Here is a 72089-nt window from a genome sequence, read left to right on the forward strand (position 1 = left end):
CAAACAGATGATGAGTCAATTGAATATCCATACAGAGAGGTAAATCTCTATAACTTCTAGAAGAAAACAGTATAAAATTATCATGACCTTGTGGGAATTAAAGGTTTCTTAGGATATATAAAGTTGATCCCTAGAATAAAGCCAACTCATCATTTTTAGTTTTGGAGGGAAACTGTTTTTTTTTTTTTTTTAAGTGCAAAGGCAAGCCACAAACTGAGAAAAATATTTACAAAACAATGATCTGATGTCTTGTATCTAGAATACAAGAACATACAACTCAAGACAAAATAAAACATTATAAATGGGCTAAAAATGAACAAACATTTCACTGAAGAAGATACAAAAATGACAAGCACATGAAAAGATACTTAACATTTCATATCAATAAGGAAATGAAAACTAAAATCTCAATGAAATACTATTACCCATCCACTGCAAAAGTGTCGTATCTTAGAAACAATAGCTTGATGCAATGTCATAAAGCTTTTCTTCTATGCTTTCTTCTCTAGTTTTATATTTTTAAGTTCAAATTTAGTTCTATGAGACATATTGAGCCTATATATCTATATCTATAGAGAGATATCTGTTGGTTGCATCGAGTATTCATTGCTTGCTATTGCTGCTGCTGCTGCTGCTGCTGAGTTGCTTCAGTTGTGTCCAACTCTGTGCGACCCCATAGATGGCAGCCCACCAGGCTCCCCCATTCCTGGGATTCTCCAGGCAAGAAAACTGGAGTGGTTGCCATTTCCTTCTCCAATGCGTGAGAGTGAAGCCTCTCAGTCGTGTCCGACTCCTAGCGACCCCATGGACTGCAGCCCACCAGGCTCCTCCGTCCGTGGGATTTTCCAGGCAAGAGTGCTGGAATGGGGTGTCATTGCCTTCTCCGATTCACTGCTTAGGGCGGGCTTTTTTAGCTGCAGTGAGCAGGGGGTCCTCTTCATTGCAGTGCACAGGCTTCTCACTGTAGTAGCTTCTCTTGTGGCTCACAGGCTCTAGGTGCTCGGGGCTCTAAATAATTTTTAAAATCAGTTTATCATTTACTACAAAAATAGTTTTCTGGGATTTTGGTTGTTGGTTTGAGTCTGTAAATTAATTTGGGGAGAATTTACATATTAAAATATTGAATTCTCCAACTTCTGTTCAGTGTATGTTTCTCCATTTATTTAGGCTTTCTTTAATTACTTCCTGTAAAATTTTGTAGTTTTTGTACAGGTCTAGCACATCTTTTGTCTGATTTATCCCTAGTTTTTTCCTACCCTTACTGGGTTTACAGGGCATCATCAATCTAGACATCTACACTCAGTTTTTTGGGGGGTCCGTTCTGTTTCTGTGGAGTGGCCACAATCAGAGGGAACATGACCACTCCCTTCAGACAAAACACTCAAAAGAGTATCACCCTTCTGATTCAAGCAGAAAAATGTTGAGGAAGACTTCCTACTGGCCAGCTGGTTTTATGACTGCACCTCTGACTTTATATGTCTGTAGTGCTTTTAGCAGTAAAACAGAAGATATCTTCATCAGATCAGATCAGATCAGTCGCTCAGTCGTGTCCGACTCTTTGCGACCCCATGAATCGCAGCACGCCAGGCCTCCCTGTGCATCACCAACTCCCGGAGTTCACTCAGACTCATAGTGGCTTAAGATGCAAGTTATTATATATGTAATGGATAAACAAGATCCTACTGTATAGCACAGGGAACTATATTCAGTAGCTTGTAATAAGCCATAACAGAAAAGATTTTTTTTAAAGTAGTGGCTGAAACAATCAGACGATCATGAATTTTCCCAGTAACGAAACCAAGGGAACATAGTCAATAGCCAGCCAAGTGACTCAAAATCCCAACCTCTCTCGATTTTTCTGTCCAAATACCCTCAAAGTTGGCTCATGTCCTCATCACTTGTTGGTTACAGAATTGTTGCATCTCCAGGTATTACAACCTAATTTCATATTGGAAAGAGAACAAATAGGCAAAAGGAATAAGCCAACATAGTCTGTTCTTTCTCACTGAGGAAGCAACATTTTTCACAGAATTACTATTTAGCAAAAAAACATCTCATTGAGCAGAAAAGGACTGCATGGCTACTTTTAGCTCACAGGAGACTGGGATAAAGATTAGTTCACCTTTTCCAAATTCTGTGATAGAGTCAAGAAGAGAAGAATGGATTATGTTTGAGTACTAGAACCAAATCACTATGTCTGCCATACTGATCAATACTGTGTCACAGAACAGAAACTTGTTCTCCAGGCATAGTTTTCCAGCCTGGGTTATGAGCCTATGTCTATAGTTAGGGGACTGGCAATCTATTTTCATAAGAAAAAGGTCAGGGCATGACTAGATTGATAGAAAACAATGGTATCAAAGACTCACAGAGTTAAGGCAAATCTCTGGAAATTTTCTCCTAGAATCATGGCAATTGCATTGAATTCTCAAGAGTATTCCCCTTAATTTAAATTAGATTAGAGGCAGAGGTTATTTTAGAATGACACATCTTATCCACTGATAAGGCCTAGTGGCTTTCTCTTTAGAGAAGAAGCACTGTGTATGGAAAAATTAAGAGCATGAGTCTGAAGTCAGCAACCTGTGTTAAAATTCTAGCATATCTGTTAACTGGATTTGTCATAGTCAGGAAATTACTGAACTCTTGGAGGCCTCAGTTTCCACATCTACACAATGTAGATAGTTACACTCAACATCCACAGTATATGGAGGAGAGTAAACGGGATAATTTATACAGAGCACCTAGTTTATTAAAAATGTCCATTTTCTTCCTTCACTTTTTTCCTCTATTTTTCCCTTTTATTTATTCTGGTGAGTTTAAAGCATCTTCCTCAACTCCTGAGCTCTTGTGCTCTTCCACAAATTTGGTCCAGATTTTCAAAAGTTTGCATAATATTTGTGAAAGAGCCATGAATGCATACATGTCTCACCAAATGACCCTAACTTTCTCAGGTCTGAGCAAGATACAGTGTTGGAAAACCCTTCTCAGCCTGGCTGTGTTTAGGATATAAAAGTCTTCATGATTCTGAAAGTGATTGGCACGCAGTATAGGTTAACTCCTTTATAATTTCTGAAAAGTCTTATAGTCAAGTCACACATTTTATACACCCTCATATTAATGGGTATCTCTCTTTTCTAGCATTCACAGCAATCCTAATTTTGGATCTGTGTAGCCATTTTTAAATTCAGATCTGCCTCTCTGAAGGAAGGGACAGTGTTTCCTTCTGCTTACTACTATACCCTAAGTGCCTAGGCAAGTTCTGGGAGATGGTGAGGGACAGGTAAGCCTGGCTTGCTGCAGTCCATCGGGTCGCAAAAAGTCAAACATGGCTGAGTCTTGTTGTTGAAAACAACAAGTGCCTGGGCCAGACACAAATGATGGAGAATATTCCAGAAGCAATCAAGTACCTTTTCTGATTTTTCCCTAAAATACATCATCACTCTTATCCTTCCCACAATTTGATTTATCAACACTTAATTGGATTCTAGGACTTAGAAAGCAGCCTTTGTGTCCAAGATATCAGAAGTGTCTCTGCCACTACCAACTTAAGGTTTTCTTTCCAATTATTCACTCCCTAATTTATTCACTCACTTGCTGAAATAATCTTAAAGAAAAAATATTCCATGCAGCCCTCATTTTTATTTTCATAAATGTCAGGATCGACTCACAAAAAGCGGGAACTGGGGTGAAAGGCTCTCAACAGGCTTTCCCACTGAGGCTGATGGACTCTAGTACACTATGCAGCTGAATGGACATTTCCTGCTCTGCAGTCACAGCAGCGTGGTAATGCAAACTCATGATTACGTGTTGGGGCCTTGGATTCAAAGTATACTCCTCATAAGAGCTGTGCTAGGACGTTTCTGCACTGTCTACCACCTCCCATTTGGAAACCCATTTGACTTTTTCCATTAGTGTTTTTCTTCTTTTTGAAGTGTTGTAATTCAGCCTCAGTGTGTGGTCTGGCTTCATTTTCAACGAGAGCAGAGACTTGAAGAACTGAGCCAAACTGTGGTGGGCCAATGATAAAAATTGCTTCCATTTTCCACTTTAACAACAATTGTTTTTACTTTAACAACTCTAAGGCTGGAACTTTCTTAGTGGGAGGAGAGCGGAATTTGGGATATCCAAGAATAAAAAATAGCTAAAAGTAAAGACATAAATCTATAGGAAGTGACACACAAGGGGAAAAATGATCATATACCACTGATATTACTTGTAAATCCTGATACAATTTTTTGAGAAACTGCTTCTATGTGATTTGTCAGGAGTCATCAAATTGGTATGTGCTACAATTTTGCCACCACAAACCCACTTTCTCTGCTTTGTGGGGCACTATTCTTTAAGATTCTAATTTGGGCTTGAATTAATGTCTTTCCATAGTCAGTCCATTCTTGAACCTGAACCAATTCCCTGACCATGAATACAGCACTTTTTGAATAAATTGATGGGGGAAATGCCCACATTTAAGACCTAGTGCTATATTCATGGCCTTTCTGGTTACCCATAATTGCATGATTACAGAAGAGAAATCTATTGTAGAACGTGGAGTGTGCTGCTTCTCTCACCATGTTGAAGTGTATGTTCACAGTATAAGTTTGGTAATAATTTTTGTAGTAGATGCAAGAACAAACATGCAGTTATGAACTGAAATTCCACATAATACTCTAAAATTAGTGTTGAAATGTTAGACAAACATTTGTTTTCACTGCCTCAATTTTTAAGATCTGCTAAATGAGATAATGATTTCTGTCTCCACCTATGTCAAATAATTAAAGAGTTATTGTCTATAATGTGTTCTTAAGTCATTTGGCCCCCAGATGCATGGCTTTTTACAATAAAATTAGACATAAATAGCCAACTTTATTAATTTTTTTTACCATGTAGCTCAGTATTTGATATAGGCTGAATTCAAAAATTTTATTTTTTTTTTTTTTTTTTTTTTTTTTTTTTATTCTTCCAATTTTATTTTATTTTTAAACTTTACATAATTGTATTAGTTTTGCCAAATATCAAAATGAATCCGCCACAGGTATACATGTGTTCCCCATCCCGAACCCTCCTCCCTCCTCCCTCCCCTGGATGCTTGCGGCTGGTGCACTGGGACGGCCCAGAGGGATGGTATGGGTATGAATTCAAAAATTTTAAAACACTACCATTTATCCTGTCATTTTGTAAGAAAAATTTGCCCACAACTCACATTCACCCTATTTTTATTAATTATATTCACATATTCTGAGGTTGTGCCTTTTTCCTGTATGGTTGATCTACTACTCTGTCCCTCAGGATCTTCTGCTTTAATTCACTCTGAATTTAATTTGATTCACTTTAATTCACTCTGACTTACTATCTTTGATTTAATCGTAATTTGTAGGTGTTTATTTCATTTGTTCATTTCTTCATATGTTTATTCAACTCAGATTTCTTAACCATATTGTATTGCAAGGCTTGGGGATATACCAAAAATAAGAAACTCAAAGTCTCTGCCTTTGAGTAGTTTACATTTGGGGTGAGAACAGGTAAAGTTAAGAAGACAAACAAAAGAAAATAGTTTATAGGGAGTGATGAGACGGATTATGACCTCCCTAAGAAGGTAACATTTATGAAAACTAGGCACTGTAATGACCTGGGGAGGAGCATTTCCAGGCCAAGAGAAGAGTAAGAATAAAGGCTGAGAAGGAGTGTATACATGTCCATCCCAAACACTGCTCTATTTGAAATGGATAACCAGCAAGGACCTACTGTATAGCACAGGGGCCTCTGCTCAATGTCATGTGGCAGCCTGGATGGGAGGAGAGTGTAGGGGGGATGGACATGTGTGTGTATATTTCTATATATATGTATATGTATATATATATGGCTGAGCCCTTTTGTTGTGCACCTGAACTATTAACTGGCTATATTCCAGTATGAAAAAAAAAAAAGCTGAGAAGAAGCAATAGGAGAGATGCAAAGACAGAAATGCCTGAGAGCAAGGCAAGGCCTAGATCCTATACAGCCTGTAAAAATAATGGAGAGTTAGGATTTTAGGCAGACGGTGAGTGGATTGGAAGATTTTAATAAAGGAAAATTCTGTGGTGTATCCATAACATAATGGCCTATCTGTTTCTTTGAAAGAATCAGGAAAAAGCAATTAATGAGTATGTATTGAAGGTTTTCTTTATGCAAGACATTAGGCTCATCTTTTGAGGAAATATAGTGTGTAATTAGAAATCTGGCCTCTAGAATCTTACTGAGTCTTCAAGCAGATGAATCATACACAGATAAAGGAGGTGGGAAGAGGAGTTAGGGATAGGTGGTCAAAAGGCACAAACTTCAGTATTTATTTATAGGATAAATAAATACTAGAGATGCAATGTACAACTTTATGATAGTTAGCACTTCTGTATGAAAGTGATATGTATTAAAGTTGTTAAGAGAATATGAGTTTTCGTTACAAGGAAAAAAAGATTTGTTTTGGGCTTTTTTTGTATCTATGTGAGATGATGGATGGTCATTAAACTTAATGTGATAATCATTTCTTGATATATATATATATATGTCAAATTATTACGCTGTATATCCTAAACTTATGTAGGACTATATGTCAATCACATTTTGGAAACGGGGAAAATACCTTACATCAGGAGACCACACATGCCAAATTAATGATATGGAATGAAGACCCGTATTTCCTCTCCTTAAAGAGCTGATACCTTCTTGGGAGGCTATAATGGTCACAGGTAGAGCAAATTATGACAGCATAAGGTTACACCATTCTATCTGTAAAGTATTTGAAAATAGACATACCAATGAGGGATGTTTATTGGAGAAAGAAGGCTTGACTGGGGCCATGAACAGTGAGCAGAAATCAGAGAGAGAGAGAGGGAGAGAAAGAAGACGTAATGGAATATGTGGAAATCGCAGGGACAACGAGAATTCTGGACCAACAGATAGGACAGATGGGTGTTCTTAAGAGCTACCAGACATAGGAGTGGACAGGCAGAGAACAGTTTCTGCCTTCAAAACCAAGCAGATATTTTAAAATTTATTGTTGACAATGTTGTCACAATTTTTGTTTAGAGGAGTAATGAAAGTGATATTAAGGAAGACTAGAGTGGCAGTGGAAAATCCCATGGACGGAGGAGCCTGGTAGGCTGCAGTCCATGGGGTCGCTAAGAGTTGGACATGACTGAACGACTTCACTTTCAGTTTTCACTTTCATGCATTGGAGAAGGAAATGGCAACCCACTCCAGTGTTCTTGCCTGGGGAATCCCAGGGACGGTGGGCTGCCGTCTATGGGGTCGCACAGAGTCGGACACGACTGAAGCGACTTAGCAGCAGCAGCAGCAGAGTGGCAGCAGTTTGAGAAAAGGTTTAATAAAATGAAAGAAAGTTTGAAGCAAAGTAGCATGAACTTTATATTTTAGATATACAGAATTAGGAGCCCTAAAAGTGTAAAGTTTTTTGTTTTTTTTTTCAGGTTTTTATGGCCTATGAGGATCAAGGAAGGGAAGAGAAAGAAAGATGTGCATAGGAAGGTGAAACCAAAGACAAGGCAAGTTTATACAGCTTAGTTTAGGGTGATAGCAGTACACTCAGCCAAAAGGGAATGGTTTAAATATATGTATAATAAAATGTATAGAATTTCTGTACACTATGCATAAAGATACATTTACATTTTTACTGAAATGTCACCCACATAAAGTACACACATTTGACATGCACAGCTCGATGAATATTTGTCAAAGGTAATCTATGTAAGTAACAAGAAGAAGAAAAAAACACAACATATAGAGAATCCAAAAAGCCTCCCCAACAGTCTATCCATTAAAATATCCCTAAATATTAACCATTAGGAATTGGGGGCAGGAGGAGAAGGGGACGACAGAGGATGAGATGGCTGGATGGCATCACTGACTCGATGGATGTGAGTCTGAGTGAACACTGGGAGTTGGTGATGGACAAGGAGGCCTGGGGTGCTGCGATTCATGGGGTCGCAAAGAATCGGACACGACTGAGCGACTGAACTGAACTGAAATTTGTGTTGCCAGTTTTGAGCTTTAAATAATAGAGTTACACTACACAAGTATTCTTTTACGTCTGGATCTTGGCTCATCTATCAATAAGAGTCATCTAGTTGCTGCATACAGTTTTATTATTTCTGTATAATATCCCATCATATAAATATACAAAAATTATTGTGGATGAAGATTTGTGTCCAGTTTCTATTGTGACTAACAGTGTGGTAAATATTCCAAAACCTGCTTTTTGGTGTACAGTGGTTTGCGTTTCTCTTGATTACACAGCTAGGAGTGAAACTGCTGGGTCATAAAGTATGCAAACATTAAGCTCTGTGGATATTTTAAGTTTTCCAAAATAGTTGTAAAAATTTTCATTACCACTCAGTGTACAGGAGTTCAGGGATCCATATATTCACCAAAACTTGGGGTTGTCTTGTGATTTTAATTTTTATTTCTCTGATCACTAACAAGTTTGGGCAAATTTAGATACATTTATTGGACAGCTGGAAATTATCTTGTTCAAAATTCCTATTCATGTCTATGGCCACTAAAATAAAACTGACTACCTTTTTCTTCTGGAGTAGGAAATGGCAACCCACTCCAGTATTCTTGCCTGGAAAAATCCATGGACAGTGGAGTATGGTGGGCCACAGTCCACGGGGTTCGAGAGTCGAACATGACTGAGCACGCGCATGAACACACATACACATATACCCTTTTCTTAAGTATTTTTAGGTATTTAAAAATAAATTCTGGAGACATGCTTTTTACCAAATATATGTATTGCCAATGTCTTCTCAAACTCTGTGACTTGTCTTTTTCACTCATTTAGAGGTATGCTTTTGATCAACAGAATTTCTTTTAATTTTAATAAAGTGTAATATATCAATACTTTTCTTTCTGGATAGATTTTTTTATGACTTAAAAAATTATTTTTAGGAAGACTGTGAGAAATATTTTCTACCAAATGAACATATTGATATTCCTTGATCTTGTATGATCTTATGTTTTTTACCTTTTACATTTATATCTGGGCTTCCCTGGTGGCTCAGTGATAAAAGAATCTGCTTGCAATGCAGGAGATGTAGATTTGATCTCTGGGTTGGGAAGATCCCCTGGAAAAGGAAAAGGCAAGCCACTCCAGATTCTGGCCTAGGAAATCCAACAGACAGAGACAACTGGCGGGCTTCAGCCCATGGGGTCGCAAAGAGTTGGACGTGACTTGGCAACCAAACAACAAACAAAAACAAAACAAAACATAAAACAACAACAAAAACTCATAGGTCTACAATGTATTGTGACTGAATTCTGTATATGAAGTATGAGGTAGGAATAAATTAAAACTTAAATTAAATTTTTCATAAAAATTAAACTGATCTACTACTACTAACTGCAAAGATTATCATTTCTTTACTGAATTTTAACAGCAATTTGGTCATAAATCAGATGAGTATAGATGAATGGGTCTGCTTTTAGACTCTCTATTCTGTTCATTGGTCAAATTATGTATTTGTGTACCAGAGATTTCACATACTTTTCAGTATGGTAGTTTTATAAAATAACTGGTATTTGGTAATATAAATCTTCCAAACTTGTTCTTCAAGATTATCATGATTATTCTTGATGGTCTGCATACTCATATAAATTTAAATTGTTAATTTTTTTTAAAGTTGGGATTTTAACTGAAATTATGTTGAAACTGCAGATAAATTTAGAAAGAATTAGCATCTTAGTAATGCTGAATCCACCAGTCTTTGACCATAGTCTTTTTCTGCATTTATTTTGGTTTACTTTGATGTCTCTTACACTATTTTGTAGATTTCGGTCCCATCGCTTCATGGCAAATAGAAGGGTAAAAAATGGAAACGGTGAGAGACTTTATTTTGGGGGGCTCCAAAATCACAGCAGATGGTGACTGCAGCCATGAAATTAAAAGACGCTTCCTCCTTGGAAGAAAAGCTATGACAAACCTAGATAGCATATTAAAAAGCAGAGACATTACCTGCCAGCAAAAGTCTGTCTAGTCAAAGTCATGGTTTTTGCAGTAGTCATGTATGGATGTGAGAGTTGGACTATAAAGAAAGCTGAGCACCAAAGAATTGATGCTTTTGAACTGTGGTGTTGGAGAAGACTCTTGGGAGTCCCTTGGACTGCAAGGAGATCCAACCAGTCCACCCTAAATGAAATCTGTCTTGAATATTCGTTGGAAGAACTGATGCTGACGCTAAAACTCCAATACTTTGGCCACCTGATGTGAAGAGCTGACTCATTTAAAAAGACCCTGATGCTGGGAAAGATTGAAGGCGGGAAGAGAAGGGGATAACAGAGGATGAGACGGTTGGATGGCATCAGTGACTCGATGGACATGAGTTTGAGTAAGCTCCAGGAGTTGGTGATGGACAGGGAGGCCTGGCGTGCTGCAGTCCATGGGATCGCAAAGACTCAGACACAGCTGAGTGATTGAACTGAACTGAATTGATTTTGTAGATTTTGGTTTCAAAGTATTACAGTTTTCATTAGATCTATTTATCCAGGAAGAACTAGCCTATTTTTAGTTTGTTCTTACTTCTTATATACAATGTTTGCAGGAATTTCATTGGAAAAGACTTGAGTAAATGGGATCATTCTTATTTGGGGGTCTAACACTGCTTTTTGTCTCTATGTCACCATTAGATTCTCAAAATCTCCACTGTATTTTTAAACTTCTGAGCAGAATCTCAGTGTTCTCCATAGATCAAAATCAGTAAATGCTTAGGGTAGAAATTATATGTAGATTGTCAGAGGTCTCCTGATTTTCACCCCTCAAATTATGGCTCTTCTGGTAATCCTAAAGTCCAATTTGTTGTCCTTCTGCAACTTCTAGGCTGCTGATTTGTGATTAGTTTCTATTTCAGGGCTATGTATTGGCAGCCAAAATGAAAAAGTGGAGACAAATGTAGTGTTCACTTTAAAGAATTTCCCTTCTCTTTAGGAATTTGGTTCCTTGTTTTCTTGTTGCCTTAGTTACTGGAGAACAGTTTTTCTCACTGAACCATACAGCATGTGGTATCTTAGTTTCCTGACCAGGTATTGAACCCATGCCCTCTGCAATGAAAGTGTAGTCTTAACCATTGGACCACCAGGGAAGTCCCAAGAACAATTTAAACAGTTGCTCTTTTATTTTTTATTTCATTTTATTCAGTTCTCATAGTTAATTTCTATGGGAGGTTTTGTATAATATCAACTGCATCACAGTAAGAAACCCTAAGCTATAAAGGTAGGTTTAAATATACAGAATGATTGAGGGAAAAAAATCAGATAAAATACTTTTTTCCATTATTGCACTATTTTAGCTTTCTGTATATTCATTATGATTTTATAATCCTAATACATGGCATATAGAAGCCTTCATAATCTGACTCTAAACTACTCTTCCAAAATCATCTCCCACCGTATCTCCTAAACCAAGCTGAACATCTCAAGATCTAAAAAATACCTTATGCATTTCTCAGCTCATGTGGTAAGCTGGTCAGAGTCATGGGTGGCCAGGGCACTCCAGCTGACAATTATTTCCTCACTTCCCACAGTATGCTATAAAAATATTATATGATACAAACAAACCTGGAAGCAGTGGCCAAGAATACTTCCTTCCACACTCTTCCACATCCCCATATACAATCAATTCTTGTTCCATGAAAGGGAAACCTGCACAAGTGAAATCTCCTTTCCACTTGTTTTATTCATTTCTGTAATAACATATTTCTGTAATTTTGTGGCTTTTGATATTATACCAAATGTATGGTTTTTGAAGTTAGAAAAACTAAATTTGAATCCTACATGAGGTCCTGTGGTCTTTGGTAAGTTTTCTCTGCGAGTCAGTTGTCACATCTGCAAAATGAGGGAAATACCACCTACCTCATTATTTTAGAAATACTTATTGAATGCATATTTTATGCTAACCACTGAGCAGGGCATTAGATTAAGAGAGAGAACGTGTGTGAATGAATACATAGCAATAGCATGGGAAACAACATATTGTAGACATTTAATTTAAAATTTTACTTTTCATTGTTTCAGTATCAATAGATTGCTAATAGCTGGCAATAGAGTAGGGCTAGTTCATAGAGGTTACAAATTTTACAATATGAATAAATATGAAAAGTGTAATATTATGTCCTCTAAGCGCTTATTGACCTATAGGTGGATTCCAAATAGTCTTTGACATCTTTTACTCATAAAATTCATTACTTTGAGTAAAGAATCATACACATCATATATGTGATAAGTTTGTTTCCCAGTTCATGATTATCTTTATTGCAGTGGCTCATTCATCCAATGCTATAGGTTGTCAAGAATACAGGCGCTAAGTCAGAGAGTTAAGGGTTTGGTCCTGGCTTTATCACTTAATAGCTGTTCATTTTATGATCATAGCATGCTTCCTGATTCGTTAGGTAATCAACCTAGGCTCAAGGTTCTTCATTTATAAAAATTAATATAATAATTTAATATAATAATGGCCTATGCCTAGTAGGAGTTTTGTGAGGATGAGAGCAGATGCTACATTTAAAACTACATGATCGCTCAATAACTGCTAGTCAATGTTATTTTCCCAACATTGCACTCTTTTCCAAGAGTCCTAATGCATTAGCCAAGGAGTAATTCAATCTTTGCCCTTCTTCTTCTACCCCCATTTTCCAGTTTTCCGTCCCAGGTGAGGGTGATGGAAAAGGTTTTCTTTCTAAAATATATTTGGGCAAGCCAATTATTCCACATAAATCAAGTACCCCCTTGAGGTTCCTCAGTTTTTAAAAGCATGGGAATGTGGGTAGTCTTGGCTTCACTATCTCTGTCCGGTGTGTAGGATGTCCTGGCAGTCCAACCTCTTGAAATTTGGCCTTGGGGCAAAAGGCTCTGTTCACTTCCTCCTAAGACGGCTTACAGGCCAGGAAAATGTTGTAATAGAGTTTCTTCTCTCCAGAAAATCCCTAGAGGTTCCTCCTCTTGGACTTGAGGGCAGACACTCAAATACTGCCTTCCTTGGATGTTTTTCAGTTTAGCATAGGATTAAAATTTTCAAATCATCTGCCTTAATAAATATGTCCAACCATTCTATTCATTCTGTATTTGAACCCAAGGTCAGGGGGCTGTTTATATTTAAGCCTCTTTCCAGAAACCCATATTCTTTTCCTTTGTAACCTTTTGACCTACTTCACTTGGGTATTAGGATCTTCAGTTGCTTGCTGAGTTTTCCGTTTACACATTTACTCTTCTCTTATTTTATAATTTAACATGTTCACTAAGGCACAATAGGGTTTTTAAAATACTGACATGAAAGGTGGATAAAAAATATTTTGGATCAAGAACAAAATATGCAGGAAATGGACATGGAAGAGACCCATTTTAAGTTTAGCTGGTAAAAGCATAAGCTCTTTAGGGAAGGGGGGAAAGTGCTTCCAGAGGACAGACCTAGTAAAAGAAGAGACTCCCTTGGCTATGAGTCACCTTTGTTTTAGTTTAAGCTGTGTTTCTGAGTGCAGTGTGAAAAATGGATGAAAAGTGTTATCAGTACAATTTGTTTTGAAACCTATAGATCATGAAGCGAAAAAAATTTAAATATATGGACAGATGCATAACCTGTTTCAAATGAATGCATGACCTTCCAAAGGTTTACCTATACAAAGCACCAGTGCTTCAAAACTCTTCATTCATCTATATCCAGAATTTGGTATTTTCTCAATAAAGACACAGAGAGAAATGGGATATACGCAAAGGATTATTCCAAGTACACAGAAGTGACACAGAAGTAAGAAAAGTTCAAAAAAGCATTAGAGCTGATGTTTACAAAAGAGAATGTTTCTTTCTTTAACTAAGTGAGACTTGCATTTCTTAGGGGAAAGGAAAAAATCAATCTACTTATGCCAGAGGTATTTTCCTTCCTGCCTTTTATAGGGAACATTCTAATATACTATTTCAATCACCTTCACAGATGCTGGTCCTAAAGGTTAATACAGTGAGAACAGTATTCCTTAACGTGTGGTCAGTACCTTCCAGAAATAAGGACTTATGAAGGGTCATGGATGGACATACACCTTATCTGGGCTTCCCAGGTGGAGCTGGTAGTAAAGAACTTGCCTGCCAATGTAGGAGACATAACAGATGCAGGTTCGATCCCTGGGTCAGGAAGATCCCCTGGCGGAGGGCATGGCAACCCACCCCAGTATTCTTGCCTGGAGAATTCCCATGGACAGAGGAGCCTGTACGGCTCTAGTCCATAGGGTCGCAAAGAATTGGACACACGACTGAAGCAGCTTAGCATGCATGTGAAGCTGCACCAGCTCTACCTGCATCACTCTACTTCCTCTGTGCTTCCATTCATTCTTTCAGTGATCACATCTGCCAAGAGCTCTATCATGTATTCCATTCCTACAAAATATGTGAGAAGGATTGGTTAATTAAATGAGACTGATCCATATTCAGGGGCAGTAGTTGATCAAGATACATCTGTCAGAAACTTTTAGATCCAACTTTGCCTCCCATATGACCCACACCTTCTACCACCTCTTTTTTTCTCTAATGTGTACAAAGAAAGGCCTGATTTGTCACATGGGAAGGTTACTGAATCCTTCTTCTAAAATGTTCTTATGTGAGGTTTTATATCCTCTGAAGTTTTATATTTCCTGAATTTTCATTAATTCTGATAGCTGAGAAATTATCACCTAGTGAAATTTGAAAAATCAAAGTAGGCACTTGCCTCTTTTAAATACAAGCTTTAAAACACTTATGGACCCTGGCAAGCTAATTGGCTTTTCTATATGCCCCTTCTTATAGAACAGCAGCCACCAAATACTAGGAAGACTTCCAGAAGAATTTGATCAAATGATGAGCAGATTATTCAGGTATCTATAATGATATATTCAGACTCAAATACATAGGCACTTTCTTGGAATGATTGTAATGGAAGAGTAATTTAAAACTGACAACAGTTTTATAGTTTGCAATAAGAGTACCACAGTATTATGTTGACTAGTTAATGGTACTTTATATTTTCATTGTGTAGGTGGGTGTGTGTGCTCATTCACTCAGTCATGTCACACTCTTTGGGATCCCAGGGACTGTAGCCTGCCAGGCTCCTTTGTCCATGGAATTTTCCAAGCAAGAGTACTGGAATGGGTTGCCATGCCCTCCTCCATGGTATCTTCCCAACCCACAGACTGAACTTGTGTCTCTTGTATCTTCTGCATTGGCAGGAGGATTCTTTAGGATTGGCCAACTGGGAAGCCCAGTATTTTGACTAAAAAATTTATGAATGTGTTAGTTAAACATATAACAAATGTCACTAGTACTGAAACATTTTTCTGTTAACCATGCTATGACAGATCACATTGTTTTACTTTGATCTAGAAAACTAAGCTCAGAATTTCACTCCTTGGCCTCACATTGTTTATTGTTATCAATAACTGAAGTAAAGAAGAAACTTTTTGTCATTCTGAGCTTCATTTGGTACAAATATTTTGAACATAAAGACATAGCTAGACAATGAAATCCATTCATACTGGCTTGTTTGCTATCAAACCTTTCCTGTGCTAATATTAGTAAAATACATAATAATTTCAATGTGAAGTCACTACAGGATTCTTTTAAAAATATGATTCCAACATTTAATAACAAAACCTATTTTGTATTTAAACTAGCAAGCTAAAAGAATGAAAAATCCTTGCATTAGCTACAAGTTCAATGCCAAAAATACATTAAATGATAGGTGCTTCCCTAAGTGAATATCATGAACTAATACAAAATAATTGACCTTTTAAGATGTTAGTTTTGTTCATTATTCATAAATTTGTAAACACTGTTAAGTAGGTTAACAGTTGGTTCTGTAGCGTTCCTCTGGTCTCAGGACACCTAATCTTTGGACAATTCTGCTTTAGCAGATTATCTATACTGAAGCTAAAATAAATGGAAATTAGTTAGGCCAAGAGCTACCAAGCACTTGTTACCAAGTAATATGTGGAAGCTACTGATGATGGACACAGATGCTCCAGAGAATAGGAAGAAAGAGGAGCGTCACATACTTCTGAAGGGGCTGAGTGGCTAAGCAGGTATAAAGCATGACAGGTCCCCGGAAGGATGGCTTAGTTTCATCCTTCATGAACAACACAAACTGCAAGCACAACACAAACGTGAAATATTAGGAAACGGAAGACTGTGCCTGGGAGTTCTATGCTATTGCTTTCATGCTATATTTTTTCTTGTGACGCGTTCCTTCTTAAAGCTAAGCCACTTGGTGTTGGGTGAAGTTGACTGTATATCTTGACTCTGTTTGCCAATCCAAATCCAAGACTAAACTGAGAATAGTATGCAGTGTTTAAATCACTACTAATAGCACTCCTATATCTTTCCCTCAGATAGGTTTGGGTTCATCTTTTTAAAATGAAAGTTTGGTTTTTTAGGCTATGGTGTGGCCCAGGCATCCTTTAAAAGCTAGAGAAAAAAAGCTTCTATGGAGAATTTTAGGTAATTATTAACCCATATAGGTACTTACTGGAATTATAGAGGGAGCCTAAGACATTACTTTGCCAACAAAGGTCCGTCTAGTCAAGGCTATGGTTTTTCCAGTGGTCATGTATGGATGTGAGAGTTGGACTGTGAAGAAAGCTGAGCGCTGAAGAATTGCTGCTTTTGAACTGTGGTGTTGGAGAAGACTCTTGAGAGTCCCTTGGACTGAAAGGAGATCCAACCCGTCCATTCTGAAGGAGATGAGCCCTGGGATTTCTTTGGATGGAATGATGCTAAAGCTGGAACTTTTAAAGTACTGGAACTCCAGTACTTTGGCCACCTCATGTGAAGATTTGACTCATTGGAAAAGAGTCTGATGCTGGGAGGGATTGGGGGCAGGAGGAGAAGGGGATGACAGAAGATGAGATGGCTGGATGGCATCACTGACTTGATGGACATGAGTCTGAGTGAACTCCAGGAACTGGTGATGGACAGGGAGGCCTGGTGTGCTGCGATTCTTGGGGTCACAAAGAGTCGGACATGACTGAGCGACTGAACTGAACTGAAGAAGAAAATGTGAACTTGAGCCCTGGTGGAAAGAACCTGAAAGCAAGGAAGATCTGAACAAGTTCAAATGCAGATAATGTAAGATGCTCCAATACTCACATGGAGTTCATCAAAAGCTGTTATTGTTGTTTAGTTGCTTAGTCACGCCACTCTTTGTGACCCCCTGGACTGTATCCCACCAGGCTCGTCTGTTCATGGGATTTTTCAGGCAATAATACTGGAGTTGGTTGCCATTTCCTTCTCCAGGGGGTCTTTCCAACCCAGGGATTCAACTCAAATATTCTGTGCTGGCAAGCGGACTCTTTATCACTGAGCCACCAGAGAAGCCCTTATCAAAAGTAGACTTAGACAAAGAACTGAGACAGAGCAAGATCAAGTTCTGTTTCAGGTAAGTCTCTTAGTTTAACAAGCCAGGCCTTTCTTAAGAATGGTCTAATGGACCTGCAGCTAAGAGGCCTTTAAAGAGAGGCTTTCATAGTTTATGCCTTCCTGGAATTATCTCTTACCAAAGAGCCTGGATATTTTAATCATAAAACCAAACTGTTAAGATCAATTGTTTTCAAGTAACAAAAGACTTTAATGCAATTTTTATAGTGCAATGGCTCTCATATGTTAGTACAGGCTAATGTTTTTTTTTATTATAAGGCATAATTTGTCTCTGAAATGAATAAATATGTAATTTGGAGTATTTCTTATCTTTTGAATATATGAAATAAATGATCTCTTTTACTAGACTTAACATTTTACATCTTCTGGGTGATCAAAGAGCACAGAAATATGTTCTTGAAATCACAGACTTAAGAACCATGAATTCCAGTACATTTTTGCAACTTTTTAAACTGAAATGGGAATCTTTTTTTCCAGTTTCTTTCTTTCAACTCATGCCCCAACTAAATTCAACGAATAATTACTGAATGGCAATGATGTGCTCTATACTCTGCTCATGGGAGTATTATCAACAGTAACAGCAAAATTCCTGGTCTCCATAAGGGATGTACAATTTTGTTAGAGAGAAAACATAAGCACAAGTTAAACAGACAACAGTATAAAACTTACGCCAAATGGCGTCCAAATAAACACAGACAATATACTATTACTTCAGGTAATACTAAAGAAATTTTTTGCAGAACAACTGAGGTGCCACAAGACAGAAAGGAGATAGAAAAGAGATTTTAAAAAGAAAAAAAAATTAAATATAACTTAGTAAACTTTGCAACAATCACTGAATAGATTCTGCTAAGCACTGGTAAGAGTTAATTTAAAAAGCAATATGACATCTCTACTCTGCTGAGTGATATCTTCAGACAAGAACCTGATACTTATGTTTGTAACTTGTCTTTGTGCTTCACAAGCGCCACACTCAATGCTTATTAGCACACTGAGTATAAAACTCTTATACAGTTATCCCTTCATATCTGTGTGGGGTTGGCTTCAGGACAACCCCCTGCCACTACCCTACATATGCCAAAATCTATAGATGCTCAAGTTCCTTATGTAAAATAGCATAGTATCTGCATGTAACCTATATGCATCTCCCTGCATATTTAAATCATCTCTATATAATTTATAATACTATCACAATGTCGATGTTATGTAATAAACAGTTGCGAGTGTGTGATAAATTCAAGTTTTGCAGTCTGGAACTTGCTGGAATTTTTTTCTGAATATTTTTGATCTGCAATTGAATCTGTGGATATAGAACCTATAAATATAGAGCACCAACTATGCTTTCTCACATTCTGTGATGTTGCAACTCTGTCATCTTCATTTTACATATGAAGAAACTCAGGCTAACTTGCTTGTAGTTGGGAGTCAGAAAAGTAGTAAACTTGATCTTCTTAATCTAACTCATAAACCTGCAATCCAACTTTTAAAATATATTAAAAAAAATATTGGAATGCTTCTTACTGTAACAATATAGGTTTTATCTGACTAAGGGAGCTGCTAAGGCTAACTGCTGAAAAAAGGCTGAATAAAATGTAAAACGTGAAAACACAAATGTAAAACACAGCCAACAGAGGAACTGGCAAACAAACAAGGGGACCTAGGAGAGAAAGGAAATGCATCAAAGGAAGATGTATATTTGCCACTGCTATTTTCCCCCTGGGACAACTGGTAATTCGAAGCATTGCACAAAGAGGCAGAAAATAACAGGTTAAAGATTTTGGCAATCAACTTAGGTTGCATGCATGAATGCTCAGTTGCTCAGTCGTGTCTGACTCTTTGCGACCCCATGGACTATAGCCCGCCAGGCTTCTCTGTCCATGGGATTTTCCCGGCAAGAATACTTAGGTTAAGGAGATAAAAATTTGGAATTCTAGACCACCAAGGCAGCCAAAATTCAAGATTCCAAGATCTGAGATAATAAAGAGAATCACAGAGAAATGAGCCTAACAGTCTCTGTACTATTTCCCTTATGGGATTTCCTAGCTCCTAAGCTACTCCTGTGTGGGCCATATTTACAATAAAAAAAAAAAAAAGACATTTAGAAAGCAGATGATAAGGAGTTAAAAAATGAAACAGATTTTTATTAAAATCCCAGTGTTACAGAGAGAAAAAATTACTTTACTGCCCTCTAAGGAAAAGAGGCCCTCATAAACTGAGGACCTAGTAATAGATCCTTCCTGGGTTTAAGAGCACAACAGAAGTAAGCCAGCTTTCAAAACTTAATAAAAATTATTTAAAAATTTTACCTGGAACAAACTAACCCACTCATATTCTAATTTTTGCTGGATAAAAATTAAATCTCTGGTAAGAAAAGACTCTACAATATTTTTTAGGCAAAGTTTAGCATGTAATAAAAAATTACCAGGTATCCCAGAGATAGAACCAAATGACTAAAAATCAGGAGAAAAAAAATCAGATGAGAGAAACAAATGCATAGGTGACCCAGATACTGTACCTAACCAGACACAAATTTTAAAAGAATTATGATTAATATGATAAAGAAAAATAGGTACAAAATAGAGAACTTCAATATAAATGTAGAATTTGTAAAAAGAATTAAATGGAAATTCTACAACTAAGAAAATGCAACAACAGAAGTTAGGTATTAAATATTATGAGCTCTAAGCAGGGTATATACAATAAAAACCACTTCTCTCAATGAGCTAGAAAAACTGTTTAACACCAAAATCTGAGATTATTTTAAAAGCAGCCAGGAAAAAAACCTCATGACTTTCAAGGTATAATAGCAGACTTTGCAGCAGACAAAAAATAGTGAAATGCTATCTTTAAAGTTTTGAAAGCAATCATTAACAACCTACAACTCTACAAAAGTAGCAAAAGCTAGCTTCACGAATGAAGGGAAAATACATATAATTTTCAGACCAAAAAATGCAATACCAATAAATTGGCATTAAAATAAACATTAAAAGGGATTTTTCTGGCAGAGGAACATGATTGAAGATTAAAACATGGTCATGCAAGAAGGATTGGAAAACAATAGAAAGATTAAATATAAGGGTAAATATAAGTGAATATTGTCTATAGAAAGTAATGGCAACAATATCTTACACAGTGTAAAATATATATATACATACATTCTATACATATGTATACGTATATATACATATATGTGTGTATATATATATACATAAATATATATATGTACAGATTTAAAATGTTACCAAAATAGAAATAAATAAAGGGAGAAAGTTAAACAGGTTAAAATAAACAAGATCCTTGTATTTCTGGAAGGTGGCAAATGCATTACTTTGAAAAAGAGGCTATTAAATCAAAGATAATAAAATAGTTTTTTATCATAAAATAGTAAGCATCTAAAATTAGATTTAAGCTTCTATGCTGGGAGTAAGAAACTATATTAGATAATTTCTGTGTTCTCTTCTATTGCTAACACTAGATAATTCTATTAGTGTTATAAGCAATCATTACTATAAGAAATTATAAAGAGGAGAGTTAAAATATAAGGCATATATGAGATATATGGAAGAATCCTACCTCCAAATAGTTCAGACATGATAGAATGATTTTTTATAAGTTAATATACAGAAATGGTCATTTGGATATAATTTATCATGAATATGGTGTGTGTCTGCACATGTGTGCACACTCAAAAAACTGTATGAACAGTTTAAACTAAAATAATTTCTTATGTTCAAATTTATATATTTGGTAGAGTAAGGATAAGTTTCAAAAGAGATATAATTCTTTTCAGTGGGAGTGGGTTCTTTTGATGGTTTTTTTGAGATGGACATATGAAAATTCAGTTTTCCCTTGGTGAATGGTTAGCAGTGAAGCAAAATTGTTGTATATATTTTATCTCAGGGGAATAGGTGGGTTTGACATCTGGAGGGAAGAGGTTAGAGCTCATCACTTGGGTAGAGTAGGAGGAAATGAAAACTCAGAGGAGGGTCAGAATATCTTTAAGAAGGAGGATGATTTTGGCTAGGGACTAGATAAAGTTCCAGATGGACTTACTAGTGGTCAAATATTACAGAATAATGAAATGTGTATGGAGGGAAGTTCACTTCAGTAATTCGTTGTGTGGAGCAAAAGTTTTCTAATAATCTAGAAAACCACGTTTATCTTTCCTAAAATATTGTACTCAGGATGAAACTATTGGCAGGATATAAGCCAGGCAAAGCCTTTGATGTCAACTAATCATTTCAGACATCAAACAAGCCATGGCTTTTCTGAAAAGACTAGGAGTGTCAATTACTTTCCTTTATTGCTTCTCTTGAATAACTTTCATAATCAGATCAGATCAGTCGCTCAGTCGTGTCCGACTCTTTGCGACCCCATGAATCGCAGCACGCCAGGCCTCCCTGTCCATCACCAATTCCTGGAGTTCACTCAGACTCACGTCCATCGAGTCAGTGATGCCATCCAGCCATCTCATCCTCTGTCGTCCCCTTCTCCTCCTGCCCCCAATCCCTCCCAGCATCAGAGTCTTTTCCAATGAGTCAAATCTTCGCATGAGGTGGCCAAAGTACTGGAGTTTCAGCTTTAGCATCATTCCTTCCAAATAACTTTCTACTAATTTTTAGACAAAATTAAAGATCATAATTATTTGATTACAGTCAACATATTCTGAATTTCCTCAGAAACAGTGGACTGCCATCACTTACACACACACACCCACAAAAGAGAGAGAAGTGGGAAATTTATGTTATCTGATTACATGTAGTAATAGTCTTATGTTCATGACAGGGCAAGATCTATCTTTACTACTCAAAAAAAAAAGAGAAGACTTTAGGTTATAGTGCACAGATGACAGCAACAATCACATGATAAAGTCAATAAAGAGATCTGTCAGAAGATGTCAAACTAATAAAATACTTCTGGCTTGCTTCTTAAGTTCATCTTTACCGAGAAGAAAACAATTTCTAATTTGATAAATTAATCTCAACAAATTGGAAAATGAAAATAATGCCTGCCTGGCCCGATGATACATATCTTAACAGGCTATGCAGGGCATGACTCAAGGGTACCATGCATAATATAGAAACCCTACACTGGTGGATTAGAAACTAGTTTTTCTATAAATTAGGAGGATTTCTACAAAAACAGAAAGCAGGCAGACTCAGGTTGAGAGGGAAGCTATTCCTTAGTATGGTATAAAACACTTACAGACAAGCTGTCATGGAAGACAGTAATGTAACTGAATCTTATGGAGCAGAATGATAACCACTGTTGTCTAATTAACCACTATTCAGATTACTAACTGTAAACTGTAATTCATGCAAATTAGCTTTCCTCTATCTCCTGATTTGGTTACTAGAGGAAGCAAAGGTATCTGGACAATATTTTTAAAAGGAGATGGAGCCCCACATTCAGAGGACAAACTACAATTACACTTCATACTGGTATAATACAAATTCATACAATCAGAAATAGTTCTAATAAAATTTGAACAAGTATTATCAAATAAAACAATGAGTTTACAATAATGAACTACCAAATGTATGAAGAAAAACCAGTAATCACTAACATAAAACAAAATTTCCACACTAGGACGACCCAGAGGGATGGTATGGGGAGGGAGGAGGGAGGAGGGTTCAGGATGGGGAACACATGTATACTTGTGACGGATTCATTTTGATATTTGGCAAAATTAATACAATTATGTAAAGTTTAAAAATAAAATAAAATTTAAAAAAAAGAAAGAAAATTTCCTCCATAAAATTTGGCATATTACACTTAAATGTACATACAACAAAATCCTAACATGAATGGATGAAGAAAGAACTGCACATTGAAATGCATGGTAAAATGTAAAACTATGAGGATAAAGAGAAAAGTTAAAAGCTTCTTGAGAGACCAAAAAGAAAAAAAATAATAATAACAACACCTTGCCTACAAAAGAACAAGAATTATACCTGAATCCGACTTCCTTCTCAAAGGCAGATGCTATAGCGTAAGAAGCAATATCCATCAAGTTCGGAAAATATGACTGTGAGTTTGTGAATTTAAGTCTTAATCTTATATCCACCCAAACCAATAATCAATAGAAGAAAAAGTAAAAACATTATAAAACATAAATACTCAAAAACTCGTAATTACAGACCTTCCAAAAGAGAACTAGTAGATTATTCCCGACAAAATACAAAATAAATCCAATAAATAACACCGAAGTGGTAATAAATGTTAAGAAAAACTTTAAAAAATAGTCTTAAAAATAGAAGAACAGTTTTAAAATGTATAGAGAAATTTTAAGACACAACGAGACATGCCTGTGTGTATATAATTTTAAAAAGTGTGTGTCCATATTCTACAAACAAAAATTTTTTTAAAAAGTTGGGGAATTCACAAATTAGTTAGGAACTAGGAGATAAACGAAATCTCTATAGATTCCAAAAAGAAGAGACTATGTAGCTCACATTATTTTTTAAATCACACTAAAAAACTAAAAATAAGTTTTAAACAATAAATGGAATTTAATGGAATTTGCTAGTTAGATGGAGATAGAAAGAAATTTTCTTAACTTGATACATGTTATCTAATAATCACAATCAGTATGTCTACATACAGACACAACTGAGGAACTGAACTGAACTGACTGATTTCATCTCTTGGGATAATAAAGAAATCAAGATGAAAATAAGAATCTCTTTAGAAATAAAGATAAGAATGCTTAATATCAAAATCTTTGGGAGGTGACCAAAGTCAAGCTCAAAAGAAAACATTTATCCATAAATTGATTACTAAAAAAAAAAAAATGTAAAAATGAAGTTATCCAAGCTTCATCTGAAGAAAGTAGAAAAAAACTGTATAAAACAGTTTAAAAAAAGAATAAATAGATAGGCACAATTTTTAAGATAGACTTTGCTATACGACAGAAACTAACACAACGTTGTAAATCAACTATATTCTAATAATTTTTTAATTAAAGAAAGAGTAGTCATGATCAAAATGTTGAACACTGTCATTTAAAGACTACATTAAATAGATATAAAATGGAAAACTAAAAGAAAATGAAAAAAGGCAAAAACACCACTAAATGTTTTCAGGAATAAGAAATAAAGTTGGAAATAGATATCAGATCAGATCAGATCAGATCAGTCGCTCAGTCGTGTCCGACTCTTTGTGATCCCATGAATCGCAGCACGCCAGGCCTCCCTGTCCATCACCAACTCCCAGAGTTCACTCAGACTCACGTCCGTCGAGTCAGTGATGCCATCCAGCCATCTCATCCTCTGTCGTCCCCTCTTCCTCCTGCCCCCAATCCCTCCCAGCATCAGAGTCTTTTCCAATGAGTCAACTCTTCGCATGAGGTGGCCAAAGTACTGGAGTTTCAGCTTTAGCATCATGCCTTCCAAAGAAATCCCAGGGCTGATCTCCTGCAGAATGGACTGGCTGGATCTCCTTGCAGTCCAAGGGACTCTCAAGAGTCTTCTCCAACACCACAGTTCAAAAGCATCCATTCTTCAGCGCTCAGCCTTGTTCACAGTCCAACTCTCACATCCATACATGACCACAGGAAAAACCATAGCCTTGACTAGACGAAACTTTGTCGGCAAAGTAATGTCTCTGCTTTTGAATATACTATCTAGGTTGGTCATAACTTTCCTTCCAAGGAGTAAGCGTCTTTTAATTTCATGGCTGCAGTCACCATCTGTAGTGATTTTGGAGCCCAGAAAAATAAAGTCTGACACTGTTTCCACTGTTTGCCCATCTATTTCCCATGAAGTGATGGGACCAGATGCCATGATCTTCGTTTTTTGAAAGTTGAGCTTTAAGCCAACTTTTTCACTCTCCACTTTCAATTTAATCAAGAGGCTTTTGAGTTCCCCTTAACTTTCTGTCATAAGGGTGGTGTCATCAGCATATCTGAGGTTATTGATATTTCTCCTGGCAATCTTGATTCCAGTTTGTGTTTCTTCCAGTCCAGCATTTCTCATGATGTACTCTGCATATAAGTTAAATAAGCAGGGTGACAATATACAGCCTTGACGGACTCCTTTTCCTATTTGGAACAAGTCTGTTGTTCCATGTCCAGTTCTAACTGTTGCTTCCTGACCTGCAAACAGATTTCTCAAGAGGTAGGTCAGGTGGTCTGGTATCTCCATCTCTTTCAGAATTTACCAGTTTATCGTGATTCACACAGTCAAAGGCTTTGGCATAGTCAATAAAGCAGAAATAGATGTTTTTCTGGAACTCTCTTGCTTTTTCGATGATCCAGCAGATGTTGGCAATTTGATCTCTGGTTCCTCTGCCTTTTCGAAAACCAGCTTGAACATCAGGAAGTTCATGGTTCACATATTGCTGAAGCCTGGCTTGGAGAATTTTGAGCATTACTTTACTAGCGTGTGAGATGAGTGCAATTGTGTGGTAGTTGGAGCATTCTTTGGCATTGCTGGGATTGGAATGAAAACTGACCTTTTCCAGTCCTGTGGCCACTGCTGAGTTTTCCAAATTTGCTGGCATATTGAGTGCTGCACTTTCACAGCGTCATCTTTCAGGATTTGGAATAGCTCAACTGGAATTCCATCACCTCCACTAGCTTTGTTCATCGTGATGCTTTCTAAGGTCCACTTGAGTCCACATTCCAAGATGTCTGGTTCTAGGTCAGTGATCACACCATCGTGATTATCTGGGTGGTGAAGATCTTTTTTGTACAGTTCTTCTGTGTATTCTTATCATCTCTTCTTAATATCTTCTGCTTCTGTTAGGTCCATACCATTTCTGTCCTTTATCGAGCTCATCTTTGCATGAAATATTCCTTTGGTATCTCTGATTTTCTTGAAGAGATCCCTAGTCTTTCCCATTCTGTTGTTTTCCTCTATTTCTTTGCATTGATGACTGAAGAAGGCTTTCTTATCTCTTGGTATTCTTTGGAACTCTGCAGTACTTGGATGCAATCTCAAAAATGACAGAATGATCTCTGTTCGTTTCCAAGGCAAACCATTCAATATCACAGTAATCCAAGTCTATGCCCCAACCAGTAATGCTGAAGAAGCTGAAGTTGAACGGTTCTATGAAGACCTACAAGACCTTTTAGAACTAACACCCAAAAAAAGATGTCCTTTTCATTATAGGGGACTGGAGTGCAAAAGTAGGAAGTCAAGAAACACCTGGAGTAACAGGCAAATTTGGCCTTGGAATACACAGTGAAGCAGGGCAAAGACTAATAGAGTTTTGCCAAGAAAATGCACTGGTCATAACACCCTCTTCCAACAACACAAGAGAAGACTCTATACATGGACATCACCAGATGGTCAACACTGAAATCAGATTGATTATATTCTTTGCAGCCGAAGATGTAGAAGCTCTATACAGTCAGCAAAAACAAGACCAGGAGCTGACTGTGGCTCAGACCATGAACTCCTTATTGCCAAATTCAGACTTAAATTGAAGAAAGTAGGGAAAACCACTAGACCATTCAAGTATGACCTAAATCAAATCCCTTATGATTATACAGTGGAAGTGAGAAATAGATTTAAGGGCTTAGATCTGATAGATAGAGTACCTGATGAACTATGGAATGAGGTTCGTGACATTGTACAGGAGACAGGGATCAAGACCATTCCTATAGAAAAGAAATGCAAAAAAGCAAAATGGCTGTCTGGGGAGGCCTTACAAATAGCTGTGAAAAGAAGAGAAGCGAAAAGCAAAGGAGAAAAGGAAAGATATAAACATCTAGATATAAAACTTCCCAATTCATTTTACGAAACTAGCATAATCCTGAAACAAATCAGCCAAAAGAACACTAAAAGAGAAACTTAACTATTAGTCAATTGTATTTATAAACTTCTATGAAAAATCCTATATAAAATGTTAATAAATTGAATCAAGTAATATAATAAAATAACAATGCATTATAAATAACTCTTTCAAGAACATAAAAATGTTTCTGCATGAAGGAGTATTATAAATCAAGTCACTGCAGAAAAATATTGAAGGAAAAAATATATGATTTTCATTTTAATAAGTGGTTTCCCCCAAATTTCCAAAATCAATTAATGGAATTTGTGAGCCAGACTGCAATAGAAGGAAACTTTTTTACTTGATAAATGTTATCTAATAAAAGTTCCAGAAAGCAACATACTATTAGCAAATTAATAACAAGAGTCTCATTGAATTCAAGAATAAGATTATTGTCCATTAACTCCACTCCTCTTTAGCACTGTGGGGAGATCTCAAGCAATGTAATCACACAATAAAAAAGAACTGATGTATAAATAGAAAAGGTTAAAACTCTATTTGCATGTCATATGTCTTCATAAGTGTATCTGTGTTCTAAAGCTGTCATAAAGAAGTACCACAAACTAGAGAAACATGTATCATAATAAGAACTGATTCTCCCATAATTCTGTAGACTACAAGTGAAAAATCAATGTGTTGGCAGGGACATGCTTCTCAGGCTTTCTTATCTCTTCCTAGTTTCTGGTGGTGACTTTCTATCCGTATTTTCCTTCTCTACATCACTCTCATCTTATCCTCTGTAGTCACACAGAATCCCCAGCCTTCACCTGGTATTTTGCTTTTCTTGTAAGGACACCAATCATACTGGTTTCAACCCTTGCCAGCACCCTCATCTTAGCTTAATAACATCTGTAAGGGTTCTATTTTCAAATATGGTCACATTATAAGGTACTAAGAATTAAGACCTCAAAATAACTTTTCAGTTCAGTTCAGTTGCTCAGTCATGTCCGACTCTTTGAAACACCATGGACTGCAGCACGCAAGGTCTCCCTGTCCATCACCAACACCCGGAGTTTACTCAAACTCACGTCCATCGAGTTGGTGATGCCATCCAACCACCTCATCCTCTGTCATCCCCTTCTCCTCCTGCCTTCAATCCTTCCCAGCATGAGGGCCTTTTCCAATGAGTCAGTTCTTCGCATCAGGTGGCCAAAGTACTGGAGTTTCAGCTTCAGCATCAGTCCTTCCAATGAATATTCAGGACTGATTTCCTTTAGGATGGACAGGTTAGATCTCCTTGCAGTTCAAGAGACTCTCGAGAGTCTTCTCCAGTACCGCAGTTCAAAATACCAGTTGTAACCCCGAAAAAATAGGGATACATAGAATCAACTGAAAAATCAATAGAATTAATAAGGAAGCTGAAAAGGTGAACTTAAATAATATCAATATCAATTATTTATTTTCCTTTAGACCAAAAATTAAAAGTTAAAAACTAAGGAGAGAGAGAATGAGAGGAGGAGAGTGGCGTCCATAAACAACAACAAAATAATAACAGTCTTAGAATAAGCACAAAAAGGGTCATCACTATATGGAGAAAAATTTACCAATGGGTGTAAATAGCTGAATAATAGTGCAGAAATTCACTATTTCTGTAGGGAAAGATACAATACAGTGACAACACTCATTCAATATAAATTAAAAACACTCATTTAATACAAGTTAACATATACATATTCAATTGCAACCTGTTACAAAAGAAATCAAGACAGCAAATTTTATCTTTTTTATGATCAACAAATGTTTTTTTCCAAAATCATACAGAATACAGAACATCAAATTAAAACTTAACTTCAAATTAAAAATTAACTTCAATTAAAAGAACAAATGTTTATTGAAAACTAAGAACAATAAAGAGGAGTCCTTATGCTATCACATGACAGCTACAATCGCAGAATCAGTAAACACTGTAATAAATGCCACTTCTATGTGAGGCATTCGTCTAAAAGCTTTACATATATATTATTACACATAATTAAAACTCCTAATATATCTTAATTTGACAGATGAGTTGTTTTAGACACTAGATGACTAAACATATTGCCTAAATTATATATACCATTAGTAACTGTGTGGTCTCATTTGCGGAGAAGGCAATGGCACCCCACTCCAGTACTCTTGCCTGGAAAATCCTATGGGCGGAGGAGCCTTATGGGCTGCAGTCCATGGGGTCGCTAAGAGTCGGACACGACTGAGCGACTTCACTTTCACTTTTCACTTTCATGCATTGGAGAACGAAATGGTCACCCACTCCAGTGTTCTTGCCTGGAGAATCCCAGGGATGGGGGAGCCTGGTGGGCTGCCGTCTATGGGGTCGCACAGAGTCGGACACGACTGAAGCGACTTAGCAGCAGCAGGTTTCATTCTAGAGTCCACATCCTTGACCTATACCATATGCATCCTGATGTTGAAATATAAAGTCAAAGTAATGAAAACTACTTGGCATTGTCATAAGTATGGACATATAAGTAATGGGATAGTACAGAGTCCATATACTGACCCATGTGAACGTGAGAATTCAAAAGCTCTCCAAATCATTATGAAACTAAACATATGGAAACTCATCCATTTAACAAATTTAAGTTAGAACTTGAAGGTGAAAAAGTGAAAGTGAAATCGCTCAGTTGTGTCTGACTCTTTGTGACTCCACGGATTGTAGCTTGCCAGGCTCTTCCATCCGTGGGATTTTCCAGGCAAGAATACGGAGTGAGTTGTCATTTCCTTCTCCAGGAGATCTTCCTAACCCAGGGATCCCGCGTTGCAGGATCAGACCCTTTACTGTCTGAGCCACCTGGGTACTCTTACCTCATAGTATTTAGTGTATATAATAATGCAAAATTACAAATAAAATAGAAGAAATATAGAACCTGTTATAATTTGTATATAATTTATATATATTATATAAATGTATATAAATGTAATATTTTGTAATATAAATTTATAATATATATTATATATAATATCTATATAAATATATAACCTATTATAATTTGTTATAATAGACTATTACTTTAGAGTAGTTTTTGGTTCACGGCAAAACTGAGCTCTAAGTATAGAGTTTCCATACACCCTGTCCCTACACAGGCACAGCCTTTCTTACTATCAACACCCCACACCTGAGTGGTGGCACAGTCATCACAATGGTAAAACTTAAGATGATGTCACTATCACCCACAGTCCAGACTTTACATTATGGTTTATCCTTGATGTTGTACACTATATAGGTTTTGACAAATGTGTAATGACATGTTTCCACCATTATGGTACCAGACAGAATAGTTCCAGTAGCCCCCAAATAGGCTGTGTCCTCCCTAGTCATCCCCATCCCTCCTCCCCACCCCCACACAGCTCCTGACAACCAGTGGTCTTTTCACCAACACTATAGTTTTGCCTTTTCTATTATGTCATATAGTTGTAATGATACAGGATGTACGCTTTTCAGCTTCTTTCATTAATAATATAAATTGAAATTTCCTCCATGTCTTCCCATGGCTTGATAATTCATTTCTTTTTTGCACTGAATAATATTCCACTTTCTGAATGTATCATAATTTATGTATCCATTCACCAATTAAGGACATCTTGATTGCTTCTAAGTTCTGGCAATTATGAATAAAGTTGCTATAAACCTCCATCCTTTTGTGTGGACATGCATTTTCAGTTAATTTTTGTATATATCAAAGATCATTATTGTGGAATCACATTGATAAGAGTATGTTTAGTTTTGTAAAAACCTGCCAAACTATCTTAAAAGTAGGTGTCCCATTTTCTGTCGCCACTAGCAATGAGAGTTTCTGGTATAATTTTCTTTTATAATCTGCTTTCTTCACAGTAATTATCTTAGGTATCCATTTGTTTGTTTATTCTTAAATCTGTCTTCCCTTACTGGATTGTCTTGTTTATTACTGCTTTCCTAAGACATAAAACAGTGACTGACAAGTTATAGTAAATGCTCTTAGTAAATATATGTTGAACAAATAAACCATTTAATGCAACTATCTCAAGTTGAGACTGTGTAATGAGCTCTGATAAAAGTAAATGGAAAAATACAATCTAAAGAACACAAGTATACAAAAAAAAAGAAATTAAAAGTAATATATAATCAATAATAAATTGAAAGAAGCTCAAATTCACTTAGAGAAAAGCAAATCAAAAAAGCAATAAAAATATTTTTGTCCATAATACTGAAAGCAATGTAATGGATAATATTGAATCTTAATATAGTTATAAAAAACAGGCACTCTCACATATACTTTGTGAAACTGTAAATTGGTAATCTGTAGTATATTACAAAATAAATGGAGAAAAAATAAGGGAGTGAAAAACATATCCTCTTTTCTAAAAATTCTACTACTGGTAATCTATTTTTCAGAACTGGTTGCCCACATGTCTTGTGTATAGTGTGAATCCTTTATAAGAGATATGTCTTTATGAATTACTTCTGTAATTTAAAAAACCTTTAAAAAGCTAAATGAATAATTAATTATTTCAATTTTACACCCCAATGTGCATTCTTTATCAACTGACCCAGTAACTGCCTCAATTCCAGGAGCTGACTGAAAAAAGTCTTATTTAAGGGTAAGACACTTTTCCCTTAGGAGATATGGTGTATGTGTGTGAGTGTTTGTGTGTGTGTGTGTGAAAATTGGAAAGTTCTTAATGTTGAATTTTGTAATATATTCATATATTAATACACCATTTTACGTAAGTTATTCCTGAATGATCAAATATTTTATTAAAGAATATCTTCCCTTGTGAAGATCAAGTACAGATTTTACGTGCTTAAATCTTGTTCAAGAAATATCTAATATTATCTGAATAAAAGCTTAATTAACCATTAGAATCACCATCCCACCCCATGTCCCATTCTCTCTCTCTTACTCACTTGTCTAGCGGGGAGTAGGAAATGACAGAGAACACAGAGGATTTCCCCATCATACTTCCAAACCAAATTTCTTTAACTCACCGTGCTAGCATACAGTTTGAAGTTTCCTAGAAAGCTCTGTTAAATGCATTCCCATCAATCTCCAGAAAGCAATGTATTTAATTCAAACAGCGTGGGAACACAGTCCCTCACACTGCCAACAATATAGATTTCTTAGCGTCTCTTTTATTAACAAAGACAATAATTGTTACAAATGGATACTGTGTGGTTTCTAAATTCACAATTAAGTTATGCAAGTGAGAGGAAGGTGAAAAAGGTCTGGTAAAAGTCTAAAATTCAACTAAACAGGCACTTGTTTTTCTTCTTTCCAATGGGTCTAATAATAGGAAATAATCTAGAGGATCAACAAAAATGTACAAATTAAAATAATTAAGTTATGTTATTTTGAATATATGATGTCTTTACTAAGATAAAAGAAAAAGTTATGTCTTCTCAGCTATCCAAACAATTCACAGCTGCTCAGTTTTGTTATCCTGAGTTGGTTTCATAGCTAAAATAATTTCTTAAATCTGCTTTCTGAGATTAGCAGTGCCCTCTCCCCCAATTTGAACAAAAATAATTGGAAAGGCACATGTACAAGCTTCCAGTTTATACAAGCTCATTTATTTGAAATCCCTTGAGCTCCTCCAATTAGAAAACAAGTTTTTGAGTTAATATCCTTCAATTGTTAAAAACTTGCGTCACTGCAAGAGCACAGTGAAACGTAAAGGTTCCAGCACACTGGCAGTTGATTGTGAGGGGATGTGATTGTTCCACATTTAGACTGGAAAGGGTTAGGAACTTTGCTTCCCAATGTAGTTAATGAATGAAAGGAAAATTGGACCCCTGAGCCAGAGTCAGTGACCTATGGGAGTGAAAAATGTTCACAGGTTAACAAGGGCAACTGTTCCTTGCCGTAATTCCCAAAGGAGGTAAATGACAAAAGGGGCCAATAAACTTCTTTCTTGGTACTATTTGTTAATCCATTTTCTTCCTAGAAAAAAATACTTGGTGTATCTCTGGAAGACATTGGCCTTGAACACCTTAAACTTTCTATGGTTGTTTCTTTTTGCTAATGATCATTTATTAACATATTTTAATAATTCATTTTTATAAGCTCAATTTAGATGTAGTAAGAGATTTATCATCCTATAAAATTTTAAAAATTAAAGATATAATACACATTAATGTAAAAGGCAAGGTTGAAATCAGAGCTGCTAACTTTATAGTGACAAAGTAACAGTAACATTTCTTTGTTATCTAAATGGTGTTATCAAGTGGCTATGGAGATTTCTCCTTCCTTAAGTGGGAATTATTTCAAACTTTTGTTTAAAAATATTGTTTTCTCCTGGACTGAAGGGAGTTTTCATAGCCATGACCAGGGCCAACCCCCTGGTCATGTTCAGATACAGAACCCCTGATTGGCTGTTGATGAGTCATTCCTAGTGAGGAATTTTATCTTAACACCTGCCTTATCTTTAACATCCTTTTCAACTTCTAGAAAAACAATAACCAAAAATAAAAAAAAAAAAATCTGGGACCCATCCAGTTTTGAAACACCTGCCTTAGAGATAAAGAGAGTAATTTTAGGCATTTATAATGTCTTTAGTTGTGGCCTGGAATTTGTTCCTCCTATTGTGAGCATCCGCTGACTTTCTCTTCACTTGGGTCTTACTTTAGTCTAAAAAATTATAAAATGACAAGATATTCTCTGTTACCATAGAAAAATCTGTATTCAGAAAATCCCTGAAGCTCTGACTTCACAGTAAATGCACTGTATGAGTTGAAGAAGTATTACAGCACCAGTTCTAGTGAATCAGTCAATAATCCTTCATGATGTAATTCCAGTCTGATATTGATAATCTTCAACTGAAAGTTAAAAAAGGATATCCCAGGCTTATGTGACCACTGTGAACCAAAACAACACCATTAAAAAAATTACAGACAAGAACTACACAGCTGGACACCAGAAGCACCAGTTTTACTTGGGCTATTAAGAAAATTCACAGTTAACTGAATAAAAAAATATTTATTCTACCTCATTTATTTTTCCCTTGGTATTTAGACGTGTCCCACATTGGTGCCTGTGAAAAGGTTATTACAAGGGCATAAATTTGTTTTAAAACTATGGGCTAATTTGCTAGGTAAACAGCACAAATTACTGAGCAATTACCTAATTTATGCTATTGTATCAATTAGTTATACTGATTTTTTTAAATGTACTTTTCTCTAATGTGTACCTACGTGGTCTGACATTAGACAGTCCTTGCCTGAAGCTCAATTAGCTAAATTCTAGGCAATCAGAAACTGTCTGGATGGAAACTGTACTGGAGAGTCAGCAAAACTAACCAGCTTCAGAGAGCTTGCCTTGCAAAACCATAGTAACTAAGTGATGGCAAATGTCATACTACCAAAAACAAAGTTTAAATAAATAAATAAATAAAAACCTTAAATAGCTTCATAAGGTCCCTTTCATGTTTTGCTTTCAGGGAGTCTGCCAGCATAAGCTTGATGAGAAAGAACGATAGAGAAAGGAAAACAAGTCAGCAAAGGGCAGAGGAAAGAATGTTAGGGAGGCTTGTGGTTAAAACTATGATAGCAGTGACTGTGCTCAAGAGCTCCCTTAAAATGACAAGCTTCAGACAGTAACAAGGATTGCAGAAGATGGGGAGAAATTAGAATCCTCATTCAGTGCTGAGGATATATAATAGTTCTACCACTTTGGAAAAAGGGTCTAGCGATTTCCCAAAAAGTTAAACACAGAGTAATTCCTCTCCTAGGTATATACCTGTTAAGGACTGATTCGTGTTCCTGCCTGGGGCCACAAGGGCAAGGCCATAGGCCATGCCTGAGAGGGTAGGGCTACCAGTCAGAGCCAACGGGATGGGACTGCTGCCTCGTGTGCCCTGATAGCGAGGCCCTATTCCCGCAGGCCTGGAAGGAGAGGTCACCTCTGTGGTGGAGCCAAAGGGCAGAGCATCTGGTCAAAGAGGATTATTCTGAAATCCTAAGATCTAATGGAATTTGCCTAGCAGGATTTTTAGACTTGCAAGGGACCTCTTATCCATTTTTTATAGTTTCTCCCAGTTTCCCATTGGAGTGGGAATATTTATGCTACGCCTGTCCTATCACTGTAATTCTAAGAGCACGCAACTTTTCTAGTTTTACAGCTTCCTACCTTGAGAGGAATTTTGCCTCAAGATGAGGCATACCTTGAGCTTCACTTACACTTGACTTAGATGATACTTAGATAAAACTTTGGACTTGGAGTTGATGCTTTGGAGGCTGCTAGGATGAGGTGAATGTATTCTGCATACAAGAAGAATATGAACTTGGAGGGGGCAAGAGTATAGAAAGCTATGGACCAAGTTGTGTCCTCCATCCCATTCCATATGTTGAAGCCCCAGTCATCAACAGGTCTCAATTTGAAGGTAAGGCCTTTAATGAAGTAATTAATGCTAAATGAGGTCATAGGAATGAAGCCCTCATCTAAATAACTTGCTGTCTTAAAAGAAGCAGAAGAGACACCAGGAATATACATGCACAGAAAGCAGTCCATGTGTAGATAAAGCAAGAAGATAGTGATCAGCAAGTGAGAAGCAGAGATTTCATGAGAAATCAACCTTTCCAGCACTTTGATCTTAAAATTCCAGCCTCCAGAACTGTGAGAAAATAAACTGCTGTTGGTTAACCCACTTGGTCTGTGGTATTCTGTTATAGCAGCCTGAGCAGACTAATACAAGTTACGAAAAACATGTATATGCAAATCTCTGCACAAGAATTCCATAGAAGCACTATTCGTAACAGTACAGATGTCCATTAATTGATAAACAGATAAACAAAATGTGGCATATTTCACAATGAAATATTGAGTCAGTTCAGTTCAGTCACTCAGTCGTGTCCGACTCTTTGCGACCCCATGAATCGCAGCACGCCAGGTCTCCCTGTCCATTACCAACTCCCGGAGTTCACTCAGACTCATGTCCATTGAGTCAGTGATGCCATCCAGCCATCTCATCCTCTGTCGTCCCCTTCTCCTCCTGCCCCCAATCTCTCCCAGCATCAGAGTCTTTTCCAATGAGTCAACTCTTTGCATGAGATGGCCAAAGTACTGGAGTTTCAGCTTTAGCATCATTCCTTCCAAAGAACACCCAGGACTGATCTCCTTTAGAGTGGACTGGTTGGATCTTCTTGCAGTCCAAGGGACTCTCAAGAGTCTTCTCCAACACCACAGTTCAAAAGCATCAATTCTTTGGCACTCAGCTTTCTTCACAGTCCAACTCTCACATCCATACATGACCACAGGAAAAACCATAGCCTTGACTAGATGGACCTTTGTTGCCAAAGTAATGTCTCTGCTTTTCAATATGCTCTCTAGGTTGGTCATAACTTTCAGTGAAATATTGTTTGACCATAAAAAGTAGTATTGATACATGTGATGACATGTATAAGCCTTGAAAACAAACATTAAGCTAAACAAAAGAAGCTAGTCACAAAACACATTTTATACAGATCTGTTTATATGAAACATCCAGAAAAGACAAGTCTCTAGGAAAATAAAGGAAGTTAGTGGTTGCCTATGTCAGAGGGTAGAGGGGTAAGGGGACTGACAGCTTAACAGGTACAGAGTTTCTCCCGAGTAATGAAAATGTTCTAAAGCTTAGATGATAGGGATGACTGCAGAGGTTTGTGAATACTGAACAATACTGACCTGTACATTTTAAATTGGTGAATTTCATCTTAAGTGAATTTTATGTCAATACTTTTTAAAAAAAATTAGCATCTTCCAAGGCCCCGTTAATTAACATTGATAGCTCTGTTCACAGACAGTATATCCAGTGACACTATTTTCAGGCAGGACTATTTATAAGGCAGGACTCCATCTAGCATAGAAAGAGCAACTTTGATTCCTCCTTCTAGTTCTAAAATTTTACATTAAGTGTTTCATTTTCCTCTTTGTCTCTTCCACTTTTCCTTCCTTTGCCTTCTCTACCCTTTACTTATCTTAATAAATAATTTAGTCTTGAAAGCTTTAGACTAGGCAGATCAAGGTAACTGACTATGTCAGCATTACAGTGGGAAACATGAGGCTCAGAGAGGGGTGTCAGAAAATCTAGATGGGGTGAGGAGAGTGCCCACGTGGCGGGAATACCTTGGAAAGACTGTCTAAGTTCTACTGGGTTAACAAGGGTAGGTACATGGGGATTGGCCTGGCATGAGATATCAGAGCCTAATGAGGGTGAGAGGGCATCCCACTAGAAGGGTTGCTCCATCTACAGTATCAGGGCCTGAGTGGGATGAGGAAAGAATACATACAGCAGAGTTCCAATGCAGGGAGAGAGAGAGCAGAGTGAGTAGTGTATTCTTGAAGAGAGACAGCCTAGTGTGAGACAGCAGAGCCTAAGAAGGACAAAGAGTATGTCCAAGAGAGTGGGCAGTTAGAATCCAAGCAAGGTGAGGAGGACATGCATGTAGAAGCACAGCCCTGCAAAAGTTGCTGGAGCCCAAGTGGGCTCACAAGGGTTTCTACCCAAGAAGGTAGGTGGCCCTGAGTCAGAGCCTGAGCAAGGTGAGAACCATGTCCATACGGAGCAGGTGTCTAGCGTAAGGTGTTGAAGCCCAAGAAAGCTAAACAGAGCATTGGTGTGGAAGAGGGTAGACAATGCCTTGGGAGTCACAGCTCAATGGGGTGATGAGGTAGCCACAAGCATGATGTGACAGCAAGAGGGATGAAAAACTGTTCACGTTCAGGGAAGATGTTTAAGTAAATAAACAAATAAATGATAATGGGTATATTATGTGCTGCATGTGAAAGGATTTATAAATATCACAATTGAGAAATCTGGATAAACTGTTCTGTTACATATGAATTAGACGTTTTGATGTGAACTCATAACTTTATCTCGGTATACCTTATAGCCATAGAAAAGGAAAATGGAAGGTATACAAATGGGTCTCATTTGTTCTAAAACTTCAATGTGATTAAGAGTCACCTGGCAAGATTTTAAAATGATTTTCATACTCCAGGAAAATCAGAAAATGGATCATGATCTTAGGAAAACAAGGCTGGTTCAACATTTGAAAATCAATGCAATTCACTATGTTAATAGTGAAAGTGAAAGTCACTCACTCATGTCTGATTTTTTGTGACTCCATGGACTGTATCCTGGACTGGGTAACCTTTCCCTTCTCCAGGGGATCTTCACAGCCCAGGGATTGAACCCAGGTCTCCCACATTGCAGGTGGGTTCTTTAACAGCTGAGACACAAGGGAAGCCCAAGAATACCTGAGTGGGTACCATATCTCTTCTTCAGAGGATCTTCCCAACCCAGGAATCAAACCAGGGTCTCCTGCACTGCAGGCAGATTCTTTACCAGCTGAGCAACCAGGGAAGACAAAATAAAGAAAAATGACTATGATTATTTTAGTTGACACAAAAATTCAACTGATAAAATGTAATGCCTTTCATGATTAGAAAATATCAGAAAATAAAGACTACAAAGAAACTTCACTAATATGATTTATGACGTTAACAAATTTGGCCTACATTAACTCGGCCAAAGCTTTGTTAGAATAGCATGTAGCTTGATACAATTTCTTAGCAATCATCCTTCCTTCCTCTCCTATCAGATCTGAATTGTGGTCTGAAATCTATTCCATCTTCTCTGATTCTCCCCTTTATCTTTCATAATCACTTTTGCCAATAAATCTTTTTCACACTTAATCTCATTTTAATGTATGTTTCAGAGGAATTGAATTATGAGCACAGAGTTCCAAATACAAGCGTATACATATGTTAATAACAACTCTATTCTTAATAGCTCTTAAGTGGAAGCAACCCTGATGTGTATTGATAAATTGATAAATTATGGTATGTGTGATGTTGTACAAGTTTTAATTACTCATTATCCTAATTTCCTTAGCTTTAAAATGGAAATATAATAATATTATCTCTTCTATCATAGGTTTTCTGAAAGGTAAAATATATTCATGAATATGAGGTGCTTAGAATCATTCTTGAATTTGGTCAATCTAATATGATTATGTACATTACCAGTTATCATTATGAATATGATTATATAGTTTTTTCTACTGAATATTAAACTTTTAAATTAATTTTCCTTAAAAGCAAATGTTCATAATTTTTCTTTCTGCTTAAAAAATGACTTCATATTTTGATCATATCAGATTTGAACTCATCATTCTATTAATTACCTGTCATTTGTGGTCAGAAAACATATTTTGTTTCAATCCTTGTAAATTTGTGGAAAATTTTTTAAGGGCTTAACATATTATCTGTCCTGGAGAATGTCCCATGTGCACTAGAGAACAACATGTATTCTGTTATGTTGGACTGTGATCAACAGATGTGGGTAATGTTAACTGGGTTATACTGTTTTTCTTTTTTGATAGTCTGCCCAGTTAATATAATCACTATTGAAAGGGGGGTATGGAAGTCTCCAAATATATCATTGAAATGTATGTCTTTCCCTTTAATTCTGTGTGTGCTTCATTTTTGGAGGGGGTTCTTCTTTCTTAAGTGGGTATATAAATTTGTAACTGTTTTCTCATCTTGATTGAATAAACTCTTTTGTCAACAAAAAAATATTTCCCCTTGTCTTTAGTAACAAACTTTGTCTCAAAGTGTATTTTGTCTGATTTTAGTATGACCATTCAAGCTCTCTTGTGGTTTCTGTTTGAATGGTACTTATCTTTTCATCATGTACGTTCAATTTATTTTTGCCTCTGAATTAATGTCTCTGTATCTTATTGTCAGCATACAGCTGGTTTTTTTTTTAAAGAATCCATTCTGCAAATATCTGTTTTTTTATTTAAGCTTAGCCCATGTACAGTTAATGCAATTACGAACAAAGTAGCATTTGCAGTTGCCTGTTTTCTACTTGTTTTCCATACATCTTATGTTGTTCATTCTGTTCTTGATGTCATTCCTTTTTCTCCATGCTTCCTTCTGTGTTAGAGATTTTCTACTATAACATACTATTTTAGGGCATCCCTGATAGCTCAGTTGGTAAAGAATCCACCTGCAATGCAGGAAACCCCGGTTCAATTTATGGGTCGGTAAGAGTACGTCAAGGCTGTATATTATCACCCTGCTTATTTAACTATATGCAGAGTACATCATGAGAAACGCTGGACTGGAAGAAACACAAGCTGGAATCAAGATTGCTGGGAGAAATATCAATAACCTCAGATATGCAGATGACACCACCCTTATGGCAGAAAGTGAAGAGGAACTAAAAAGCTTCTTCATGAAAGTGAAAGTGGAGAGTGAAAAAGTTGGCTTAAAGCTCAACATTCAGAAAACTAAGATCATAGCATCCGGTCCCATCACTTCATGGGAAATAGATGGGCAAACACTGGAAACAGTGTCAGACTTTATTTTTCTGGGCTCCAAAATCACTGCAGATGGTGACTGCAGCCATGAAATTAAAAGACGCTTACTCCTTGGAAGGAAAGTTATGACCAACCTAGATAGCATATTCAAAAGCAGAGACATTACTTTGCCAACAAAGGTTCGTCTAGTCAAGGCTATGGTTTTTCCTGTGGTCATGTATGGATGTGAGAGTTGGAGTGTGAAGAAAGCTGAGTGCCGAAGAATTGATGCTTTTGAACTGTGGTGTTGGAGAAGACTCTTGAGAGTCCCTTGGACTGCAAGGAGATCCAGCCAGTCCATTCTGAAGGAGATCAGCCCTGGGATTTCTTTGGAAGAAATGATGCTCAAGCTGAAACTCCAGTACTTTGGCCACCTGATGCGAAGAGTTGACTCATTGGAAAAGACTCTGATGCTGGGAGGGATTGGGGGCAGGAGGAGAAAGGGACGACAGAGGATGAGATGGCTGGATGGCATCACTGACTCGATGGACGTGAGTCTGGGTGAACTCCGGGAGTTGGTGATGGACAGGGAGGCCTGGCGTGCTGTGATTCATGGGGTCGCAAAGAGTCGGACACGACTGAGCGACTGAACTGAACTGAACTGAACTGAAGATTCCCTGGAGAAGAGAAAGGCTACCCAATCCAGTATTCTGGCCTGGAGAATTCCATGGACTCTATAGTCTATAGGGTCACAAAGAGTTGGACACAACTGAGCAACTTTATTTTATAACTTATGTTTCATTACTTTTTGATGTATTCTCTGACTGACTGCCCTAGGATTACAATTAACATCTTAACTAAAACAATCTAGCTCAGTAAGTATCTACTTTATTTTAGTATTATATAAAGGTTTTGCTCCAATACAGTTCCACCCTCTCTCTACTCCTTTGTGATACTATCATCCTACAAATCACATCTTTGTACATTATAATCTCTATAAGCTATAAACATAATTTTTAATTACTGATTTATACATATCTTTTGTATCAGACAAAAGATTTATGAAAAAGATAAATATACTGTAATCTGTATTAATTTATGTAATGACCTTTATTAGGGTTTTTACTTCTTCACATTGAAGCAAGTTATTACCTAGTTTCATTTTAGCCTGAAGGACCTCCTTTAATATTTCTTGTATAGCAGGTCTGCTTAATGATAGTCTTTTAGTTTTAGTGTCTGAAAATGAATTGATTTTTCAAGGATGTTTTTGTAAAATACTTCATTCTTGGGTAAGTCTTTTTCAGAATTTTGAAAATATCATCTCATTGCTTTCTGGTTTCCATTGTTTCTGATGAAAAGTCAGCCATTAATCTTATTGTGGTCTCTCCCTGACTTGGGGACTCAGGTCAGCTTTCTGCTCACTAGTCCTCTACCAAAGGTCACTTATGCCACCATTTGGAGTATGCACAAGGAGTGGGCCACAAACATGTGGGTGAGGAACACAGAACCACGGGTGCCCATCAGCCATGAGGATGTCTACAGATGAGGCATCCCCAGGGGCTCACAGGTAGCTTCCTCATAAAGTTCATGGTGGGACCCAGGTCCCTTTAATGCTTTCTGAGAGTCCTACCTGTCATTCTCCCAGCCTCTTTTTGTCTCCAACTGCTGTAGCTCACACACGGTGCTTTGGATGGAGAGAGAAATGGCCCTCTGTGGCAGCATTGCATTCACCCTGCTGGGAAAACCGGGCACTCAACTGTTCTTCCTTTCCTCCTTGGGAAAAATCTCTGGCCATGTTCTCTCTTGGCACTGGAATGTCACCTTGGAATGGGGTGATATAGATAAAATCAAATGATTCCTCTCACCCTCTTGAATGGTTTCAAACTTGTTGCTGTTCCAATTAAGTGCCAGCAGTTCTCCTGGACTTCCATAAAAGCTCACCTATCCATGAATAACTATCTAACATAGTGTTCTCTAGGAGAGAACACAGAGAGGGGTACAGAGTACCTGCAGCCAGTTCACATACCACTACAGGGTCCACTACCAAGATAAAGCCTGTATACCTAATTCCCACTGCTAGGGTGGGTCTTCTCAGATGCCTTGGTGTATGGTGCTGGATCCCCAGGTCCCTCAGGGCTACTTGTGTCTGTGGATGGATGCCAAATTGTTGTTGAAGGGGGGAAACAATGAGGAATGTTTTATATAGCCTCTTGTTGAAATCACTCCCACATCATCCATTTCTCATAAATAAGTGCTCCTAATATTGTTGTAAGACTTCTGGTCAATTTTTAGAGTTTTGAAAAGTTAATTTTCATTATTTTATGGAAGCAAGGATTTTCAGAATTCCTTACATGGCCATTCCATGGTGCTTTTCCTGCCTTTCTTTTCACCAGAGAATATGGTTACCATCATCTAAACATTTTAAATAGATTTTTGCAGAAGATCCATACCAATAAGATGGATAAAGTTTTAGAAATGCAAACTTGATTGACATACCCCTTATAATTTAAACCGTCAAAACTCTTGGATCAAATTTTTCTGAATAAAAATCAAAGACATCATGACGTTTGGTTCCAAATCCACTATTTGCTTCCAGGCATCCTATGACTCAGAACTGTGTGCCAAGAGTGTTGCATTCACTCACAGCTTTCAATTTTTACATGCTCTGTTCCCTTTGTTTGGCCAGCTTGTCTAATGAATTCCTTCTAGTCATTCTTCAAGTCAAAACCAATCATTCCTCCTCTGAAGCTCTTTCTGTAATCCCAGAGGTAATGTCTTTTTATATCTTCACCACTTCTTGTGCATTCCTCCATTAAATCACTTTACATATAGTATGTAATTGTGGTTTGCCATCTCTTTTCCCATCACTTTTAGGGTTAGAATTACAGAATTTCAATTTTTTAAACCCTATGCTTAGGAAAATGCTTGCCATATGGTATGAACTACTTGAATGTTGCCTGAATAATTGGGTAAGAGTGTTGAGAGTCATAGATAAGGAAGTTTGGAAGAGGGAGATAGCAATTAAGAGGATCGTGGTGCTAGCCATTTTTAACCAGAGAATAGATTTGGATACTTTTTCTTTATCCCTTCTCCAGTAAATGATAAATAGCTTTCTTTCCTGGTGGGGAGAATCCCCTTTAGCTTAGTAATGGCTCTGAGTACACTGAGAGTTAATAGTTCAGGGCTCAAAGGAAAAGACTTGGCATGGGCAGGGATGGGAGGAGAATCATGCGGCCAAAATATTTCTCTTCATTTTTTCCTTCAACTCTGGGAAGGGAGAAAACATAAAACTGAGTATTACACTAAGCATTAAACAAGAAAAATGTTCTCACTTTATGATTAAAGGATAACGGTGCTCTTGTGATGGTGTAAGGTATGATAAAACAAACAAAGTAAATTATAAGTAGTAATCTCGTTTGTAGGAAGTTATACTGGTTGACATGTCATATCTTTTCCATTTGTAGTTTTCCTGACTTTCTGATTTGTTTCCAACAAAAACTGGTGTTAGTAAGATGAATAAAAACCTAACCATGGGAAGAAGCTGATGGATAGCTTTATGTGGTGTGCATGGAAAAATCCTCCTCAGGAAAGAAGCCAAATTACTAACTGGAAAAGGGCGGGAAGAATAACTCATGTCAATAAAGAAAAGCTATGAAAAATCAAAAGGTCAGGACTTTGGATATTTGTAAGTTAAGGTGTATTTTGACTTGTCCTGGAGAGACTCAAAAACTACTATTGAACTGAATTACTTCCAATGAAATTACTTGGCTCAAATAATTTCCTATTTCAATACCTTGCTTGCTGTGAGGACAAGTGAAATAGACCAGTGCAACTAATAAGCCAAATTACATAACATTTTAGGGAGACCTTGAAACATGACAGTGTAAAATATATTGCATCCATACTTCTATCATGCATTGTTATTGTAATCAAGAATTAGTTCAAAGTAACTGAAACTTTTCTCAAACTTTTTTTTAATATTCCTTCTTCTATACTTAGAAAAGTAGTATAATTTATTGCACAAAAAGAGAAATTAATGCATGACAGATAAAAATTGCATTGATTAGTTTAAAATTAAGAATTAAAAAAATACAAATAGTAAATACTGGCTTTCCTGTCACTTCATGTAAAATACTACTAACTGATTAAAAATAATGTTGCTAATATATACATTACTTTGGGCAAGTTATCATGTATCAGTTTTCTGGTATTTAAGAAAACAAATGTACTAAAGACATTGATCTGAAACATATTAAATTTCCATATTAGCTGCTATCCCAGTTATTACATATATCATATACACATACAATTATATATGATATAAATCATATACAATTACATATGATATGTACATCTTTTTAATTCAGTTTATTTATTCCAATACTTAAACTATATTATACTGTGTTTTTAAAGGCAAAAACTATTACCTCTTCCTAATTTACATGAAATATATTATTAGTCTCCCATTATAGAGAGGAATATGAGTTACACATAGCTTAATTTATTCATTCACATTCACACAACTAAGAAGAGGTTAAGTTGAAGTTGGAACACAAGAATGTTTGAATTCATGTTCTTCCCACCTCTTTTCTTCCCCTTTTCAACACGTATTTTGAGTTTCCACTATACACCAAGTAATGTGCATCACAAAAAGACCCTCAAAAAGGAAATTAGTGAATCGGGCATCAAATAATGTATCATGGTTGACTGAAAATAAGAGTTTGTGTTTCTACTATGTGAAGGAGCATAAAGACAGAGACCCTCAGAAATAATAGCTGTTCTAGGTTGGGCTTATGGCCTAAGGACAGAGCAAGGGGTGAGGGATGTCAATGAAGTTATGGGTCAGAAAAATAGTCTCCATGAGAACGGGACACAAATAGTGGCTGAAATGACAGTAGTATTAGGAGATTCTGGATAGAGGTCAAAGTGAGAATGAGCCCAGATGAGTTTAAAAAGACAATTTCTCTAGGGCAGATCAATATTTGGAATTGGCAGAAGCTTAAATCTTTTGGTTAAAATAATTTAATTCTAAAGATAGAAGTCTAATAGGTGTTAGGCTAGAAAGAGCGACAATAAAGGAATGACATATTGCTGCCATGGATAATGGGATGGCTAAGCTTGTAAAAACAAAATTAAGATGTAGGAGGATGTATCCAGAGTATTATTAGACTATAAGGAGAGAGAAGTCCTAGGTTAGCAGGACTACCTTCTCTGCTTTCCAACTTCTTATAGTATCACTGACTAACCTCAGGACTGCTTCTATGCCCAGGAAATGCAATAACATGCACATGCTTCTTAAGTGATCTTAGCTACATAGAGAATGGAACTATCCAAAAATCAGACAGATCATTACAATAAACAGAGACAACAGGAAAGAAAAGAAGAAGAAAAATATGATTTGGAGAAACACCCATGGGGCTTTTCTTCCTTTCTTAAATTTCTGAATGACTAATTTGTCCCTGGACACCACAAACATCAATTACTCATTTTAAAACTGCTCAGAACATTTTTTTGAGTTTTTTAAAAACAGTTTTCAATCATTAGTCCAAGTTTATATAAGCAGAGCTTAGATACAGTCCCTCTGAGCATTCTTATTTATGATATATGGGATGCTGTTCTTTTGAATTGGGTAAATTTCCATTCACCTTATATTTAGGCCTCCCAAGACCTTGTTCTATAATATAGAAGAAAAGCAACTTGGTTCCACCAGAGGCTACATGCAAATTATGGCATGCTAGAAGCAAAAAGAGATTCTCCATGGTCAGCAGTAGTGAATGAGAAACCTCTAGTTAGATCCAAGAAGGAGAGTGTGGCATGTATGATAGCCAAGTGGTTTCAGTACTGCTGTCACAGTTTATAGGACAGTATATCGTGGTTAAGAGACAGACCCTAAAAAAGAGACAACTGGGTTTCGATATCTGCTACTTACTAGCTGTGTGAGGCAGTAAAGTCATCCAACCCCCTGGCATCTCTGCTTACTTATTAGTAAAATGAATATAATAGGATCTATTTCAAAGTGTATTATGACAGTTACAGGAGTTGATATATAAAGTTGTCTTACAAGAACACTGCAATTATTATAATTGATATTATTATTATTATTATTTGTGGTTGGTGATACACTGTACAGGTTTTGGCAGTAAATAGTCTTAGCATGACCAAATCAGAAGTGTGCCTCTTTTTTATTCATGAAACTAGAATCTGACAGAAACTCAACTGAGATTCAAAAAATACAATGAATACTCCTTACTGAAAATTCAGATACAGATGACCACAGGCAGAAGTCATACAACTGATATTCTGAACTAAAATAGAACTACCTAACCTAGTATTACTGGTTAATTGTCTTGAATAAGAGATCTCCTGTGCTTTCTAGAACATAAATGTTCTTGTAACATACCCTCCTCTGCCATCATTATCTCAACTATTGTGCTGACCAGAACACAGCTCATCAACTTTGATCTGATCAAGGAAGCAATTGGGTTTTTGCTCTTCTTCTGCAGACATCATATTTAGCATTAGGTTTTCTAGAAGTTTTATCATACCTTCACCCATATTGTTTGAATTCGGAGTTAAGTAAATCCCTGTGCTGTCCTCAATATTCTGCAAGTTACTGGTTGATAGGCAAGATAAGCTCTACTTTACTGCTTCTCTTACTTAATAAACTCCCTATTTTAGTTTTACTATTTCCAGTGAATAGTGACCTCACGCTTGCTGACACACGTTCAGTGGTTATACAAGAGATGTTGATATTTTGTCTTTCATGCCTCAAGTCAGTCTTCTTTTCTCACTCTCTTACACATCCGCTTTCCAATTTATTTGAAGCCACTGTCCATTTGACATGAAAAATGCACTTACAGTCTTGCGGCTAATTATTTCAAGGAGAGTGAAAAAAACCCTCGATTATGGCATGATTAACTCCATGTGCTTCAGCTAAAGCAATTGCATACTACAGAATTTCTCTGCAAAGACAATTTTCAGCAATTGGCTTGGTTAAACATTGCATTCCATTCCTCCAGTGCTGGACTGATTTTTCTATGTATCTTCAGAGAATCAGCCCTATTCCATGGCACATCTTAAAGATCATATACTTCTTCTATGAAATTTTATGCAACTGAATTATCTTTGTTAGTTTTTACCAAATAACGATCACCTCTCATGTCATTACTCAGGTTTTTAGCTCCTGGCTTTTTAACTTCTCATCACAAAAATGGGAGGGAGGTCCAGGAAGGAGGGGACATGGGTGTACATATGGCTTATTTTTGTTGATGTATGACATAAAACCAAAAAATTCTATAAAGCAATTATTCTTCAATTAAAATTTTTTTAAAAAGTGAATGGTCACATGGTGATTGACTGTTCCATTCAAGATTTGAGGTGAAGAGCTGAAGTTGGTGGAGAAGGCAATGGCAACCCACTCTAGTACTCTTGCCTGGAAAATCCCATGGACGGAGGAGCCTAGAAGGCTGCAGTCCATGGGGTCGCTGAGGGTCGGACACGACTGAGTGACTTCACTTTCACTTTTCACTTTCATGCATTGGAGAAGGAAATGGCAACCCACTCGTGTTCTTGCCTGGAGAATCCCAGGGATGGGGGAGCCTGGTGGGCTGCGGTCTATGGGGTCGCACAGAGTCGAACACGACTGAAGTGACTTAGCAGCAGCAGCAGCTGACGTTGGGGCTTGAGACCAGACTGAGGAGTGCTACTCATATCATTGATATATAACTACTATCTCTGATACTCAATTTCATATCAGGAATGTTTCACCTGTTGCCATCAGACAGGATTATTTGCAATAAAGCTCTCATGACTTTTGCAACTATTCCCAAGGATGGGGCTGGATCTTCAATGTGCTTAGTACCTGATAATCTTAGATAGATTATTTAGAGGCTCTAACTCTCAGATTCCTCATATATTAATGAAGATAATTAAGACTGGAATATTCTTGGTAGGGATGCCATAGGATTAATTAAGATAGTTAAAGTGTTCCACATAATGCTTGACACACAGAAATTACTCAAATGAATATAGCTATTACTATTTCTGAAAATATGCACTCATGAAAAGTCTTTATGAAATAACTATCAATTTAGATTAAATTACCTTGTATCAGGTTGTGATTAAATGTAAAAGAACTAGAATCTGTTGAAGACTTGAAATAAACAGAACTTTATACATATGACTTTGTCATCTTTTTGCTTAAATCATAAAGGACTTGAGGAAAAAAGAAGACAAAACAACAGTATTAGTTTTTACTAAGTCTAAGAATTAAAAAGATGGCAAATGCCCAGGTAAAAACCTATCCACTTCTTGATTTCTTCCACCATATTATTATTATACTTTCTGAATTCTTACACACATATTTTGTACCTAAAAAGTTAGCACTAAAGTATTCTACTTATGTTTATTTTGATAACTGTTTCACTTTTTAAAACCTATGTTAGGTAGTATAGCCCTAATGGCTTAAGATCTTTTATTTAGTAGATAAGACATATACATCTACAGATTTAAAAGAAAAACGGTATCACGTCCTCATCTGGTTTGACCATATTGGGACTTAAACACCTATACATACACCTATATATAACAATTGATGAATGATTCATTCTGTAATTCCATAGTTTGAAAATACTATATATTTATATATAGTCCAGTCCACTCACTGGACTATATGATGGGCCTGGATCTCTCTTCAGGAAAGGACTAGGCAACATAGCTGAGACTGCTGTTGGTGGGTAGTGTTAAGCTGTTAGCCACTGTGGTGACTGCCTCAGATATAGAGATATGCCTCACCTAAGGTTGTGTCCCTTCCTATGAGACAGGCTGGGACCTGGGACCATTTGCTGAAGTGCCTGCCCCTGGACAAAGGTCTTCTACATCAGCAAAACACAAAGAAAGTAATGGCGAACTAAAAATAACTGCATGGATGTGCGGTTGGGATTAATTACAAAAAACAAGATACAAAAAGACCCAAAACCCAGCAGAAGCAGGGTGTTAGCAGCAAAAGCAGGGTACTGCACCAAGCACACAGAATCACCAAGAAGGTGGGAAGACCAACTAAGCTGCCCGTCTAGTGCAACCCCTGAACTCACCCCTACATGCATGCACGCATGCTAAGTCACTTCAGTTGTGTCTGACTCTGTGCGACCCGTAGACGGCAGCCCACCAGGCTCCTCCGTCCACAGGATTCTCTAGGCAAGGATACTGGAGTGGGTTGCCATTTCTTTCTGCACTCACCTCTACACTCATCCCATATAAGGAACTAGCTCACCCCACCCCACACCCACCACCTGGGAGTGAACAAGGGAATCTTGTTTGCATTCCCTCCTGCTGAAGCAAGAGTCCCAGTAAAGCCTTGCCTGAATTTCTTATCTGGCCTCTTATCAATTTTTACTGATTAAGGAGGCCAAGAAACCTGGTCAGCAACACCTAAAGCGGCCCCACTTTCTCTCTGAAGTATCCCTGACCACCCTAACTATGATTGCAGCGCATTTCCCACAGCAGTGCACATGCCCTTCTACGTTTACGTCTTCCAATACCATTAGTATACGACATACCTGATGTATTTACTTCTGTGCTCTTGCTTTTCTTTCCCTTTCAGAATTCAAGCTCAACGAAGGCAACATTTGAGGTCTGTTTTGTTTACTGGTCTATCCCAAGAGCTTAGATTACCTGAAGCATAATACTGGCTTGATAATTGTTATTTTTAAATAGTTATGAGCCATCATCCTACCACCTGTTAAGGGAGAAAGGTGAAATACATGCAGTTATCTCATTCTATGTGTCTACTTATTTTTTGCCTGTCTTCCTCAACTAGAATGTGAGCTCCACGAGGGCAAGGAGATTGTATCTGTTTTGTTCACCATTGTATCCCCAGCAACTAGCATAGCGCCCAGCACACAATAAATGCTTAATAAATCCTTATTGAACAAATGCCTGAACAGATACAATGGGGCCACATAATAGGACCTCAGTAATTTCTCTAGGAGAAGGACTAGGGAACTTCTGCCCTCCCGATACTATTGGTATGGGAGTCAGTAGTATTCAATAAACAAATATTGCAATTGTAACTTGGATTTTCCTCAAGTTCAGCTTCAATGATAAAAGATGCTTATTTATAACAATGAAGTTCTACTTTGTTTTTTTCCTTGGTTACCTATCCATGTTTATTTCCTTAGAGAAAATCTAGGAAGAGAGGGACTATGAGCTTGGTTTTACACACAGCTCCAAGGCCACTTAGCTATCTCTTTATCATTAAAAACTGTGTCTGAGTTCTGATTCTTAAATTTGGCCTCAAATCTTCTTTCACATACTCTCTCTTGTCCAGCAATTTAACTTCACGTCCAAAACCCCCTTTCAATGGGGGAAGGGATCAATTGGGAGTTTGGGACTGACATGTACACACTGCTATATTTAAAATAGATAACCAACAAGGACCTACTGATAACACAAAGAACTCTGCTCAATACTTTGTAATAACCTAAATGGGAAGAGAATTTGAAAAAGGATATATGTATAGGGATAACTGAATCACTTTGCTGTATACCTGCAACTAACACAACATTGTTAATCAACTGTGTCCCAATATAAAATAAAAATCCAAAATAAAAATTAAAAAAATAATTTCTTTTTTAAAGAATTTTTTATTCCATTTTTTTCTTTATATGGATTTTTCATCCAAAGGTTTTCCAAGAAACTGTTTCATACACTCTCCTCTCTATCCCTGCTTTCAGTACCAGGCACTGCAAATTATTAGCAATTGAAACTCTGGCTCTTTGTCCAATCAGACTTCCAGGCCATTGGTCCCAGAGTATATACCCAGCAAAGTATGCCCTGATTGCTGAGAGGAAAAGCTGGCCTAAAATATTCTTGTAAAAATTTTACTGAGCTATATTTTACATATCATACAATTCACCCATTTGAAGTATAAATTTTAAAGATTATTAATATTACCGACTGGTGGAATCATCACCATGGATCATTTTGAGAACATTTTTATTCCTCCAGTGAGATTGTTCTTATCTACTTATGGCTAATTCCTGTTCTCAGCTTTAGGCAACCATTAATTTATTTCTCTAAAAATTGGTATTTTCTGGATATTTCACACAAATAGAAGTAGACAATATATCCTCTCTCGTGCTTGGCTTCTGTCATTTAGCATAATATTTTAAAGTTCTTCATGTTGTAGCAAATGTCAATTCTTTTTACTGCTGAATAGTATTTCATTGAATGGATATGTCACATTAGACAGATAGATAATAACCAAGCAAATACATGAGATAATTAACGTGAATTTATTCTGAAGGAATAAATGAGGCAAGTATCATAGAAGAAATAAATATAACAAAGTTATTTCAGTAAAGAGTAACTGAATGTGGTGGTAGAGGGTAAGTAGAGATGATTTCCTAAGGAAGGAGGCATTTGAGCCTCCTTCTGCTCAAATCTAAATGAGCAGAAGTTATGGCAAGAGGGAGATGGGAGCAAAGGGGTCCTAGGCACAGCTGTTGTGAAGAACAACTGAGGGAATGCAAAGCACTGGGTGGTGGGTAACCACTCAATACACAGCTGCTGTTTCACCCCATCCCTTTAACGACTCTCAGCTCCTTCTATTCAAACAAGGAGAAGCTGGCCAAACCATAGATCACAGGGAGTAAAACTATATCTATGAAAAGTAAAGGCCCCCAAGAGAGATTCAGGCTCTGGCATCATAGTTAGATTCCACAGCTCTGAATCATACACCCAAGTCAGATAGAAGCACTAACCCAGCCTGCCTCCTGTTGCCAATTCAACTTCTTCCTCAAGAGTGACACCAGATTTCCAGTTTGGGGACATGATGAGTAATTTAACAGTGAGCATGTTCCTATGTTCTTTTATACAGTTCAGGAAGTTCTCACAGCAAGTATACTGGGGTGGTTTGCCATTCCCTCCTCAAAAAAAAGATCTTAATGAATTGGATTACTACGATGGTGTGGTCAGTCACCCAGAGCCAGACATTCTGGAGAGTGAAGTCAAGTGGGACTTTTGAAGCACTGCTGTTAATAAAGCTAGTGGATGCAATGGAACTCCAGTAGAGCTATTCAAAACCCTAAAGGATGATGCCATCAAGGTGTTGCATTCAATATGTCAGCAAAGCTGAAAGATGTAGCAGTGGCCATAGACTAGAAAAGGCCAATCCCCATCCCAGATCCCAGGAAGGGTAGTATTAAAGAATGTGGTAACCATCAGACAATTTCACTCATCTCCCATGCTAGTAAGGTCATACTTAAAATCTTGTATGCTAGGCTTCAGCATTATGCAAACTAAGAACTTCCAGATATCCAAGCTGGGTTTAGAAAAGAAAGAGGAACCAGAGATCAAATTGCCAACATTCATTGGATCATAGAGAAAGCAAGGGAATTCCAGAAAAACATCTACCTCTGTTTCACTGATTATGCTAAAATCCTTTGACTGTGTGGATCATAACAAAGTGTGGAAAGCTCTTAAAGACATGGGAATACCAGATCAACTTACCTGTCTCCTGAGAAACTTGTATGAGATCAAGAAGCAACAGTTAGAACTCTGCATGGAAACTGATTGGTTCCAAATTGAAAAAGGACTATGACAGGGCTGTTTGCTATCATCCTGTTTGGTTAACCTATATGCTGAGCGTATCATGAGAAATGCTGGGCTGGATGAGTTACAAGCTAGAATCAAGATAGGCGGGAGAAACATCAACAAGCTCAGATACACAGATGACACCACTCTAGTGGCAGAAAGCAAAGAGAAATTAAAGAGCCTCTTTATGAGTGTGAAGGAGGAGAGTGAAATAGCTGGCTTAAAACTAAATATTAAAAGAAAAAAAAAGTAAGATAATGGCATCTGGCTCTGTTACCTCATGGCAAACAGAAGGGAAAAGGGAGTAGTGACAGATTTCCTCTTCTTTGGCTCTAAGATCGCTGTGGATGGTGACTGTAGCCATGAAATCAGATGGTTGTTTCTTGGCAGGAAAGCTATCGTAAACCTAGACAGTGTGTTAAAAAACAGAGACATCCTTCTGCTGACAAAGGTCTTTAGTCAAGACAAAGGTCCGTATGGTTTTCCCAGTGGTCATGTACGGCTGTGAGAGCAGGACCTTAAAGAAGGCAGAGAACCGAATTATTGATGTCTTCAAACTGCAGTGCTGGAAAAGACTCCTGAGAGTCCCCTGGACAGCAAGGAGATCAAACCAGTCAATCTTAAGGGATATCAACCCAGAATACTCATTGGAAGGACTGTGATACTGATGCTGAAGCTGAATCTCCAGTATTTTAGTCATCTGATGCAAATAGCTGACTCACTGAAAAAAAGTCCCTGATGCTGGGAAAGATTGAGGGCAGAGGGAGAAGAGGGCCTCAGAGGATGAGATGGCTGGATGGCATCACCAGTGCAATGGACATGAACTTGGGCAAACTTCGGGAGATGGTGCGGGACAGGGAGGCCTGGTGTGCTGCAGTCCATGGGGTCACAAACAGTTGGACATGACTGGGCAACTGAACAACAATGTCCCTGTGGGGACAAATGTGCTCAATTCTCTTGTGTAGATACTTTAACTTTTTGAAAAATTGACAAACCACTGTCCAAAGTGGCTGTACAAATTTCATTCCCACCAGCATGTTTCTTCACATTCCCATCAACATTTGTTACTGTCCGTCTCATTTGTTACAGGCATTCTAGGCGATACGAAGTGACATCTTATTGCGGTTTTAAATTGCATTTCTGTGGACAGGGAGATGGGAGTAGGCCAACTTAAACATCAAAGACTCCAGTGTTTTTACTGAAGTTTGGTAGTTTTTCTTGAATCATTCCTCTTCAGATTGTTGGAAGCCTTTGGTTAATCTTGAGAGTTCTGAAATACTTTTTGCTGATATTTGTTGTTTTTGTGGAGAACATTTACCAAACTTCTCACTTCACCACTCCATTAGTCCTGTTCAAATCTAAAATGTTACTGTGATAAGTTTTAACTTTATAAAATTCATTCTTAATTCTCCCTATATAATTCTCCCTCTCTCTTTTTTCAAGTTTGTACTTTTTAAAATGATACATTTATTTATACATTTTTTGAACATAGAGTAGTTAGAAAAAAAAAAAAACAGCCCATTGGAAATACTGAAATGTCACTTAAATACTATTATCTATAATATATGTTACATTACTTAACTATTTCTCTATCTACTTATGTTTTCTGAAGTTTCACCTGTATGCAAGATTTACATGATCACACTGGCCAACAAATGCACTGACATCTAATTATTATATCAAAAACTCTCCAACCTTCCATCATTGTGGAAAACACCATGATGTCTATTATGTGCCAGCTTCTAAGTACTTATACTCATTTAACTTTCATATCAACTCCATGAGGTAGCTACTACTATGATCCCCATTTTCCAGATGAAAAAACTGAGGTACAGAAGGGTTACATAATTTGCCAATGATGATTAAGCCAGAAAGTAGAGCTGGGAATTCCATTTCCAGAATCTTTATCGTCAAATTTGATCGCTCTGCTTGCTTTACGTGAGTTAACTAAGGCACACAAGGGTGAAGAGTTGCTCAGCCAGTAACTGGTAAAGCCAACACTTTGATTCACTCAGACTCTACAGGTTGGCAGAGAGCAACCATTAGGGATATAACATCCACATTCCTCCAGGTTTAAGATGGGAAGAGAGTTTGGGGAGGAAGAGATTCCCACTGTCTGAATTATGTAAGACTTCAGTTATCTTCCAGAGATCTGTTATCTTACTTCTTGCCTAGATGGGAGGGTGACAGATGGTTCAATATATCTAGCCAGAAGAAAATTGTTGGAGCAAGAAAAGGTTGAATTCCAAAACTGCTGTTAGAACAGTCCACTCCAGCAGCAATCTGCCTATAGCAATATCCCAGCTACAAAGGCAGAATCACTCCAACCCCAACAAAACTGAAAAGTGAAAGTTGCTCAGTTGTGTCTGACTCTTTGTGACTCCATGGACTGTAGCCTGCCAGGCTCCTCTGTCCATGGAACTCTCCAAGCAAGAATACTGGAGTGAGTAGTCATTCCCTTCTTCAGAGGATCTTCCCAACCCAGGGATAGAACCCAGGTCTCCGACATTACAGGCAGATTCTTTACCAGCTGAGCCACCAGGGAAGCTCAAGAATTCTGGCATGAGTAGCCTATCCCTTCTCCAGGGGATCTTCCTGACCCAGGAATCAAACTGGGATCGCCTGCATTGAGGGCGGATTCTTTACAAGCTGAGCTACCACAGAAGTGATAGCCAATCCACCTTACCAACCACCTGCTGGAACATTTGCACCATTCTGTATAAACTGGCAGCCAAAGCTGACTGATACGATACTCCAGAATCTAGATACGTTGATGGCTCTTACATCCCGACAACTCTGGGCATACTGGCAACATACACATTTACTGTGCCACATGTATTGGCCAGTTCAGAAAAAGAGACCTCTCTAGATTACCATCGCAGGCAGAAACCCCCTCTCCCTCCTCAGAACCCAGGATGGCTCCTAGCCATCCTACACAGGCAGCAAACAAAGCAGGAAAAGGGTCAGTTGAGATCTCTCTAAATTTTAGTAGTCCATCTCCTTTTATCTTCTTTCATCTGCATGATATTTTTATGTTCATTTCCCCAGACTTTTTCTGGGCACGGTTTTCATGGGATTGCTCCAGCCAGTGAGTGAATTCCTGTTAGTTTTAAAATGTTAACACTGACAGGTGACAGTTAGGTAGTGACAGTTTATAAGAAGTTTCTAAGCATCTGCTTACTTTAACTATTGAAAGTAAACTTGGAATTTCTTCAACAGGTAATGTTAAACATATGTCACTGATTTTGAACTCAATATAATGCAAGAAAGTATTTATAAAAATCACATGCACCTCGGAGTGTCACAGGGAAATACTTTGGTGGGATCTGTTCATGCTTTGTGTAATATGTGTTTAATCAGAGAATATTATATATTATTTTCTCAAGAGTTTTAAAACTGACCTTATTTAGTGGTGACTATGGAATAAATGTTTCATTACATTTACCATAAATACATATGACTAAATTAGATATGATTAACATCACTGATCTGCTAGAATATGTGTTACATAACTTTGTTATAGTAGACATAAGTTGCTTTTTTGAAACTCAGTTATAATATTTCACTGGACTTCAGAATCGGGTAGCAAATCTACCAGATGATTTGCGAACAATACAGATAAAGAAATTGTTTCTCTTGGCTCATCAGCCATCCTGCCTATAAAAGGCCATACTGCCTGACACACACATCGACTTTGCTCCCACATACAGGTTCAGTGATGTGATTCATATCCAGTAACAAGTTCAAATCAGTCTTTTCAGAAAGGATTCAGGCAATCTTTTCCTCTATCTTCTATAAGAACATTAAGTAGATCTTCCCAAGTACATCCTGTTCAAGAATAAATCATTCTCAGACATTTGTGTTCCCATACCTTCCCCCAAAAGTATTTTCTCTTTTGTGTTATGCAACTGTTGAGAAGCCTATAAACCGTGTATTCCCACCTAAACACATTTAGAGGAAAACCACTCTGCTCAGTAACTTTAATATTCAGATCTGAGGTGCTCTCTCTATTAGGCCTAGATAAAATCACTTACCTTACTTGTCTGGATTTTTGTCTCTGACACATCTCCTAACAAATTTACACATTAATATCCCCATTTTATGAAATAGTTTTAAAGATTTTATCATTTTTTTTCCTTTTTAGATACAACAACCTTTTAAACATGAAGTATAGTTGATTTATACAATTGTATTAGTTTTAGGTGTACAGCAGTGATTCAGTTATACACATATATATACACACACATACATATTTTTCAGATTATTTTCCATTATCAGTTATTAAAAAATTATGAATATAGCTCCCTGTGCTACACAGCAAATCCTCGCTGCTTATCTCTTTTATGCGTAGCAGTTTATATCTGTTAAGCATGTACTACTAATTTATCCCTAGCCTCATCCCTTTCTCTTCGGTAGCCATAAGTTTGCTTTCTACATGTTTGCTTCTGTTTTGTATATCAATTTATTTATATTATTTTTATATTTGATATGTAAGTGATAATCATATTTGTTTTTTCATGACTTATTTCACCTAGTATTCTCTATGTCTATGTTGCCACAAATGGCAATATTTCATTCTTTTATATGGTTGTATAATATTCCATTATATGTACATATATTATATCGTATTAAGCCAAATGTCTGTTCATGGGCACTTGGGTTGTTTCTATACCTTGGCTATTGCCAATAGTGCTGTTATGAACACTGGGGTACACAAGACTTTATTATTTTAACTTGTTATAAATTTTTCAACCTGAAGCTTTGACTGATAAATTCATGATATAATAAAAACTATTTGGGCATTTAGTCATATTATCCCATACCCAAAAGAATCAATCATACTTATTAGTTGCAAGAAGTAAATTATAATTTTAATGTCAAGCTAAATAAATCTATGATATTATAAGAAATATCTATTTTTCAAAATAGTATTTATTCTGATAGCTTCCATGGGTAATGACTATATTAATAAGATTGTTTTCTGATATTTTGTCATTTTTAATGTTATACAAAACTTTGCTTTGTTATTCAAATCCTAATACCATCTTGACATAGTCCAAAATAAATGCAAACCAACAAAAAACTAAATAACCTAACTCTAGTCACACCTTTTTCAAGATGCTTATAAATGATGCCTTTTGCAATCCTATATTCTAAGAACCACAGACTCTGACAGTAGAATTCAATTACAACCTACCCTTGGCAGTATATAGTCTTCTAATAGAATGTCAAAATGGAAACCTTTCTGTTTCAGTTCTGGCTGAGATTTCAAATTCCAAGAAGAAAACAATAACGAGCAAGTGCTTCCACATTCCACACTGAGGTGAAATACTGCCTACATCAGACTGGCAAAGAAAACAAAAATGAAAACTGTTTTACAAGCCCTAGTTAAATACTCTCAAACATTTCAAGGTTTAAGAAGCCAAGAAAGGGACTTCCCTGGTGGTCGCGCTCCACTGCAGGGGGCATGAGTTTGATCCCTGCTCAGAGACCTAAGATTCCGCGTGCCACTTACCTTAGCCAAAAAATAAATAAGTAAAAATTTTTTAAAAAAGAAGAAGCTAAGAGAAAATAACCTTTTTTCCTTGGATATAGTTGTCAAACTCCTATGGCATTTTTTTTTTCCTGCCTTCCACTCAAAGTGTCAGAAAAGTAAGGATGGTATTCTATTCTTAACTGAATTCTGTAAGAGGGGGATTAATCTAACCATTTGGAGACCTTGATATATGTGCTCTGGAGTGAAGGAAGAGCACTCAAGTGCCTGAGAATTATAGGAGGATGGAGAGACAGAGGTGGAAGGAAGTGAGGTAGCTATCACACACATCCCTGCAATAAAATGGGCTGTGTCCTATACCTAGAGTTGTGCCAAATGAGAAAGAGCTGGTGGCCAGTAATGAGTTTAAAAGGGACCATCTGCAGGTTTGATACTACCCAACCAAATGAGTGTATCTTCAGAAGGCTGAGAGAAGAATCCTGAGCTGAGGGCAAGAGACACACAAAAAGATACACTACCTGAGTAACCAGAAGTGCCGGAGAACACTCCATAAGGTAAACAGTTAAATGCTTGTTAAAACGAGATCTTGACAGTACTAGGTTTTGCCTTTGGGGGCAGGAGGAGAAGGGGACGACAGAGGATGAGATGGCTGGATGGCATCACTGACTCGATTGATGTGATTCTGGGTGAACTCCAGGAGTTGGTGATGGACAGGGAGGCCTGGCGTGCTGCGATTCATGGGGTCGCAAAGAGTTGGACACGACTGAGCGACTCATCTGATCTGTTCTGAACTCTCTTCTTCCAGCATCGCTGGAGAGGGCAGAAATGTGGGTTGGCAAGCTGGCAGGTTGTGGGGAGAGGGGCTGGAAAGAAAGAAGCAATGACTTGGAAAAATGCAGAAACTGAAGGCTTATTTCTTTTTTTACTAAAGAACCCACACCTGAACAGGTACAAGGGGAAGTGGAGAGAGGAGATCATTGATTCTCAGTGACATAGGTTTTGCCAGTTACAGGAGTCTAGACATTTTAATTACTGAAATAAGACTAGACAAGACATGAGGGCTACCCTACATGTAACCGAAGACAGGAAATGAGCCCCACGGAAAAGTTCGAACAGGCAAAGGGGAAATAGAATACAATTGTTTTCTGCTTGTACCATATGGAGACATTCCTTCTGTGTAAAGTTACAGGAAATTACTAATGTTTATCACTATCCAAAATCAGGGTCCACTTTAACCATAACTCCCTTCATGAACATAACCATTAACTTCAAGACACAGTTTAAGTCACACTTTCTAAAATACCACCAGTAACTGTCCCAGTCTCAAAGATAATGAATTATTGGAACTCTTACAATTAAGATTTCCTCCACTTTCTACTTTGAATTTAGTATGAAATACCTTGTGTTGATTTTTCTCACTAATATAGTTGGCTCACAATATTTAGTGTTTAATATTTATCTATCTATGGATCCATCATCACCATCAAGATGTTAAACTGATACATCAACTCCAAGTGTTTTCCCACTGGCCTCTTTGTAATTCTTTCCTCTAAACACTCTGCACCACTCCCAAGCTCTAGGAAATCACTAATCTAGTTTCTCTCACTAGGATTCCCTGTCCATCACCAACTCCTGGAGCTTGCTCAAAATCATGTCCATCAAGTCAGTGATGTCATCCAACCATCTCATCCTCTGTCATCCCCCTTTCCTCTTGCCTTCAATCTTTCCCAACATCAGGGTCTTTTCCAATCAATGAGTCAGTTCTTTGCATCAGGTGGCCAAAGTATTGGAGTTTCAGCTTCAACATCAGTCCTTCCAACAAATATTCAGGACTGATTTCGTTTAGGACGGACTGGTTGGATCTCCTTGCCGTCCAAGGGACTCTCAAGAGTCTTCCCAACACCACAGTTGAAAAGCATCAATTCTTTGGCACTCAGCTTTCTTTATAGTCCAACTCTCACATCCATACATGACTACTGGAAAAACCATAGCTTTGACTATGTGAACTTTTGTCAGCAAAGTAATATCTCTGCTTTTTAATATGCTGTCTAGGTTGGTCATGGCTTTTCTTCCAAGGAGCAAGTATCTTTTAATTTCATGGCTGCAGTCACCATCTGCAGTGATTTTGGAGCCCCCCCCCACCCGCCCCGGCCAAATACAGTCTGTCACTGTTTCCCATCTATTTGCCATGAAGTGATGGGACTGGATGCCATGATCTTAGTTTTTTGAATGTGGAGTTTCAGCTTCAGCATCCTTAAGAATTTCCTCAAGGATATAAACACCATGAACGAAATTACCAATCAACATGAACTAATTGATATTTATGAAATTCTCCATTCAACAACAACAGATCACACATTTACTTCAAGTACACCCGGAATATTTCCCAAGAAAGTTTTTATTCAGATCCATAAAAGAAGTCTCAATATAGAAGGTCTCAAATTATATGAAGTATGCTCTCATACCAAAATTGAATTAAATTAGTAACAGTAAAATACTAGGAAAGTTCCAAAATATTTGTAAACTCTAAGACCAAATTTTAAATAATCCATAAGTCAAAGAATATATGAAAAAAAAGTATTCTGAACTGAAGAAAAGTGAAAACACAGCCTATCAAAAAGTCTGAGATGCAGCTGAAACTGCACTAAAAGATGAAATCACAGCACTACATATCTATGTTATAAAAGAAAATTATCAAATCAGTAGTTTGTTCTTCTATGGGTTTCCCAGGTGGCTTAGTGGTAAAAATGCCACCATTGCAGGAGATGGAAGAGATGTGGGTTCACTTCCTGGATTGGGAAGATCCCCTGGAGGAGGAAGAAATGGCAACCCACTGCAGTATTCTTGCCTGAGAAATCCCATGGACAGAGGAGCCTGGTGGGCTACAGTTGGAGGGGGTCACAAAGAGTGAGACATAACCGAGCATTTCTTCTATATTCAGAAATTATCAAAATCTAACAAAGTTAACCACAATGAAAACAGAAGAAATGAAACAGTAACTGTGAAAAACAGAAATAAATGGAAATAGAAAAGTGCAAAATAAATAAAAGTGAAAATTGCTTCTTTGAGAAGACCAATAAAACTGATAAAAACTTCTAACCAGATTGATAAGCGAGAAGGTACAAATTACCAAATTTGAAACAAGAAAGGTGATGTCACTACAAATTTTAAACGTACTAAAAAAATGAGGGAATATAATAAATCCTAAAACAATAAATTTGACCATTTGGAAGAACTGAAAAACTTCCTTTAAAGACTCAAACCAATAAAGCTCACTCAAAAAGAAACAGGTCATCTGAATAGCCCTAAATGGAATCAAATTACTAGTTAAAAATCTTCCTGTAACAAAAATTCCAGATCAAACAGCTTCACTGGAAAATTCTACCAAACATTTAAGGAGAATATAATATAAATTCTACAAAAGATTTTCAAGAAAATTGAAGAAGGAACATTTCCCAATTCTATATGACCATATGATCCTGACCCAAATCCAAATAAAAATATTATAACAAAAGAAAGCTAGAGATGAATATCTTTTATGATCATAGATGTAAACATTTCTAAAAAATTTTAGCAACTCAATCCAACAATATGTAAAAAAAGAAAAATACATCATGAGCAATATGGTTTATCTCAGGAGTGCCTATGTAATTTCACTTGAAAATTAACCAATGTGATTCTCCCTATTAATAGCTTTAAAAGGTAAAACCATGTGATCATCTGAAGAGCTGCTGAAAAAAGTGTTTGACAAAATACACTATCAATTCCTGATAAAAACTCTCAGCAAACTAAGAACAGAAGTGAACTTCCAACAATAAGAAGACAATGAGCTGGTTTATTGTTGGACTGGAAAAGCTCTTTATCTCACCAGACTGCCTGGGTGCTTGCTTTGTGACTTTAGGACCAGATAAAGGAAGCAGACTATATGATGTGCTGTTTAAGGTCGGAAACTCTTCTGATGATCTTCTCATTTTCTTTACTGATGACTGCCGCTAGCATACCCACTTTGACAAGCTTGCTTGACAGATTAAATGGCCAGTGAAAGCTTCTCAGGGAACTCCCCTGGAGCCAACAATCCTTGCACACATCAGCCAATTCAAGCTGGAGACACAGCATGGTACACGTGTGGTACATGCATAGGAACCAGAACTCCCTTGTGGAATTTCGCTCAGATAATGCTGCCTGCCTGCATCTTCTTTTTCATTCTGTACCTTATCCTTTGCCTCTAAACATCACCCTCAAATGTGTGTGCTCTGTGGAGTCTGATGAATTTCAAATGTAAATTTCAAATTTACATTTATTTCAAATGTAAATAATGATAAAAATTTTTGCAATCTGATAAATGACATCTATGAAAAACTACCAGCTCATACTTAATGGTGAAAGAGAAAATATTTTCCTTTAAAGTTAGGAACAAAGCAAGGTGGTTATAATTTTCATTATTACCAACATTATACTTGAGATTCTAGCTGATGATGCATTCAGATAGAAAAAAGAAATACAAGGCAATCATTTCAATCATCTGTATATAAAACCCTATAAAATCAACAAAAAAGCTATCAGAACTAGTGAATAAATTTATAAGATTGCAAGGGTACAAGATCAATTTACAAAATTAATCACAGTTCTATTATGTTAGCAGTGAGTAACTGGAAATTAAAATTATGAAAATAATGTCATTTTTAATAACATCAAATATATGAAATATTTATGTATAAAATTGATAGAAGAGATATAAGACCTATACTGAAAATTACAAAACTTACCTGAGATAAAATGAAGACTAAACAGAGAAATATCTTGAATCTGTAACTTGGATGACTCAATATTGCTAAGACATTAACTCTTTGCAAAGGTATCTTTTTTTTTTTGGTGGCACTGTGAAGCTTGTAGGATCTTAGTTCCCCAACCAAGGATTGAACCTGGGCCACTGCAGTGAAAACTCCAGGTCCTAACCAATGGACCACCAAGGAATTCCCACAAATTTATCTTTAGATTCAATTCAATCCCAATCAAAATCTCAGTAGACTTTATTTTAGGAATCTACAATTTGTTTCCCAAATTTATGTGGAAATACTAAAGTTTTCCAAATACTAAATTTTTGTTTTTGCTTTTCAAAAACAAAAAGGCAATCAAAGGACTAGGATAAATTATTTCTAAGACATGTATCTGAGAAAAAACTTGTGTCTCGAATACATGAAGAGGTCCCCCAATTCAACAATTAGAAAATATTACAATTTAACAATGGGTAAACGGCAACCCACTCCAGTACTCTTGCCTGGAAAATCCCATGGACAGAGGAGCCTGGTGGGCTGCTGTCTATGGGGTCACACAGAGTCGGACACGACTGAAGTGACTTAGCAGCAAACTACTTTAAGACACTCTTATATCTGTGTTTATCTTTTTTGTGTATGTAAGCATGGCATAGCCTACATTTCTTTAGATTACCAGCCCCAATCATAATTAACAAAGATGTTTTACATGCATCCAAATTTATAGAGAAGGATTTAAATGAAATCTGCTGCTGTAAAATTTGTATTTTTTTCTTAGCGTTTTTATGAAAGTTATAAATGGAATAAACTACTGTGAATATTCAAACTCCTGAACACAGCAGTTCAGCAATGCTCCAACACTCTTCCTGTTCGATTTTCATGCCTTTTTTGTTTGGTAGTCTAGACATAGCCTGTTTCTTAGACATGTTTATAAATGGATTGGAAAGGAGGTCTAAATAAAGGCATTACTGAAATACAAAGCGTCTTTTTGTTATACATTGTTGTTATTAAGAAAAGATTCCAAAAGAGGGCTTCTGGCAATGAGTCATGTATTCTGACAGATGTTTTCTACAGATGAGAGTTCAGCTCCACCTTTCCCAAAAATGTAAGTTTTAGAAGGAGAGGTCTGTCTTTTGGAGCCCTTGGGAAATAAGTTATAGTGTAGACTGCGTTTCTTAAAACCACTCCTATCGTTGTTTGAAATCCAATGGCAAAGGTCTTTTCTCGTAAATAAATGATTTTGAAACTTTAAAACTTTCAACATACTTTGTTCCTTGATTCAAAACTACAGTCTTGCAAGAGAACTTGAAAAACAAAGGAATGGAGAAACTCTAGGAAAGCTAATGGCACCCCACTCCAGTACGCTTGCCTGGAAAATCCCATGGATGGAGGAGCCTGGTAGGCTGCAGTCCATGGGGTCGCTAAGAGTCAGACACGACTGAAGCGACTTCACTTTCATTTTTCACTCTCATGTATTGGAGAGGGAAATGGCAACCCACTCCAGTGTTCTTGCCTTGAGAATCCCAGGGACAGGGGAGCCTGGTGGGCTGCCGTCTATGGGGTCGCACAGAGTCGGACACGACTGAAGCGACTTAGCAGCAGCAGCAGCAGGAAAGCTAATTGTACTTCATGAATGTGAAATTAGTGTGAAGACAGATTTCTTGCATCCTAAAATAATGGAAGATGCTTAAGAAAGCTTCCTTAAGAAGCTTAAGAAGTAGCTTACCTTATCCAATCTTCTCTCCCAGGCCCAGAGTGAGTAGGAGAAAGGAGGCAGGAGTGGACGCCAACAGGCCGAGATTCTTCTAGTTCAGTGTTCTTCCTATTATACCTTCTGGAATAACAGGAGGAAATAATCTCTGACAAAATAATTAAGACCACTTAGAGAGGTCAAATCAACTGTCCAAGGTCATATAGCTAGTAAGGGACAATGCTGGGACAAGACTAAATATCTGAGACTCCAAAGACCATGATTTATACCATACCACTATTTTCTTTATATAGTATTATATATTTGAGTTTCATGAAAGAAACTTGCTGGTCTGACTCACCATTGTACTCTTTAGCATATCATAAATACACAAGAAATACCGGATAAATCATTCACCAATCCACAGATATTGATTGATTTTAATGTATATAGTGTTTAAACTGACTGCACATCAACTACATACTTAGGAGACAATGGACATTTGTGCTGGTTATAAGTCTCTGACAGCAAGAATTTTTCTCCTCTGAAATTCTCTTAAGAGATGTCTTTTTCATAACCCAAGATCATCTGGAGTGGTGAAGGAAGTTTCCAGTTGATTTAGTCATAGGGAAAAAAATTGCAGAAGAATAATATAGATGTCTACTGATACATGGGTAGAGGCATATATTCAATTCTACCACTGATTTCCTTTTCCTAGAGGAGTTAAAAGAAATTGAGCTGAAAGAAAGGTGAGAAAATGAATGAAGGAAAGTTTCCCTAGTCTGATATCTTTATCTTGATTCCCATAGTAATCTGGGATTTGCTCCTTGAGCATCTCTCTCCAGATCCAGAAATGATAATTTCTCATCTTCTATTTCTCTTTCAAGGCCTCAGTCTTCATCTTTTAAAAACACATTCACTGAAATCTTATTGTTGCCTGTAAATCTAGCCCTAAATTGTCACTGTAATCACTATTCTATTCATAATCAATATGAAGTTGTAAAACAATACTTTGCAAGGAAATAACACAGCAAATTTGTTTATACATGTCTCTCACAAATATGCTAAAAACTGGCTGTGCCTTAAAAATATAGCATATGAAGAACTGTATATACCACAATACTTCTGGCAAGCATAATCTCAATTTTTTAATTCTTTGTAAATATTTCATTTATGTCTGCTAAGTAGTTTTAAAATTTCCTTCAACATACTGCCATTATTAAGAGCAGACTGTACAAAGCTGATATATTTTACATGTTTTTAAAGAGTATGTGCATGTGGTTGAGTTTTTTATTGTTGTATGTCCATTCAGATAAATGAAGTCTATCTCTTCATGTAGTCCTTGCTTAATGCAAAATCCAAAAAAACTAGTGTTGTTACATTAATGCATTTTTAACCATTCTAGGTACCACTGTTTAAAATGCAAAGTTTAAAATACTGCATTCAAAAAGAAAAATGTATTTATCTTAATAAATTACACAAAGTAAAATTGCAAATAGCATATTAATAAAGAGTAGCTCTTGCCTATAATGTTTAGTAAAATCTAGGAGACAGAACTTAGTAAATAATTTCCAAAACAACTTAGTAAAATTCAGTAAACACATAAATGAATAAAATAAATGACGATGCAAATTAATGTCTAAGCAAACATAAAGAGATCCTCATCTTCATTACTTTAATTAAAATAATATTATATTTTTTTACACAACTACCTAACTAATCAAACCATTGATATTATTCAATGTTGGCAAGTCTGTGGTAAAAGGGCACTCAAATATTTGGTGCAAAAAGATAGGAGTTTTAAAGCGTAGTCTGGGAATGTGTATGTAATTTTAAAATTTGCCTACTCTTTGTCCCAATAATTTAGCCTTTAAGAATCTACTCTTCAGTTATATTAGCCTAAGTAGCACACACACAATTCACACTCTCACACAGAACAATACTGGTTGCAAACATTACATGCAGTTTCAACATCAGTAAAATAACAACAACAATAAAAATATGGTACCTTCATTCAAGGAGTACTATAAAATGATTAAATGAAATGAGATATTGACTTGTAAGCTTACATATAATAATTAAGTGGATAAAAATGCCCAAACCTACATACATACCATGATTCTAGTTTTATAAACAAAGAAACTAATTAATGACTATAATAAATGTATCAGAGTGCATATGCAGATATGTATCAATGTGTGGAAATCAGAAAAGATTCACTTAGCAAATTCTGTAGTGGTTACATTTGGGAGACAGAATTGGTCAAGTCAAACATAAGAAAGACTTTCACTGTATAAGATAAAAAAGAAAAGAATTTAAGGTTATTGGTGGTTTCCTTTTTTTGTGACTACAAGTTTAAAAAGAGGAAGGAAACACTGGTACACTGGCTACTAACCTATAGGTTTATAGCAACACATTATATCTGATCTATTAAATAAAATCAAGGAATTCTGTACCAATGGGAGAACAAAAATATTTGGACTGTGACCCAAGTAGAATTAGCCCCACTAGAAATAGTTGCTTTCTGGAAACTAGATAGGTATGTATGATATTCAGGCTTATCTAGGAACAGTTACCAAGTTAATATAGTGGATGGTAAGAAAAATACAACATCATAAGAATTAGGCATACCAGTTAGTAAGAAAGGATCCAACAATATATAAAGTCGGCACCAAAGAGCTACTGCTGGTTAGAAACTCCAACCACTGTATTGAGCTACAGATCTCCATAAACTTGGATCCTTGTGGGAAACAGAACAGGATATTAGGGCATACAATAGTATACTATCCAGCTATTGAAATATGGATAAGGGAGGAAATATCACAGTCCCAGAGAACAAAACAAAGTCCACAGTAAGACCAGCTTAAATACTGAAGTGAGATACTGAGCCCCACACTCAGGAGACTTCTCTAGAACAGAAGAGGAAAACAATTCACCTGAACAAAAGAAAGATCTATCTCACATCTTTGCTTGCAATTTGACTGAACAACCAATAAAATTATTTTTCTTCCCTCATAGAAAAGAATGGACACTTTCAAATTTTCCTATTGCTCCCCAGGGCACCATAATATTTTAGTCCGCTAGTCTCAAAATTTAAAATTGTCAATAACTCTTTTTCTCTTTTACCAACTTCCACAAACCTGGACAACCATAACCCAAGCCCCTATCTTTATTTTGTTCTAATTACTGAAGTGGTCCTCTGACTTACCTTTCTTTTCCTGATCAAGTTCCTGAGACGTGTCAAGATCATCTTTTTTTCAAATTAAATCTTACAAAGTCTCTATGCATGCCAAGAACACAGCTGTAACAAAATGTTACAGCTTTTTGTGTGGTCAGACAGCCACACTCCCAGCCTCTCCCTTTCTAGATGGTTTGCTTTGCCACTATGCCCGATAATGTTCCAACTCAAGAAACTGAGGAAAGTTTCCCTCCAAGTATAAAAGCAGAGTGGTTAAGATCACAGCCTCTTAAACAGACTCAATTCCTTCAGAATTTGCATAACCACATTCCAGCGATATGACTTTAAACACAGGATTTAATCTAAGCTTAGTTTTGTGGTATGCTGTGTCTAGTCGCTCAGTCATTTTGGACTCTTTGTGACTTCAGCTTTACTTAACCATAAAATAGGCATGATATTCATAAAACTTTTATTTAATAAAACTACTGTTAGAATTCAACATTATCTTCCATATGAAGTTCCTTATGGTTTTGGCTCAGAGCCTAGCATGTAATTAATAATTGTTATCATCACCATCATCACCATTCTTTCAAATGACAGCATTTTTCTTTTTTTTTTTTTACGCATTTCTTACCAGTGTACCCACGTAGCCTTTTAAAAGTATCAAAAAATATTTCTAGCCATGCAAAAAATATTATGATGTTTTATATAAGAAAGATCTTACTGATATGAAGTACCAGTAACTTTCAAAATGCCTTTCTCATTTTTCAAGTTCTCCTGCTTTTTTCCTCCCTCCATAAACCTATGGTTCGTTCCACTCTGATCTTCTGGTGAAAAGCCTTCCTTGAACATTTGTCAATCCAAACCTAATCTTTTTGTGCCAAAAGAAAATCAAAGTACAGATATTTACCTTCTTGAACTCATTGTTTTCCTAATTAAGGGCTGCTGCTGCTAAGTCTTTTCAGTCGTGTCCGACCCTGTAAGACCCCATAGACGGCAGTCTACCAGGCTCCTCCGTCCCTGGGATTTTCCAGTCAAGAACACTGGAGTGGGTTGCCATCGCCTTCTCCGTAATTAAGGGCAGTGTTAATGAACCCAAAGTAGCTGAGGTAAAAATGAATACGGGAATTTCCCAAATTAATTCGAAGGAAACACAGAAGGATTCCCAGCAACCAGAGTCATCAAAACCCCAGGAACGGCTCTAAAATTTCTGTTCATTAAGGCTGGTTCATCGAACGGAACATCTTTATTATGAACCAAGGATCCAGGAGGACCCTTCCACCGAGACCTGTGCTTGATGATGTTCCAGAAGCAAGAATCCTAGCAGTCAAGGGTCTGCCCCTTCTCTGTATTCCTATGAGCAAGCTGGAGAGACAAGTGGGATGGGACACCACTCCATCCTGTGGCGCCTGGCTCGTTTCACGTGCTCCGTGGCGTGAGAGAACCAGTAATACTTCTCGTGGGCAATGAAGGTGGACGGGGTACTGAACCTGATGGTGCACAGACAACAGGACCCGTGGCTGCCGGGGGTCTGGAATGCACTAGTCCCTCTGAGTGGGAAGAGGACATGGGAGGAGGCAGCAGAGTTTCCGGTGCTGGCGATGGGCTGCGGGCCGGCATAGTGGCTGGGAACAGGAGTGGCTGTTTCAGCTCCGTTGAAGCTGCCTGGAGAGAAGAGACGATGAGAGACAGAGGCTGCGAGGAGGTGGCAAGTGAAAGCTGGCAGCGTTCGACCGCTAACCAGGTATCCACTTGGGGGCGGCCTGGCGCTTGCCTACTAGCAGACGCCGCACCAAGCCGGGGGACCTAGAGACGCAAAATGGCGGCCTCGGGCCCAGGTGGCCCAAGGGTGCTCAGGCGCAGAGGCACGAGGGCTGCTTGTGTGCCGTGTAGAGGCCTGGAGAGTGTGGAAGCTCGCGGTTTGGGTTATGAGCTTGAGGTCGTTGGCCAGGGGGTGTGGGTGCCAGGAAGGCTCGGCAGGGGTGGGGTCCTGGTGACCCGGCTCGCTCAGGCCAATGGGGTTCTGGGGGCAGTGAGCTGGGTGAGCATGCCAGTCCCCTTCAGCTTCCCCTCTCGCTCCTGGTCATATCAATGGAGAGTTACACTGGGTGATTTTCTGTCACTCTTTAATCCAAATACCCAATTCATTGTACATTTAATTTGGAACTATTGAACATTTAATTTCACATTGGTGAAATTGGTCGTTAGCCCACAGAATGTATAACCTTAAGGTTTCAGTGTCCAAAACCCTCCTCATATCTCCGACACCATTAGTATGAGTGATTGGAAGAGAAGCCGGTTGGTCACTAGCCAACCAATAAACTGAGTAGCTTTAAATCAAATGTCTGTTCTTGTCCAGTCAGCAATGGCCAGAGGTGGGGGTTTCTCCAGACCCACTGCTCAGTCGACAGATACTATGAGCTACAGCAACTTCTCTGAAAAGGAGGCATAGAAAGGACAGGTGAATTGGCTGGTACCTTAGTTGCAGTTTGCTTTGCCTAAATCTCTACCAACACCAGAATTGATATCATCACTGATTAGGTAGTCGTAAGGCACTAGAGGGGGGCTTCCCTGGTGGCTCAGATGGTAAAAAATCGGCCTGCAATGCAGGAGACCTGAGTTCGATCCCTGCGTTGGGAAGATCCCCTGGAGAAGGAAATGGCAACCCACTCCAGTATTCTTGCTTGGATAATCCCATGGACAGAGGAGTGGGGCAACAGTCCATGGGGTTGCAAAGAGTTGGACATGACTTAGCACAGAACAAAGCACTAGAGTGCTACTATCTCTCTATTTTGCCTCCTTAGTATAGCTCATTGTTCATTTTTCATTAATCTCCTGTGTTAATACTGGGCTTCCCTTATGGCTCAAAGGATAAAGAATCTGCCTGCAATGTGGGAGACCCAGGTTCAGTCCCTGGGTTGGGAAGATCCGCTGGAGAAGGGAATGACCACCTACTCCAGTATTCTTGCCTGGAGAATCCCATGACTGAGGATTCTGGAGGGCTGCGTACAAACAGTATCTTTTTAAACATTTAACATTGCTGTAGGACTTATTCAGGTCACATATTCAGTGCAAGGAGTTTAGGGAAATGGGCTGTTAACTCACTTCAGTCGTGTCCAACTCTGTGTGACCCCATAGACGGCAGCCGCCCAGGCTCCCCTGTCCCTGGGATTCTCCAGGCAAGAACACTGGAGTGGGTTGTCATTTCCTTCTCCAATGCATGAAAGTGAAAAGTGAAAGTGAAGTCGCTCAGTCGTTACCCCATGGACTGCAGCCTACCAGGCTCCTCCATCCATGGGATTTTCCAGGCAAGAGTACTGGAGTGGGATGCCATTACCTTCTCCGTAGGGAACTGAGTTTAAAGATATGCAGGAATTGGAAAGAAATTAGGGGAAATGGTTCTTTGTTCTGTATTCAGACACTTCCATCACATGCCTCAACTTCCAGGAGAAACTGAGGGGCTTTCCAAAACTAAATCTGTAAAGGATTCCAGTATGTTCTTTCCAAGACAAGGTCAGACATTGATGGTAGGAAATCCAATACTTCCTTATCTTCCCATTGGCCCCCATAGGCATTATTGACAAGCTACATTCCCAAACTAAAACACAAGGACAGAACAGTCTTTTCAAATGCACCATTCTTTCTGCATTTGAATAGTCATTATATATTGGCATGCATCATCTCCTGTGTGCAGAAATGTGCAAATCAGATTAAAGGTCAGGCCATTCTGGTATTCCACCTGGAAAAGTGAAGAATGGACTTGGCCAAGTCTAACCACACATTGGAATCAGATAGGAGTTTTGATAACCTATTATTGCCCAAGAGCCACCCCTGAACAATTTAGTCACTATCTTTCTTTATAGTGTTACCTGTTTTTTTTTTTTTTTAATTACCCT

This window comes from Bos indicus x Bos taurus, chromosome 4 (genome assembly GCF_003369695.1).
Source record: "Bos indicus x Bos taurus breed Angus x Brahman F1 hybrid chromosome 4, Bos_hybrid_MaternalHap_v2.0, whole genome shotgun sequence".
Taxonomy (NCBI): Eukaryota; Metazoa; Chordata; class Mammalia; order Artiodactyla; family Bovidae; genus Bos; species Bos indicus x Bos taurus.